Raw genomic sequence first — 72,089 nt, 5'->3', positions numbered from 1 at the left:
GGAGTGACAACAATTTGCTTGCCTTTCGTAGGGATGAACGAGGCAGCCTTCCGGCATACCTCAGCGGTATGACTGACAAGAGATTTATCAGTAGCAGGGCGTGTGGCAACGAGAGTGCTTCCCAGGCAAGGGGCCTTGGTGGTGAGTCCACCAGGGCGAGAAAGAAGTGAGGCAGGAACCTTTAAGTCCCCTCTCTCACCGATCCAGGAGAGAACCTAAGAGCCGGATCACAAGTCCTGACTCAGAAGGAGAGCAGGGAAGGAGGCTTGAGCGCCTTGTTTCCCTGGGACAGCCATGAGTGCAGGGATAAGGAAGTCCCCGACCCGGATGAACGGGTTGAGTAACCCAGGTGCCATAGAAATAAGTGCAGAAAGTAAAAAGGAAATTGGTCAAACAAGAGAGAATCGACTAAGGGGTAGTAAGTCCCCAGTGGTGTCGCCAGGCTGGTTAGGTGCCTCGATCTCGTCCTCCGAATCTAAGTGATCTGACGGCACATGTATCGGTTTTCTGGTGAACTTAGGATTTGAGATCACTCTCTCGAAACATTGCTAGAGGGCAAGGGCAGGTATACCAACCAATGAGAGAAGAATTTTAGGTGGGTTCTGGACTTACTAGGGCTGGCTCGTGTGGGCGCCCTCTTAGATCACGAAGAAAGCCCCTCAACTGCTTGAGCAGGTTCAGAATCACTTCTCTTGACATGTAATCCTCTTGTTTTTCTACACAACACTACTATGGTTAATTTGTAAGTCAAAGGAACCCACCCTTGTCTTAGGGCAATGCATGTTCCCATGAGAAGGTGATGAAGTGTAAGGCTCGGTGAAAGATAGAAACGAGAAGAGAGCTTGACATGGGGGTGAGACTAGCATGACAATCAGAAATTGCCGACTCAGAGTGGTAACAAGACAGGCATGGTTCTCAGGACCAGCACGGCGGCAATACTACTCGAAACAGAGGTCGGTGCGTCGGTGATAGGCTAGGTCTACCCTCAGTCAAGTGGGAGGAGAAAGAGGTGAAGAGGAAAGGACAAGACGACAAAGTGAAGGGGAAGTCTGGATATCAATAGGCATCACGGTGGACAATGCAAAGAGACGGCACATCCCTTGTGGACGACGTCAGCTCCTGACGAGGCACACGGTGATAGCATCTCCTAGGTCACACGATAATAGGCGCGAGACGTAGGGAGAATGGTGACGAGCGTTGGGCACTCGGAGGAGGCTCACGGACAGCGATAGGTGCTGCCGAAGCCTCTAAAGGGTGGCGATAGGTATCGCCATCTTCGCTAGACGCGCAGCAGAGGAAGACCCCTGCATGCTGCAACAAGCTTCGTCTCCTGGCTTCTTCACCGAGACGTCACAGTTACGTCTGTGGGTGGTGATATGCAATACCTACAGACTTTACTTGAAGAAAGAGACAGACGAATAGAAGGGGAGGGGTACTCGTGCATGGCGCAGCCATCACCATGCACAACCTGTGGAACCAAGGGAGAGGCATACACGATACTACGACTGTCGTGTACAACCTCTGCAAGGAACTCAGATGAAGAAGGGGGAGAAGAGAGGGGAGAAGAAAGAGATAAGAAGTAAAGAAAAAGAAGATAGAGAAGGTTTACTCAACCCTAGGGGAACTGGTCAAAAAGTGTCTCTCACCTCACTCTCCCTCAAACGTGACACCACAATGGTAAGAAAAAGAAACTTGTATTAAGTGCAAACTCTCTCTTATGTGTGTATGCCTTTGCCTCTTCCTTTTATGTGTACAATGATGGTACGTATATATAGAAGTATGCCCCAAACATGGGTGGATGATCAAAAGTAACTCTAATTACTAGAAATTAAGATTAAATTGAATTAAAATAAATTAGAAAATAGGGTGAAAAATGGCAATTTTTCCCCTTCTTAACAAGTCGTGGAATTCAAGAACAGTCCATGTGTTGCCCTAGGATTTGCGTGATCTTGCATGACTGACCCGGGGTCGTTCTGGTGCCTGGTGATCGTAAGATGATTTTTTTCTTGTAGGGCTCGGCATGGCGATCGATTTGATACCAACTTCGAGCCATGGATTGTGATTTTGGTACACAATCATGTGACTTGAAATTTGAGTAGATCTTGAAACTTTGGATCGATAGTGTGTTCATTCCTTGATTTTTTTTGTTATTTCTTCGCCGAATCACACTGAGTATGCCACTACGATCATAGAGCACAAAATGCAGCTCGATTATATGGCCGAACGAAGATTTTGTGAGTTTGGAATTTTGTCTAGAATCAAGGATTCCAATGACATAATTTACAATCTATTCGTCCGCTTCGTGTGCAGAATTCGACCGTTAATCATGTACGGGGTTCGGGTCATAGATGGCCCGAGACTTTACGCCCGTAATGGAATTGGTCTAGCGTCAATCGGGCTCGCGAGCGGCATGATTTGGCCACTCGAGCGAGGCACAATGCTGCTGAATTTTCTACACTTTTCTTCATGGATCAACAACTTCTCTCTAGCTTTTCTTCGTGCTCGAGTATCGTCACAGGGCGTGCCACATATCGAATTGCTCATCTTGACTAGACAAATATGCTCTCCAAATTTGAGGGTGATACAACTTAGGACAAGTGAGATATGAGCATTGAAAGTCGTTGGTCGTGACTGTCCTTTCAATGGTGTAGTGTTGCAGGGTGGCTGCACGGAATAACATGCGGCTTCTCTTGTTTCACTCTTTACCTATAACTTCTTCCTGGAATGTCCGTTTGAGTTGAAACTTCACCCTTGGGGGTTTTCAACTGTGTCGGATCCAATGGTGGTGATCCCATAGCAACTTGAGACATTGAAAATGTAAATCTAGTTATAGGGGTCAATTTCATGGTGCTAGAGGCTGATTCTATTGGAATTATTTCTCAGTCTGCATTGCCTTAGACATGTCGGAATGCGATGAAACTTGGCAGGAGATTCTTGAGAGACCTCATGAAGATCATAGCTAGTTCTGAGACTGTCCTAATTTCTACTACTTGCTAGGCCTTTATTGAGCAGGGCCCTTGATGAAAAATACCTTTCAACAATGAGCTCCCTGATAGTTGTGGAAGCACCGTCCAACTCCTTCCCTAGTTCATCAATAAAGGTACGGTCAGTAAAAGTCTCAACTGGAAATGAGACCCGTCACATACTTGAGGAGTCATTCCCAAACAAGTTTCGAGCCTCCCCTGGGCTATGAAAGATAGCCTTTTGACCAGCAATTCTCATTAAGAAGGGGCACATTTTTTCCCTTGAGCCCCGCCTCCTGCATAGGTGGTAGGGAAATAGGCCCCTAGCCACCCATACACATAATGGATGAGGAATGGTGTTCTTAAAGTCCCCAAGAAAGGCTTCGCCCCCGACAATGCCATTGCCCCCCTCTTTGCCTTTGTAGTCTTTTCCCCTCGAGATGGCTCCCAGTCCGTGGTAGATGTTGCATAAGACTGGCTGAGCAAGAGCCTACGAGTGCCCTCTTGCCATATCGTAAGCTACATAGAATGTGGCTGGACGGATGTCATCTGCCCCTCCAAGAATAGCAAATTTGCATAAGAATGAGGCCAAGTAAGCGGCCAAGAAGAAGGAGTCATCATTGGTCTCAGATTGATAGATGGGACGTGTCCCCTTTACAATTGCCTTCTCCTTCTTTCTTGAAACACCTCAACCATCCTCAGGGTAATCCTCAAAAAGGAATTTCATCCATTCGGTGAAGGTTACCTGCCCATTGCTAGACTTGGAATGAAGCAACTGGTATATCTCAAAAAATTTCGGAAGATTAGCAGGAAGTTCCTCTCCCTCTAGCCGAGCACTACCAAAGATGATCGAGTTCTAAGGCACGAACTCGTCATACATTGCCCCGATCAGCGGAAGACCGTCAATAAAATGAAGATCCAATAAGGAGATTCCTGCCTCCCCATGCCCAAGGAGCCATGTTTTGCTAACATGACTCCATGTCTCCAGCAGTGCCTTAACAGTATTGGAGCATCGATCATAATAGCCAGCTAAGCACAGAACCACTGCTAGTAGAGAAGCACGCTCAATGATGCTTCTATGTTACCCTAGCACCTTGATGGTCCAAGACGAGTACCCCTTGCACCGGCTGTGTTCTCAAAACCCCAGCGCCGACTGTGTTCTCGAAACCCCAGCACTGGCTGTGGTCTCAAAACCCAGGGTCACCATCTTCATCTAAGCCCTCTGCTTGTGTATGGCCTTAACCATTTTATCCCCTGGGAGTCAGATTGCTATCCACATACCTATCCCCCATGGAGCTTCACCTATATGGCGACCCACACAATGGTCTGTGCTGCATGACCCTAAATTGCACAGCCATGGTCCGTGCTGCATCACCCTAAATTGCACAACGATGGTCCATACTGCCCTAAACTGCACAGCCATAGTCCAAACTATACGACCTTAAATTGTAGTGGAGGTCTAGTTGCACGACCTTAAACTGCATGATCCTAGCTGCATGACTCTAAACTGCACAACCACAGTCCAAGCTATACGACCTTAAACCATAGTGCATGTTCTGATCGCATGACGTTAAAAGGCTTAGCACCATGGTCCAAATTGTATGACCTTAAACTGTAGCGGAGGTCTAGTTACACGACCTTAAACTGCGTGGTCTTAGTTGCATGACTCTAAACTGCATAACCATGGTCCAAGCTATATGACTTTGAACCATAGTGCACGCCTTGGCCGCATGACGTTAAACTTCTTTGCACAGGTCCAGGAGGCATGACCTTAAATACGCCCTCACACATGCACACACGCCTTTTATATGCGTCTTCACACATGTCTTCCCTAACAGACCCTTCCATGTGTGCGCACCACCTTCGTAAATCCATTTTCCTTCATTACCATTCATCATTCCCTGGTGAGTCTTACACGTGCTCACAAAACGACGAGTCATCCCACCATCCATACTCGCCGTCAGCCAGGGGCTCACCACTTTTCACTTACCATTCATACATCATCCATCGTCTATAGGTAGCCTCGTTTCATCACCCCAAAGTGAGTCAAAACCACCACCATACTCACTCCATGGCCTCCACAGACTGTCATCCATCTTCAGCACGGTCCAAGCTATATGACCTCCTGGCCGCATGACATTAAAAGGCTTCGCACAGGTCCCGAAGGCATGACCCTAAACATGCCTTCACAAATAATAATAATAATAATAATAATAATAACTGGCATAATGTATACTTGGACAAGGGAATGCCATGAGTAAAAATGACGAACGGGCATGGTCACGAAGCCATGAGTAAAAAGTGTTCCATGAAAATAAAAACCCGGGCACGATGAAAACCCCAAAAGGGCACCATGAGTAAAAATGAAACAATAAGGGTGGACATGACTGAAAGGTCATGGGTAAAAGAGCCCTAAATAAAAGGAAGTTGGTTAAAACCATCTCTACGGTGCCACTTTCCAAGTCCAAGTGAAAACCCACAATAGACACTTGGACCAATAAGCAGGTTGATATAGCGTTCACCTCTATAGGCACATTCAAAGAGAAAAATCCATGTTGTCACAATACTAGGACCCAAAAAATATGAGCTTCAAGGAAAGATTTCGACAGCCTGAGTCCATTCACAAAAAAGGGCTCAAAGGACAGAAGACTCGCTAAGAAGGCAAGACAAGTCTCATGAAGAAGAGCGCTACTCCCATAAGGTCGCTAACACACTTCAAGATGCTGAAGACGCCTCAAGAAAGCCAAGTCAGCCAGACTTTGGACCTGTTATGCAGCAATGGGATTGAGCCCTCAGGGGACGCCTTGGACAAAGAACAGAGGTATCCTGCTTGTTGAAACTACTAGCAGTAGGCAGGGGTTATACCCAAAGCTGGTCACCTCGATAAACTGAGGTACCCTACCCACCAAGGACATTTTGGTAGACAACGTAGACGGATGCTAACTAAAGGCCCTCCAGCAGACCATCCAGAACAAACAACAAAACAAACAAACCCAGACTAAATGGGAAAAATTCCCTTCAATATGGCACTTCACTACTAGACAGGCCTGTTTCTGGCCAATGAGGTCTGTACAATTCCTCAACTGTCAGAATCACAAACAGCCCACGTGAGGGTGAGAACTTCGATAGGATCCCTCAAAAGTCTCTTCTCCCCCCTAAGTCTCTACGAATGGACTTGTACATTGCATCCAAACATCTGAGCATCCTAGTTACATCATTGTGTGGATCTCCTTGGCGTTCACGTACTCCTGTGGCTAGGAAGAAAAAAAGTAATAAAGACAAAGGAATTTTTTTTAATGTTATCCTTCTCGCTTCTCTCGAAGCATAACATTCAACAGGGCAAGCTGTTTGAACACATTTTTCAGTACCTTGAGTCCTCGATGCGGAATAAATGAGAGGGCAGTCAATAAAGCCTTGACATACAGTGGAATTCTTGACAGTCTTAGAATTTCCCCAAAACGAGTCATAATCTTCCTAAGCACTCCAAAAGGCCACCTGCCCAGTTTCGTTGTAATCCGACATGTCTAAGGCAGCACATACAAAGAAACAATATCGGAAAAATCAGCCTCTCGCACCCTGAAACGGACCCTATAACTAGAACTCTATTTTTGATACGTCAAACATCTATGTGACTACCGCCATTGAATTCGGCAATGTTGAAAACCCTTATGGGTCAAGTTTCGGCTTAATCGGGAGCTCCAGGACAAAGTTATGGGCAAAAGACAAAAAAAGGGTAGACGATACACTATTCCCGTGTGCCCTCCCTACACCAAGTCACCATTAATGGTGACTATTTTTACAGTCACAAAAAACAACTTTGAAGACCCGTATCTCACTCATCTTGAGTCGGATCGTGCTCAAATTTGATGAGCGTGTTCGTCTTGTACAGACGAGCGTTTTGATATATGGCACGCCCATGTCGATACCCGAGCAGGGCGAAAAACTAGAGAGAAGTTGGCGATTTGTGAAGATAGTTGCAAAAAATTCAGCAGTGACATGCCTTGCTCGAGCGGCCATATCATGATACTCGTGTACCTGATCGACGCGAAACCAATTGCATTATGTACGTAATTTTTGAGGTAATATCTAGTCTGAATCATGGTCAGCGAAGAAACCAATGAAAAACATCAAGAAACAAGCACACTATCGATCAAAAGTTTTCAAGATCTATACAAATTTTGAGTCGTATGATAGTGGCCTAAAAATGCGATTCATGGCTCAAAGTTGGTATTAAATTGATCGTCATGCCGAGCCTGACAAGAAAGCAATCATCTTTCGACTCGGACAACCCCAAATCATCCATGGAAGATCACGTAAGTTCTAGAGTAGCAGCAGGGACTGTTTTGAAATTTCATGTATTATTGGGTAAGGGCAAAATAGTCCTTTTGTACCAATTTTTAGATTTTATTTTAATTCAATTAAATTGTAATTATCATCAATTAGGATAGTTTTTTGGCATACATCCAAATTTGGGACCAATTCTATAAGTACATGTTAAACCTAATTATCATGGAACCCTCATTTTTCAATCTCATGAATAAAATTTGGGAGTCTTCATGTTGAAATTGTGGGCACGTCTCGAAGAGATAGAGAGGACAGAAAAGAAAAAGTCTGATACCTTTTGGTGAAGGTAACTTTCTCTTTCCTCCTCTCATCATTCTCTTTATCTCTCATCTATCTCTCGTTCTCTCTCCTCTCATCTCTTTTTCTCTCTCGTTCTCTCATCTCTCTTTCTCTCTCCTCCTCTCATCTTTTTCTTTCTCTCTCCTTTCACTTATCTCTTTCTCTCCCCTTTCATTTATCTCTTTCTCTCTACTCACATCTATCTCTTTCTCTCTCCTCTTGTATATATCTCTCTTTTCTCATCTATCTCTTTCACTTTCCTTCCCTCTCTTCTATCTTTCTTTTCTTTTTCCTTTCTTTCCTTCTCTCTCCCTGTTCTCTTCTCTCTCTTCCCCATTTATGCATAGTGGAGCCTATCATCGGGCATGATGTTCCCCTCTCCCTAGAACATAAACAGTGAGCCCGACCTTAACTCCTTTGTCATGGATGGTCGAACCCCATCGTTTCCCTGTCTCTACTCCTTTGTCCAAGTTCCCTTGTCTCTACTCCTTTGTCATGGACGGTCGAACCCCATCGTCGTCCATGTTTTCTCTATTCTCCCTTTCTTATGTCATGGTCGGTGGAATTTCATTGCCGTCCATATTTTCTCTCTCGTCTCTCTCCTATGTCGTGGACGGTAGAAGCTCATCGCCTTCCATATTTTATCTCTCTTCTCCCTCCTCTGTCATGGATGGCAGAAGCTCATCGCCGTCGATATTTTCTCTCTCTTCTTACTCTTATGTCATGGACTGCAAAAGCTCATTGTTGTCCATGTTTTTTTTCTCTTCTTACTCCTATGTCAGGGACGGCGGAAGCTCATCGTCATCCATATTTTCTCTCTCTTCTTACTCTTTAGTCATGGACGGCGGAAGCTCTTCGCCGTCCATGTTTTCTCTCTCTTCTCACTCCTCTGTCATGGACAACAGAAGCTCATCACCGTCCATGTTTTCTTTCTCTTTTACTCATCTTTCATGGATGGCGGAAGCTCACCGCTGTCCATGTTTTCTCTCTCCTTTTGCTTCTATGTCATGGACGGCTGAAGCTTATCATCATCCATGTCCTCTTCTATTCTCTCTCTCTCTTCTATCATGGATGGCGGAAGCTCATCGTCGTCCATTGTCTTTTACTTTCTCTCTCCTCTATCATGGATAGTGGAAGCTCATCGTCGTCCATGTTTTCTTCTATCTTCTCTCTCTTCTGTCATGGACGGTGGAAGCTCATCACCGTCCATGTTTTTTTTATTCTCTCTCTTCTATCATGGGCAGTAGAAGCTCTTCGTCGTTTATGTTCTTTTGCCTTCTCTCTCCTCTGTCATGGACGGCGGAAGCTCATCACCGCTTATGTTCTTTTCCCTTTTCTCCCCCTTCTATCATGGATGGAGGAATTTCATCACCGTCCATGTTTCTCTTTAGTTTTCTCTCTTATTTCTCTCTCTTCTTACTTCTTTTTTCTTCCTTCTCTTTTTCTCCCTTCTTCTCTCATCTATTCCTTTCTGATTTTCTCTTCTCTCTCTCTCTCTCTTCTTTCTTCTTTCCTCTCGTTTGTCCAAGAGAGGCTAAGTCAAACACTATCATGGTAGTCTCGTCGTTTAGCAGTATTGTTGTTATGCCGGTCTTAGTTACCGTGCCCACCTTACTACCACGATAGGCACGATAGGCTAGCCATCGTGCTGGCTGGCCAGTGATCGTTCTGTCGTCTAGTAGTATTGCTGTTGTGCTGGTCTAATTACCGTGACCGTCTTGCTACCATGCCAGGTCAATCACTTGCTAGTCTAGCTATTGTGTTAGTCTGGTCACTTGGTCAAATTTCTATCTTCCCCATTCTTCTATTCTATCATCTTACTCTTTTTCTTTTGAATATGTTTGCCTATGTGCATTTGCCCAAATACAAGGTGGGGTCCCTTGGCCCACTTATCTTATAAATTAACCATGTGTGTATGACTGTAGAAACAAGAGAGTACATGCCAAGGGAGGCTATTCTGAATCAGTTGTAAGACTGAGGAGCTTTCCGTCGTGATCCACGAGGGCGCCCGCGCAAGTCAACCTGAGTGAGTCATGGACCCAGGTGAGGTGTGTCCCGCCTCACATTAAAATACCTCTCTCATCGGTTGGTATACCTACCCTTGTTTCTCAACAAGGATCCGAGAGAGCGATCTGAAGTCCCGGGTTCCCCTGAAACCCGAGACACGTGCCACCAGGTCATCCTAACCCAGTGGGCAAGATCGAAACACCTAACTATATACTTCCCAAAATAAGATACTAAGATGTAGGTATTAATAAATAAATTACAATTCGTATGTAAAAATTCGAATGTCATTCCTCTCAAAATGAGATATTTAGATGTTTTTGTGATCCAAAATCTTATACATTTGTAGAGAAATTGGAATTGAAATATTAAAATGAACAATTATTTTATTTTCTAAAATAATAACAATTATTTTTTGGAATTTCTTTTTTCTTAGTTTTAAAGTTTCATAATATTAGAAAATCTCAAATTTAGAGGGAAATCCATGAAACCTTTGGTTATGTATATAATCATCTTACTTTGGATGAGCAAATATGTTTAGACCCTAAAAGAATACCCATTGAATGAGTATATTTTTAAAAGCATGTGGATGAAATTTCCAAAATGAATTACTTAAATCAAGAAAGAAAATTGAAAAAATTCATTAAATAAAAACTGTTGAAATCTTATATAAGATTTACATTTAAAGAAAAGTTATTCTAACATATATGTTTAGTGACCATCTAGTGGTAAGTAATATATTGAAAAATAAATGATCAATATGCTAAAATGAGGTTTTCATACACGTGATGGAAGTACCAAAAATTCATTCTCATTACATATTTATCTCTAAATTATGCTTAGAAAAAAAGAAGAAGATGTTTTCTTATGTGTTATTGAGATTGTTTGGTATTGTGATTATATGATAATTGTCATGCATTTCTCCCTAATTTGTGAAGGTCAAAGCAAAGAGGTATACTCTTTGTAAGAGCGAGTACCGAAACTTAATCCCATTTATCAAAATACCAATATTAATCATTTTAATGACAACAGCGACTATCAAAAGTCAATCCCATTTGTCAATAAACAATATTAATTGTTTTAATAAGTAAAATGAAAATCTTGTCCAATAATTCTTAGCTAGACCCTCGACGAGGATGTTGGGAACTGTTGGTTGGGGAGGCTCGTTAGGACCCCTACTGTGCTGCATGTGTGTTTGTCAAGGACGAGGCTCACAAACCTCCCTTGATGCACCCCCAACCAGCCTGAGGCCTCACTTGACCCTCCTGCTAGCCTTAAGCATCGTCCAGCAAGCCTCACGCACCAGCCTTGTGCACAAGTGAGCCTCGCGCATGCATAGTGTACACATATGCAGCCTTATTCAAGGAGCGTATGCTCTTGGATTCAGAGTTCTCTAGGCACACATTCAAGGAGGGAATGGTGTTAGCCTTACTTCAACTGATGGATAGCAGTGGACAAGGCCTATGTGCAGCATGGTGCTTAGGTGCATCAACCTGTGCATCACAACTTGGCACAACTAGACTGTGGGATGACCGTCGGATTAAGGCCTCTGGGTTGGGCAGCCTCCATGATTGAAATTCAAATTCAAACAAGCCAAAAAATGGGTGATGAGGGCAAAACAGCTGGGATGTGGGTGTAATGGCCAGGATGTGGGCCACATGAATAAAGGTGATGGTTATAGTGCAGGGATTTGTTGGCCCATCAAAAGGCCTCACCTCAGGATGTGATATGAGGGTGGTAGCTTCATATGTAACCACTCAGGACGTGGGCAGCGTGGCTTCGTGCCAGATGCCAATGACCAAGCCTCAAGCTATATCTAGCCGCTATGTGTAGCAATTTTGAATTAAAAGATTGGTTAAAAGAGAGGAACCCATTTGCTCAAAAGGAGGTTATTGGTGCTTGTAGTTCCAGGTTGCCCCTCAAAAGGATTTTGGTATAATATGCACCATCTAATTATATGGACAACACATATTTTAGGGCCATACTGCATCCGAATTTTTGGGAAAAAATATAAAAATCAGTTAAATATTAGAAAAAATATCTTTATATCCCCTATTTTTAAGTTTTATATCTCAATAGACTCAAGGTTTCAAAGCATATCTTGGGTCATAAAAATTTTAAGTTTTATATCTTTTAACCCCCTAAGCTAACTTTATCTCCTTTAAACTTATTTTTTTGCCCCAAACAAATATAAGAAAGACATATACTTTCTAAATACCATCATTTCTTTCTCTTCATGTGTTTTTCCCCTAAATCTCTCTCTACCTATTTTCCCACTCTCTCTCCTCCCGTGTCTCTCACTCTCATTCTCCCATGTTAGAGAGACAAAGAGGGTGAATGTTATAGAGAGAGAAATTTGGGGGTAATATATCACGTAAAGAGATAAAAGGTTTAGAATGAGTATGTCTTTTTTTATATTTATTATGGCTAAAAAATAGTTAAAAGTGGGTAAAGTTAGTGAGGAGGGTAGGAGATATATTTTGAATCTTTGGGTCTATTGAGATATAAAAACAAAAAATAAGGGGTACGAGGATCACAAAAATGTATTTATAGAACTTTGAATTTGAAACGTACCATAAGTCACTCTAGGCGCATTTCTACTTCAGATCACAACTTTGCAACTCCAAAAGTAATGCAGATTGATAATATGTGAATATAAAATAAACAGTGGTGAGCAGTCCAAAAATAAAGTTGAAAATAATTTATTTTTAATAATCAAATCATTTTTCTTTCAAATTCATGATTATAATAGTCGAGAGTATTGACAAATAAATTGTGGGGAATTTATGCTAATGTCACTTTTATATTTCAGGATTAAAAGAATGATCCCCATTTAGATGTTTCATGTCCCATTTATAGGCAATTTTTTTTCCCCAAAATACCTCTACAAAACGGGTGTGTTTGTATTTTTTTTTTTTTTTGGAGTTGCCAATTCAGAACTTTAATATCCGAACTAGCTAATTTATAAAGTAGTTGGTTGGTGCTTGAAGTTCCAAGCCAATTACCTAATCATATAACTAGTTCAAAACTTCAATTTTCAAACTCATGACTTATGAGGTGCGATCAGAACTTCAAATTCTCAAAATTAATCCCTTTGAAACTTCAAGCAGCTCGTGGGTCCAGAACATAAAGTTTTGAACTGGTTTTTTGATTGATGCCGAAAACCGATTCAAAACTTTGAGTTCTAAATTGTGGGTATTTTGGAAAAAAGAAATCTAAAAAAATAAACATGAGTGTAAATCATGCAAAATGAAAGACATTTTTCTAATATTGCATATTGAAAAATATTAACATAAAGAGTGAATTATGTATGGACACACACAAAATATTAAAATACGAAATGAGTAAATTTTGGATTAAAATTACGTGAAAAGTCAGTCAATGTGAGGTTTTTATTTTTTTTCAAAATTTCATGTCAGTCCGATGATACCATCCTCGAACCACATTTTAATTTTTTTTCTTATTTAGTTTTTTCGATGGTAGGGTTGTACCTTAATGTTTGGGACAGTATCCAATCGGTCTGATGTTAGCATCATCGAACCACCTTCTATAGTGGCTCTTCAAAGTGGGCCGAGGTTGGCATCCTCGAACTGCAAAAACTAACTTTGTTAAGCATTTAAAAGTGTTCCGAGTTGTCCATTCTCGTTTTGCCTTCTCTAGTGCTCTTCAAGGCGGTTTGAGGTTGGCATCCTCGGACCGCATTAGCCCATTTGTTTGCTAAGAAATAAGGCGGACCAAATATGTCAACCTCGAACCGCTCTTTAGTTTTATTTATTTTTTAGTTTTTTCATTAGTACGGCAGTGCCCTAGTGTAGATCGAGAGGCAATTTTTGAAGAGAAAAAAAAAAGTATAGGTTGACCGACCTTTTATGTAATTTTCACTCGAAATTGACCTATTTCGTTTTTCCTTTTTCTTTTTTGTGTTCATGCATAGATAAATCTAACATTAAATATCCTAAAATTTTAGATGAATTACCAAATATTAAATATTTTATTGATATCCTCCTCTTTAATTTTTTAAGTTTTCCCGTAAAGCCCCCTACTTATGTGGTGACTTCGGATCTAGAAGTTTTGAAGTACTATTTTTCTTATTTATTTAGAGTTTCAAGATCCGCCGTCATTTCTTCATCTTGGAGGTCAAAGCCAATAGTTCAAAAAGTTTTCCAAACATCTTGACTTCATTGGAAGGCATGAATGACTCTGAATCTTGAACATTTGAAGTCATAATTTGAAAATAATTACTTCAGCTCTTCAACATTTGAAGCATTACATGAGTTATGAATTCAAGATCGAGAAAATGGACATTTTAGAAAAGATTTTTAAAAAAAATTCTCAAAAAGTAGGTAAGTCCGTAAAATACAAAATTTCAAGGGTGTTTCCCAAGTAACATAAAATTAGAGCATAACTTCTTTTTCAGGGAAATTTTATCAAAGTACCTATGAGAGAGCAACGGTTTAATATTCTACTCACATCTTTTGGTTTAATTTCAAAATATCCACCAAAAGACGATTATGACTTAGAATAGTTGCAAATAAATAAAATATTAAACATGGTATTTGGTAAAAGAAAAGTGTTATATGGGACACATTCCTACATCGCCCCCGAGGTATAAACCTTCAATCTCAATGTCCTCAAGATGGTTGTAAAAAATCAATGGCCTTAATATTTTCTTCCAAAAATTATTATTTTAGTTTTAAATTTTTTTTCATATTAATGATCTCAATATAAGGTAAATTAAGGCTACAACTATTTCAAGAATAGATTATTAGAAGGGAGCACATTTCTACATATGAGTCAGGGTACTCATAGAAACAGTACCCCTTTCATAAATTACCCATTTTCGCAAGGGCATGGGAAAATGTCTCGATAGGCGAAGGTGCACATAATGAATATGGGAAGGAGATGATAGTTACGTATTGGTCCAAATTTATGAAAAATTTATTTGGAGGTACATTAATCCCATATTTACAGCATCGGTCTCGTGCTTTAATTAAAAAAAAAACTTTTGACACACTTTTTTTTTTTAAACTATTTTGTCCCTGGTTCCATGTTGGAAACATAATACAGTTTTTATTTTTTTGAAGTGTAGGGATTGGTCTTAAGTTTGAATCCTTCAGCCACCCTATACTTGATACTTGTTAAAGTACACGATCCGATGTTGGACATTAGACCAACATTTTTAAAGAGCAAGCACAATGGGGTGGCCCGATATATTAAATATCACACCCACCCAAGTACCTAGTAATACCTCTACTTTATCCAAACCTATTTTATGTGGTTTGTTGGACCAAAACTTTTTTATAATTTTTTATAGTTTCCTTAAACCCATAAGCAATTTATTACTTTTCTAAAATGGCGAGTCTACCTTATCTCCCATACCTCCCAAAATTTTCCAAATTTTAAAGGTTTTTGAGCTAAACTGGAGCCTTTGTAATAGGGTCGACCACAAGGACATATACTTTTGTAGTCAGGTGGATCACATAGGACATAAATTGGGGCCTTTGTAGTCGGTTTTTTAGTCAAATTTCCGTCCGATGTCTCCAACAACATACTATATACTTTTTTAAAAAAAATACAAAAGTATATGGTGGCCAATGATTCATCCTTACATTTCCAAAAGTTTTAAAAATAAAATAAAAAGTGATCAGACGAAATTGAAAATAATAAATGTGGTTAGACAAAATTGCAAAGAAATAAATGAACCTCCGCATCAATTTCCAACAGAGAAATTACCATGTGGTCCATAAATTTGTACAAGTATGTAATTACCACATTTAAATATTGATAGGAATGCAATTTTTCCAAGTCGGAACTTAGATTTGGGGGAAGTCCCACGACATGTTCATTCTTAATAAGAGGCAGGGAGGTTTTACGGATCTCCAAATCACCAACCTCCTTAATTTCTAGGGAGCGAGTGAAATTCATTGAGTGAAATTCAGGAGCTTTCAATTCCATAGAGAGAAAGGGTTTCAGTTGAAATCCAGAGAGAGAGAGGGCTCCAGTTGACCTATCTCTTTGCAAATTTGATGACGGTGACCAAGTAATCCCGGTGTGTATCTACTGCACATTTCACTTTCTTTCCAATATATGCTGTTTTTCTTAATGCCAAATTCTTTAAAGCGGAAAACCAGGAGTTGCCATTCCTCTTCTCGCACCACATTCTCTGTGATTTCCAGTTTTGCTTGATTTTAGAGTTGAATTCCTATTCTGGATCTTCTCATAGTTGTTTGTTCTGATGGATCCATCCATTTGAGCAGTTTATAAAACCCATCTGATCTGCACATTTCTGATTTTCTGTTTCTCTTTTATTAAGGTATAACTGGTATGCTTGAAGATGCCAGTGAATAAAATGATTCCTTGCTGGTCAAAGTTGTTTCTTTTTCGTTAGAATTTTTTCATGACTTTCACATGCATATGTTAAGTGACGCTAAGGATGCACACTGGCAACTTACAGCTAGATGTTTGAGCTATTAAGACGTCATTGAGATAGAATCATTGCCTATCAGGCCTTGTATGCCAAATTCCGAGATCACTGTGTTTTTTTTTCTCTCTCTCTCAATATATATATATATATATATATATATATATATATATATCTGAGATCAATTTTAAAATTAGCCTTTCTATTCTTTATTTGCAATTAGATCAGAGGTTTCCAGGTGGAGAATTAAATCACACTACCACGGACACACCCGCCATCCCCCCAAAACACCCCCTCCCCCACCCACAAAAAAAAGAAAAAAAAAAGAAAGAAAGAAAGAAAAGCAATTCTCTAAGAAATGCTATTTATTCAAAGTTTCAACCATTGATACAAAAACATTTAATGCATATCTTTTATTTTGTTTCCTAGTGTTCTTTTTTTTTATATGCATTTCATGATTCATACAAGCCCCTCATAGGAGCCATCCTTATCAGTTGAGAACAGTGGTTTTTTTAAAGGAAAATATGGTTAAGATGGATTTTAACAAAGATTCAATCAGTGGAAGATCCTTATGAACGCAAGGCAATGGGCTGCTCTATATGTGGGATCCACCAACTGTGACTAATACTTTGTACTGAATACACACACACACACTCATGCATGAGTAAGATCGACTTGCTTCTCATGTCTCATTAAAATGTTATGGACAATGTGATATTGATAGAAATATTATGAGACAATAATATGGAAAATGAGAAAATATAATTATTCTCTATTTTTATGCAATGTGAATGAATAGTATATATTTATTTAGCAAAATGAAATTGAATAATCAACATTTCTTTAGTGAAATGAGTAAATTATTTGTGGGATGCTTTATTATAATGCATAAATTGTGATATAGCATATTAAGGTACAGAGGTGATCATTGTAGTTATAATGAACTGTTCTAATTATATTTAAAATTTATAAATAATCTAACTAATATTATATAGCTGTTGTTATTGTCACTGTGTATATAAGATGTTTACTTAAAATTATGTATTGAAATAATAATAACACATATATTTGTAGATGTGATGAAGCAAAATTGTACTGTAAATGATAGTATGATATGCGTGTTCCATCATACGATGCAAGACGTGAATTTAGAGCTAGACTTGTTGGCAAGCAAGGAGTTAGTAATGATTTTTCTTGCCATAGGAAGTCCTTCCCACTTATGCGACTACTCCTCTTTAGCTTTGTACTATCATTATTTCTTCGTGCCGCTTGTGTGATGATTGTTGGGCTCACCCGTTCGAGCCCTCTCGCAAAAAAATGTGGATGTGCGTAGAGGAACCCAGATTTTATGGGACATAAACACCAAATACTGTGCATGTGTATGAGTGGGAAAAATAAATAATTCAATGAGGTCGAGATTTATGTGGTTCACCTTTTTAGGCTACATTCGCTAGAGAAATAGATAAAAATCCACTAATAAAATAACGGAGTGCAATTTTCTTCTAAGAGGCAAGCTCTCTCATGGGTTACAAGTTTCCTTGACTTCTTCTAGATGCTTTTCTCTCTCTATGTTTTCCTTGGGTTCTTTCTTCTCCAAGAGGCTTCTTCTCAGTCTAGGGTTATCTCTCTCTCAGGGTCCTCTATCTAAGATGATCTGTATCTCCTTGCACAGAACTCTCATTCTTTCTTTCTTTCTCTTCCCTCTATATTTTCATACAAAAGAGGTTGACGAGGCACACGCCACTCACAAAACCTAGACACCCTAATATCTTTCACATTGGGGTTTTATACCACCCAATGACTTGCCCTCCAATTCATTCAGTTTTATACCATAAAGAGCCCCCATCAATTGGGGAATACCACAGAGGTCCCCTTCCACATGGGATGGGACTCTCCCTACAATCTCCCCCTCCTGTCCCATGAGGGAGGTTCTCCACAGATTAACCTAGTGCTCAGATGGCACCCATGCTAGCCATGCTTTTGCACAACTCGTCTTTGTGTCTGGCTAAGATCTTCGTCATTATATTCGATGTATTCCTGTTGGGATATATTTTCTCTAGCTGCAACAGTTTCTTCTCTAGGAGCTCCTGAAGCTAATGACAACGCACATCATTTTGCCCTTGAATGGAAGCTAGCATTTTTGCTCAAGTGAATATGCTTTAACTGTTACAATGGACAACATGCATGTCTTATTTCAAGCTAGCTCTTGGAGGAATCTCTTCGTCCTCTCCAATCTCTTCATCCACAACATCTCCTTACCGGCTTCTGTGACTGGGAGGTATTCACCTCTATCATCGACAGGGCCACACACTTCTGCTACTTAGACTGACATGAAACAGCTCCCCTGCAAAAGTCAACAAGTATCTAGAGATTGACTTCCTGGAGTATGTATCTTTAGCCATGTCTGCATCTGTGTACCCTTGTAACACAGTTTTACCTCTCCCAAAGCAGAAATACCCTTTGGATGTTCCTTTGAGATATCTGAAAATCCCCTTGATTGCTGCCTAGTGTTCCTTACTAGGATTAGCGATAAATTTGCTTACTATACGGACTGCGTATGCGATATATGGCTTCGTGCATACCATGGTGTACATCAAACTTCTTACGACCGACGTGTAGGGCACTTTTTGTATTTCTTGTTTCTCATTCTCATTTTAAGGGCTCTGCTTGGCACTTAACTTGAAATGGCTACCATGTCGCGAACCGACATATTTCGCGTTTCTCATATTGAACCTTTCGAGCACTTTTTCAATGTACCTGTTTTGTGACAGCCATAGCCTTCCGGCCTTCCTATCACGAGAGATCTTCATGCCCAAGATCAGTTGAGCAGGTCTTAAGTCCATGGCAAAGGCATTACCCAACTCTTCCTTTCACCTGTCAATCTTGCTAATGTCTTGACCGACAATTAGCATGTCATCAACATACAAGGATGATGATGTCACTGTCAGAGAACTTGACGAACACACAGTGGTCTGAGGTTGTCCTCTTGTACCCATGATTCCCATGAAGGAATCAAACTTCTTGTATCACTACCTTGGGGCTTGTTTCAACCCATATAGGCTCTTCGTTAGCTTATAAACCATGTGCTCCTTCCCTATGTCCTTGAATGTTTTGGCTGCTCCATATATATCTCTTCCTCCAAATCACCTTGGAAAAAGGCAGTCTTGATATCTAGCTGCTCAATCTCTAGATTCAAGCTTGTAGGCATGCCTAACACGACACGAATTGATGACATTCTCATCACGGGATAAAAAATTTCATCAAAGTCGATGCCCTTTCTCTGCTCAAAACCTTTCAAAACCAACATGGCCTTGTACCTTGGTTGTGAGCTCGTTTCTTCATTCTTTAGCTTGAATACCCCGCTTGTTCTTCAATGCCTCCTTGCCTTTAGGTAATTTTACCAAGTCATAGGTGTTGTTCTTATGCACGGATTCTATCTCCTCTAGCATAGCTTTAACCCGCTCCTCTTTGTGTTCATCGGCTTGAGCTTCTTGGTAGCTTCACCCCCTTTATTGTATAGGACATGCTCGGATGCGGGGTATCTAGTAGAGGGTTTATGTCCCCTAGAGAACCTTCTCAGTTCAATTGTAGGGGACACTTCTTGAATAGGCTGCTCCCGTTGTTCGACATCACTCGGAACTCGTATGTCATACTCTCGGGATCCATCTTCTTGTTGTATTTCTTCCCTGTTTTCATGTACCACGGTAGGAGGAACTATGACCGGTTTGAATCATTGAAGATTTGAGGCTTTTCTGACTTCTTCACATCTTCAATGGTAAGGTCTTCTTGAAAGACTGCATCCCTGCTCCTGATCACCTTCCCATTCTCAGGCTCCCATAACCTATAGCCAAACTCTTCTTTTGAGTCCCCTAAGAAGATGCATAGGAGTGCTTTCTCATCCAACTTGGATCTTTGTTCCTTGGGCACGTGCACCAACGCCTTACACCCAAACACCCTCAAGTGTGAATAAGAGATATCCTTTCCAATCCAAATTCTCTCTGGGATCTCACCATCTAGAGGAAATGATGGGGATCTATTTATTAGGTGGCATGGTGACTGCTTCACCCAAATACAACTTTAATAATTTGGCGGTGGATAACATGCTCTATACCAATATGCTAGGGGGTATATTACACTGTCTTTTCGTGCCTTATGCCATGCTTGGCACAATAGTTTTTAAAAGCATTCGACGTGTACCCTCCACTGTCCGATTTTAGACACTTCAACAACTTGCCTATCTCCCTTTCTACTTGAGCATGGAAATTTTGAAAGATATCAAACACTTGATCTTTTGATTTCATTAAGTACACCCACACTTTTCTTGAAGCATCATCAAGGACGGTGATGAAGTATGATGTGCCACCAAACGATTTCACATCCATGAGACCACACACATTTGAATACACCATATCCAGGATTTTCGTATCTTTAGAGCTCTTATTGGAGAATGAGACTCTATCTTGTTTGCCTAGCAAACAATAGTCACGTGGGGTCAAAGATGTATTCTTAACACTAGGAAGGATATGTTGTTTTGCTAAGACTTGCATTCCTTTTTTCACTCATATGCCTGAGATGCCTATGCTACAGGTCTAATGAGGGTTCTTCCATAGTGTCATTAACTTGCCATTGAAGACTTGCACCTATGTTCTGTAGAGTGACAATACTTCTTGCCCTTTGCCATGACAAGACATCCCTTCGTCAACTTCTAGTGTCCCTTACTGAATACTGAGTGGTACCCTTTGCCATTTAAACGCCCTCCTGAGATGAGGTTCAGACGGATATCTAGTACGTGTCTGACGTCCTTTAGCAACAGCTTCATCCCAATATCAGTTGATGTGTACATCCCCCTGGTCCACAATCTTTGAGGAGCCATTGTTCCCCATCTTTATAGAGCCAAAGTCTCTTGCTCTGTAAGTAGCAAAATACTGTTTATATAAGGTAACATGAAATGATGCTATGTTATTGACGACTTAGTTAGAGTTGCACGAACTTATGCAATACAGAGGTGCTCATCCCTACAGTTTTTGATCACGCCAACATTTATGGTCACCGCAGTGGATTGCCTGCCATCATTCCTAGCATTGCCCTCATTCTGCTCTTTCTTGAGCTTCCAGCACACTTCTTGATGTGCCCGTTCTTGTCACAGTTAAACCATGTGTCCCCCTTTCTAAACTTCCATCTAGCTTTCTCTTTAGATTGGTTAGATTGGTTTTGATCCTTATTATTGGACCTTCCTCGATTTGTGACAAGAGCTTGTGAGTTGGATGTTTTGAAGGGTTTTTCTTTGGTCTCCGCATTTAGCAGGCTGCTAATGACTTGACTCATGGTCACTATCCCGTCAAGTGCTGAATTGCTTACGAAGACTGCAAAGGTCTCTAGGTAGTGAATCGAGCAACAATAGAGCTTGTAGCTCATCTTCTAGGGACAACTTCGTCGTGGAGAGTTGGTTAATAATGCTTTACACCTCATTCAAGTGCTCCACAACGGAACCCCCATCCTTGAAATTCAAGTTCACCAACTTCCGTATCAAGAAAGCCTTATTCCTGTCGGTCTCTCTCATCAAGAAAGCCTTATTCCTTGGCCGGATGTCTCCGTCGACCCATGTTGGAACAGACTCTCGTCCAACCATTGTCAGATATTTCCAAGAGCCTTTCCATCTAGCTTCTTCCACTCATCATCAGTCATGCCCTCTAGCTTGTGTTCTACCCCTTCAATGGGCATATATAAGTCCTTGCAATATAGAGAAGATCTTCCAGAGGATCCAGTTATTCTTGTTTAGCGATATCATCCTACCCCTTGTATTGGAATCCATCTTAAATCTACACGCACAGTCTTCCACCCCCCCCCCCCCCCTCTCTTCTTTCTTTCTTCTTTTCACTGCCTGTTAAGTCTTCACTAGCCGTTAGGGAGGGTCACTGTCATTGTTTTCAAATGGGGGACTGCATCGCCGCACATGCAGCAGCATATGCGCCCCAGGGTGCTTCGCCTAAGGGCACATATGGGCTTTGATGGGACCAGTGTTTCAAAAAAAGCTAGGTGGCGCCTAGGTGGCCGGGGGGGGGGGGGGGGGGGGAGAGGGGGGTCCAGGCCGCCCAGTGCCCAGAACCTGGGGCCCAGTAGAAAGAAAAATGTCTCTATAGTCTAATAGTATAAGTACAACTGTACAACACATAAGAGTTAGGGATTTAGGGTACATCAAATGTGTAGCACACAAGTCCACATAACACACACTCCTCCATACTCCATAAGTCCATAGTTTGATAGTCCACTAAATCTAATATCAATAGGTGATGCTTAGATCAATTTCTCATAACTTTGAGAAACCCTTTGATCCTATTAAAATCATCAAAAACTAGTGTTTTGGGTTTTTTTTCTCTCTAAAATAGGCTCTAATGGGGTTTAAGTTTCAAATGAACCTAAAACCCATGATTTTTCCCTTTTAGGATTAAAAAAAAAGACCAAAAAATGCCCTCAACGAGGAATATTTCCGCCCCCTGGGCAGCTGCTTAGGGACAGCCCACCTAATTTGGCCGCCTAGTCCTGGGTGCATATTGCTTTCTTTGTTGGTCGGGTTGTCGATTGGGATTAGCTTGGGCGTTGTTTTGAAGAAGTTTGAGCATGGAGTCATCAACACATCAAGGGTTTCAAGGGCCGAGAAGATATCAAACTTTTTCCATCAATAATTTGATTATATGAACTTGATGGTGAGGGCACAAGTGGGTGGACTATGTATTCGCGAGCAGAGTTTGATGGTGAAGATCTCACTTGGTATGATGTCGAGCTAGCCGCAGGGGCTGAAGAAGAAGTACAACGGCTACAACCTAACACTAGAACACAAAAGAGAAAAGTTGGGTCCAGCCGCATATCGGTTCCAAAGGTCGAGGAAGAGCAAGCCGACTCAGAGGAGACCGAGGAAGACAAAGAACGCTGGGGATCATATTGATGATTATGATTTCTTGCACTCAGATGCTAGAGATGCACATGCACATGGAGACTTCCTAAATGACTGGTCTAATTGAGATTGAGACTTGAAACTTGAGAGCTAATTAGATTATCTTTTTGATTTCTATTTTCTTCTATGTTTTGTCTTGACTCTTGAACTCTTCAGAGACTTTTAGTGGTTGTATGTATCTTTGCTTTGGAGTTGTATTTCTTTGTTATAGGAATGGCAGATCTGCAACATTGATCACCGATTCATGGTGTGATGGTTGAAGGTTTAGTAAGGCACTTGTAAGAGTAATTGTGTTAATCTCTAACAAGGAGCACCACAACGTAAAATTTATGAATAAGTGGATAAAAGCTTTTCTGAGAGTTGGGTGCAGATGTAACTACTCTTCCTGAATGTTTCGATATTCCTGTATTTATGGTAGACTATAAGACTATAGCTCTTATTTTTTATTCATAGGGAATAATTATATTTCCACATGGACTGGGGAGCCTGCTAGCGGCTCCCTCTCTGAAATTGAAATTCACTGTGACATAAAAATCTGATCACCTCACCACACTTACCTTGTTGACTCTGTGCCATTTTTCAATACATTTTCATAGAAAATTAGTTAGATGGAGGAAATTGCTAGGGGGATGGAGGACAATAGAGTGAGGAAACTTACAGTACCATGAATTTGAGTACCCTCTTGAGCAACCGAAGATGATCTATTTCTTGCTATGTTCTTCTTTGTTTTCTTGATGACAAAGCTAAATTAATAATAGCTTCTTGGGCCCATGGATGCCACATGTTACAGCACTGTACTTATATTGGTCTTCGATTTTGGAGTCTTCACTATCAAGGCTTCTAAGGATGGGATATAATATATAATTTCATGGACTTTTTGTGGATTGTCACTTATTTTTTATACTTTATCACCTTTTACATTCTATGACAATTGTAACTTGTATTCTCTTCTTGGAATGTATAAATATTTGTTGTAAGATTCACTCTGCATCTTCCATAACATTATTTTTGTGGGATGTGTAGAAGTCTTTGGTGATTTATTTCTATTAATTGCAGCTTTAGAGGGGCATCAGAATTTTTGAACCTTGAAAGATTATCAAATCAGGAGACTATGAAGATCTGAAAGCTGATTAATCTCTTCTGCTGCTCATTTTCTTAACTACTCTGGCTGCTGGTATGATCTGCTGATATGTTCTCAATATTTTCTTATTTGTGGCTACCTCTCCATTTGTATTATTTACATAAACTCAAGGTCCATTAGGGAATATCAATTTCATGGCATTCTTCAGTTTTTGGAATTTATAACTGAAATCAGTTTCATGGCCTTCTTCAGTTTTTGGACTTTATAACTAAAAATCGTTATCATGGTTGATTTAAGGGTGGACATAATTAACAAAAACTTTTTCCCAAGGGTCAAACCAAGGTGAAAGGTCTCAGATTCCAGTTAAAAACTGTTTGTGTCCTCTGTAATGAGTTACTGTTTTACATACCTTATCCATTTTTCATGATTTTACTTTTGGAATGTTTGGATGTGGGTAGGAATGGATGCCTTATAAAATCATCTTTGCTGACATGCCCCATCAGAAATTTCCCTGATGTGTTCACATTTTCTGCTTTCCGTTCATCATTTTAACATTCTTGATTGATTCTGGGGCACTTTTTAGGTTCTGGTATGGGAGCTGAAGAATTACACAAAGTGGCTCCTGGTGGAGTTTGCATCTCAGAAGTTGTGTATGATAGTTGGTTTCGACTCCCTATAGCTGGTTTGCGCCCATCAGCTCGTTACAAGGTCATAATGTAGACTATAAAAATGCAAGTTGTGAAAGTTAACTACGAAAAGAAAATTGGAAATTGTTGAGTTTCTTGCTGTCAATGTGAGATAGCAGAACACCAAATAACTTATTTATCTTTTCCAGAATTTATTTTGTATTCTTACAAGTAGCAAATTCTTCTGGGATTTTACAGCAAGCTGCAGAAGTCACTCATGGTAAGCTCTATGTAATTGGAGGGAGTCGCAATGGTCGTTATCTGTCTGATATTCAGGTCAGAAGGGGGGATTGAGGTTTATATGTTCCATTGCTATGGTGGGATGCAAAATTTTGTAAGGCCTTGTATATTGGATGTTAAGTAGATAAGTTATGCCAGGTTTTCAATCTTGAAACTTTGACATGGTCGGTGGTGAAACCAGTCTTGGATCAAGATCCAGATAGCTCAAAGGATGATGTCACAAGTGAGTGTGTACTCGCTTCATCTGGGCATAGTATGGTTAGTAAAAATTTTTTTAGTGTCAGGCAATTTTACTTATACCCTAGTTCTAAAATTTTTGGTTCCTTCATTGCTCAAATGAGCCTTTGTCAACTCTGTGATGGAGGTAGCTTGACTCCGATCAAACTTTTGTCATATTCTTTCAGATTAGATGGGAAAACAAACTTCTAGTTGTTGCTGGACATACGAAGGACTTGGCTGATACTGTAACAGGTTGAATGCCTCTAATTCTTTTCTGTTTTTACCTTACCAAATCATCTGCTTGTGGTTTCTGCATATACTTTTTGAATTATAGTGAAAAATCTAGGAAAATGTTACTATTAATGAACCTTTTAAAAATTCCCTTCAATTTTGAAATCCTAACTACGTTAGTCTGTATTGTGTGAAAACATATGAAACTATCTTTCTAACATATGTGCATATGCAGCAGCAAGGGAAGCTCCAAACCTGAGTGGTTTGATGCATAGTTACCCAAATCTCTTTGCCGAGGTTGCGATTCCGGTTTGGAATCCCGATTTGGTGATTCCGACAAGGCATCTTCACAAAAACCGTTAGGAGTCTTAGATTCCATAAAATAGGAATCTCATTTAATACCTTTTTAGGAATCTTGATCCCATTATTTGTGGAATCTTGGTCCCAAAATTTTCGAATTTTGATTCCAACATTTATTGAATCTTGATTCCACGTCTGTTGATTCTTGATTCCACATGTGATGAATCTTGATTTGTTAGGGTTTTGAATCTAGAATCTATGACATAAAATACCTCACTTCGTAGGAATAGGGAACTGCAATTCAATCAACATGGAAGTTTTCTTTGACCTCCATAAGATACCTGTTTGATGTCAAAATCTCTCTCTACCCACGTGTTATTTTTTAATTCATGCAATAATGTATCCATATGTGTGCGTAGTGTTTAAATTGAATTTCTCCCCTTCCACAATGACATAACATGAATGCAAGTAAAAAAATAATAAAAAACTAAAAAAAATAAAGGATAAAGAAAACAATTCGAAGTACACATAATGTCCATTTTCCTGAATGGTTAATTCTTTTTAAAGGTAATTGGAGTAGAAATATTCATTCAATTCGAATGCTTGTAATTGTGCTAAGACTGGCTCGAATCACATTTCTAATAGTGCTAGGATGGACTGCTTTTTCTTTAAAGTATAATTAGTGACTACAACACATACAATAAATTCCATGGCATAGAGAAAATCCTACTTTGTCTCTATAATAATGAAGTCAAGATCACAATTTAGATATACATGGGATAACATTTGTATCTTTTGTAGATAATTTCCCTAGTGGACTACTTGACCCTAAGTTCAATAATCAATACATTGACTTCAAATCTGAGGAACCCTTCTACAAGTCTAATAAGAGACATTTGATATCAATTGCTTAAATACGATCTAAGTCGATAAAGCGAGAGATAATGTTGAAGGAAACTTGTTTCTATGGGGCTTCGTACTCGACTCCATAGAGTTACAAATCTCGATTCCCAGTTGGGATCAAGCTCGATTCTAAACTAATATGAATCCCAACTCTAAACTGGCATGAATCTCGGTTCTACATATGTCAGAAACTCGATTCCAAATATGTCGGAATCTCGATTCCAAACTGGTATGAATATAGACTCCACGTATGTTGGAAACTCGATTCTTAAGATTTCAAAATCTCAATTCCTTGGGGTTCAATTTCAAGGTGGTAGGAATCTCAATTCCAAGGCCGCTAGAATCTTGATTCCATGTGGCAAAATCTCGATTCCATTTTGATCAATTCTCGATTCCCAAAAAATAGGAATCTTGCTCCCCACGATTCCCATTGTCGATTCTGAAAACAGGAATCTTCTAGCCGACCGTGATTCTGATTCTTAAAACGATTGGGATTCCTAGGCATTTCCAACCACTATTGTTTGATGTATAAACAATGAGATGAACAATTTGAGGCATATCCTGATTTGCCATGTTGACTGAATGAGCTAAGTTTAAGGGATCACTTTTCAGGAATGGTAAAAGATGATGAGATATAATCGGGTGATAACCTGGTGTTACATGGAATACGATACACCAAATTACTGCTCTAATTGTTTAGACCCTACTGGACGGATGGAGGGAGGGAGGGAGTGGTGGGATGAATATTGTCTCCATATTGCAGCCTTTGCAGTCTCTCTAGAAATTGATGATATGTCACTCATGAAACTCTGGTATACTTTAATCGTTATCTCATAACTACTTGCAGTTATAATATTCTTAAAGCTCAGTAGTATTTTGATTGTTATTTGCAGACTGTGGGCATTTTTTTGCTTTCCCATTTACAATTTGCTGTGAATTCCTAGTTCTACTGTGTTATTGTGGACTATCGAGGTTCTTCTTTGGCATCAGAACACAAGAAGTTGTTGCTTTCTGTTAATCAACTTAATGATATACTCGAGCATTTCTGCATATGATGATTGTCTTATGCTACATGTTGAGTGTTGCAGTTCGATCACTCGACATGGAGACCAACTGCTGGACTGTTATAAAGACCCATGGAAAAGCTCCGGTAATTGCATGCCTCCTATTACTAGTTTTGTTTAGGAAGTGAGGATTGGGATGAGGTTTGAACCATAGCCTATTGTTTCAGAGTCTTGAAATGTGCTCTCCATGACAATAGATTAATGTAATGAAACTCTTTAAATGATACTTCACATAGGCATCAGACCATCTGCTCAGTTTTCTTCTTTGACGTGAACCAAGTCCATTTACTTCTAAATTTTTGACAAAACTTTGTCTATGACAACTGTTGCATATTGGCTTCTGTTGTGCACAAGTTGGGATTCAGTATCTCATTCTCCTGAATTAGTAAGATGCATCATACAATTGTTCATATCAGCATAAGTGTAGTTTGTTTCAGATAGCTCGCGGAGGCCAGTCTGTAACTCGTTTTGGCTCAAGCTTAATCATGTTTGGTGGGGAAGATCCTAGAAGGCGCCTCTTGAATGATATTCATGTTCTTGATGTGAACACAATGACATGGGAAGCTGTTAAAACCCTGTAAGAACTTCTCCTTAGTGGACAGCTCTTACAATGTTCATAATGATTTCTTTAAGTGCAGCATCTTTTTAATTGGAAAAATTATCTAATTGAGTATTTTCTTTTTATGTGATTTTCGTGTCAAGGGGAGCACCTCCAGCACCAAGATATGATCATGTAGCTGCACTGCATGCTCAACGATACCTTTTGATTTTTGGTGGTGGTTCACATTCAACGTGTTTCAATGACCTTCATGTGTTGGATCTGCAGACTGTAAGTTTCCAGTTTTCCTATTGTCCTTTACAAATTATTGGAATACATGGTTTCTGATATCCCATCATTGAACATTGATTTCACTGAAATAGGAGTAAATTTATTTCTTAAACTTCAATTGTATGATATATACTGGGCTTGGATGGTCTGGGACTTGAAGTTTGTGATCGAAGTGCTGTCACATTTTGTGTGGAGCACCTATTTGCTTGATATAGGTGCTGTAGATTCTCGATGGCAAAGGATTAATGAGAAATGGAGGAAATGATAAAGAGTGGATTTTTAGGCAGTTTCAAAGTTCGCTTATCATTGGACTCATGGCTTTTTTTTTTTTTTTTTGGGGGGGATGGGGTCCCCTCCACTGTGGTAGGAATGAAGCTCAAGACGTCATGTTGTGGTGGTCCGCCACCCTAGCCACCTAGCCTAGAGCCCATTTCTAATCTATGGCTTGTACCTGGAAAAGAAAGGGTAGGAGGCAGCAAGAAATCGAGACTGAAGAGGGATTTTAGGAGTCCCATGGCAGTTTTGACTTACTTGTTTGGAATGAAGGAAGAAATATAAAGAGCATAGTAATTAAGGGTTGTATATGAAATAAAAAATGGGAAAATTATGTGGAGGAATTGGCACATGATACTGCCGCTCATCTTTGAACATCTGTCCTTGTGGAGCTGAAGGTTTAATATTTGCTTAAGGCATCCACTGGTTTAACTGCTTTTTCCAAATGTGTTTCTTTTTCGTCTTTGATTGCACTAGTTGTAATTGATTATCGTGCGTAGCAGAAGGGAAGACATAGTGTTCTGAGATATCATCTGAGGTGGAATCAAGGAACAGATGATGTTGATTGCAGTACAAAATTTTTGAACCAAATAAGTGGTGCTTCAATGTTGAGGTTCTCAGGTTGTACTTTTCTTTGATTTTTCGTTTTGCTTTTCAGTTGATCCCCTATTATTATACCATTTATTTCCACCTTCTAGTTAATGCAATTTTATAGAACAGTATTTCTATAGAGGCGATGCTGCATTCTTTTATATGAAATTTATGTGAAGAGATAGAAAATTTTAGTTAGTCTCTAGTTGTTTTCCACTATGCCAAGTGAATTTGCCACAGACCAATAAGTGGTTGCTTTATTTTTTGCTGCATCATGGCAAACCGGGATTCGGGTAGCCCACTCCAAATAGTTAGGAAAGGGTTCTGAGGACGATGATGATCTCCTTAAGTTTAGTGAATCGGTTTGCTCTTTTCAATGACTTTAATTAAGTGGTTGTCTTGGGAATCCTTTGATCGTTGTAGCTAATTAGCGTTAGCATCTCTGTATGTTACAGATGGAGTGGTCTATACCTCAAACTCAAGGGGAAGTAGTCAGTGCTAGGGCAGGCCATGCTGGTGCTGTCATTGGAGAAAACTGGTATATTGCTGGTGGAGGGGATAATAACAAGGGTATGCTGTTAACTTGTGGATTGCTGCTTAAGAATTATATGATTCTGTAGATATTTTTATACATGATGATATCATTATGGGATTCTGAAGTCTTTGGGAGTTTTGGCTGAAACAAACTAAATTCAGTTGACTAACTGTGCAGTTGAACTTTTCAGGTGCATCTGAGACTCTTGTGTTAAATATGTCAAGACTTGTTTGGTCAGTGTTGGCAACTGTAAAGGAGCGTGATCCCATTGCCAGCGAGGTTGGTACTGCTCTATTCTCTACCCTCTATATTGGAGTTGTTGAAGTAGCTACTTATAATAAATTGAGAGATGGGCATCAATTGAGATGTCTGGTTATATTGCATGAAATTAAATAGTTATATATTTCAATTTCAAGCATGCATCCTGATGATACATTGGTAAATTTACACTAGTAACATCAACTTCTTTTTTTTTTGAGAAATGCCAACAAAAAAATTGGCTTTTCAGGCACAACATGTCCGATTTTAAGTCACATCAGATAATTCTTATCTTATTTTTTTTCTTTCTATACCTTAATTTTTTGGCCTATAATGAACATCTTGCTAATAATGATTATGTTATGGGGTAACATGTAACAGATTTTGCTGCATTTTGAAGGAACGGTGATTATCTTGCAATTAAAAATCAAAACATGCATACATTCAAATTTGAACTGAAATGTAGGAATTGAATTTTAATTGCAATGTCATACAGTTAGAATGATAATTGTGAACTAACTTGCTACAGTAAGATGAGTGTTTTGAAAATGAAACAGAAATATAGGGTGGAGATTATATTCCAATGGCATACGATAACAATAATCTGGTTTCTATATGTTATAAGATTTTTAAACTTAGTTTATAAGATTTTTAAACTAAGTTGTAAATTGTTTTGTCCTGCTTATCCTCTAGGTTTAAGGTAATAGTCTCTCGTCAAGATGGACACTAACCAATTGCCCACATTTCATTTATGTACTGTTTATTTGACATGGTATGGTGTCCTATTTTTGTATATCACTAATTTTTCATTTGGTTTTTGAAATAATGTTCATGCAATGTCATGATTTTGTTGCACCATATGAATTTCAGGGTCTCAGCCTTACCTCAGCCACCATACATGGTGAGAAACTCCTTGTTGCATTTGGGGGCTACAATGGAATGTATAACAATGAGGTACAAAGCAGAATGCACTTTATTCCGAACTTAAGCTCACTTATATATCTGTTCACTTTATTGTGGGCAGCTAAAGTTTTTCAAGTTTTCATCCTTGAAGTATTTATCTGATAAAAGCTTTTTATATATATATTTTTATTTAAAAGTTTTAAAATTAGCCGAACTAAAACAGAGTATATGGAATGCAAGTTTAGTAATAATAGGGTCGAGACGAGGAAGTAGTTAAGATTGACGGCCAGAAAATACAAAAAAGGAGCACACTTTCAATATCTTGGGTTGATAATCCAGGAAAATGGAGAGATTGGGGAAGATGTCACACGTAGAATTAGAGCTGGGTGGGCGAAGTGGAGATGTGCAACCAGAATTTTATGTGATCGCCGCATACCAATGAAGCTGAAGGGCAAGTTCTATAGGATAGATGTGAGACCAACTTTGCTCTACGGGCAGAATCTTGGGCGTCAAAAAACAATATACCCATAGAATGAATGTAGCGGAGATGAGGATGTTGAGATGGATGAGTGGCAAGACAAGAGGGGATAGAATTCAAAATTAATACATTCAAGAAAATTTAGGTGTGGCACCAATTGGTGATAAGATGAGAGAGAGTATAATTAGGTAGGCTGGCCGTGTGTGGTGCAGACTCAGTACAACACTTGTTAGGAGGTGCGAGTTAGTTCAAGTGGAAGGCTCAGAATGGGCAAGGGATAGGTCCAAAAGGACATGGTTGGAAGTAGTGAGAAAAGATATGGGGCCTTATGGCCTCACTGAGGGCCTGACCCTTAATAGAGCAGAATGGCAAACTAGGATAGTGTAGCCGACCTCAATTAGTTGGGAAAATGTTTTGATGACGATGATGATATATATGCTATGAGCTTCAAATTTAGGATATCATTTGTGTTATGTACACATTGATAAACGTACCATTTATATATTTTTGTACTGCATAATGCATATACATATCAGATTTGTGTTTGTATGCCTGCTAACTGGTTAATGGCTCGTGCATTTTATAAATATCCAATATATAGGAGAATGGTAAAAATGCCTTCAATAGTAAAAGCTCCCTCCAACATTATCTCTTTTAGCATGTCCAATGAAACTAGAGGTTTTTCTGTATATATGCCATGAATGTGTGTGTGCGTGCTCCTTCATAAATGGAAAGAGAAATAGATACAGTTAGATAACTGACCATTTTTAAACATTGATGTTGACCATCTAGGGTGCAGCACTGAGCTGTTTCTCCTAGCCGCACAATGCTTGCATTCTCTCCCACAATCCCATTTTGTCAATTTCGGCTGTTCTCGTTTCGTTTGCTGCTGCTACATTAATTGCTTTTTATTTCCCAATGAAAATTGAATATTTAGTCAAAAACATTAATTGCAAGTTCGATGGTGAAAACTTGGTAAAGCAGATGAAACATCACAGTAGCTAGAGGAAAAGAAAGCAAAAGTGATTAGCCATAGCAGCACCAAGTGAAATGAGAGTGGCCGAAACTGACAAAATGGTGTTATTGGAGAGAATGCAAGCGTTGTGCGGCTAGGGACACAGCTCAATGCTGCACCCTAGATGGTCAGTGTTGAAAAATGGTTTCCAGTTATCTAACTGTATCTATCTACTTCTCTTTCTATTTATGAAGGGGCATGTTTACATTCATGGCATACATACTGAAAAATAGTAGCATGTGTATTGATTAGAACAGAATAAATTACATTTCGAGTGGTAATATCTTTCGTTTATACAGAAAAATGGTTGAGTCCTCTTTACAAGGCAATGGAAATTCTTAGAAATAGCATGTGCAATAAACTGTAAGGCATACGACTCAACATCTCTTTGGCGCAACAAAATCATAGTTGTCCATTTCTTATGGAAGCGTTATCAGGAATTAGGGAGAGACCATCCTTATGAAGCTTCTTCCCAAGACACGGCCCCTGCTTTTTCAAGTCTTTAACATCCATGAAGCTTCTTCTACACTGCCCTGGTTTTCGAGTCTTTAACATCCATGGAGTCAAGCTAATCTATATCCTAGAGGTCTCTCCAGGGCATTCAGTTATGCAACTACATTATAAAGACGGAGGTCCTTGAGGTGTTTTAGGCCTTAAACACCCTCAGAACATCACCTCTAGCAAGTACTTGCAAAGTTCAGATATCCTTTCCTTGCAGAATAAGTAGATTAAGAAGCCACAAAGGTAATTGTAAAATTTCACATATTTATTTGGTGTCATTGCCTGAATGATTAATTGGCAGCCTCTTCCATCCTGAGATTGCTTCCTCATTCTGGTTTACTGTTGAAGGAAAACTCTTCAAACCTTAGGATTGATCTTCTTCGCACTCAAGACAATACACCGTCATGATCACTGGGGTAGGACTAGGTTGGGGTTCCATGCTCAGCAAGTATAGAGTTACAGAATCCTAAATGGCCGAGGTTCTTCTTAAGTAAATAAAAAAGTCTCCATCTGTCTCAATCTAAATCTACACAACAACATAGGAGCTAACTCGTCTTTCACCATGATGCATTCCATTGCGAGTTTTATTGTATAGGGTTCAGGTGCTGTTGGCATACTAGTGAACACACTCAGTGTTTTAAAATGCGGGATGTGGCCAAAAGCGGTGGGGGGGCCGATGTGGCGATGCGGCTTGGATGCAGGTGCATCGCGACAATGCAGTTAGTAAATGTAAAAAAACTTTTCAAAATCTAAAAACATAGGTTAATGCATAGAAAAAAATATGGAGGTAATATATGTGATAGTAGGTATTTTAGTTTAATGATTACCTTCAAAATTATTAGTTGTCGGAGATTATGTATCTAGTTATCCACTATCCCTCGATAAAAACTAGAAACTTGAAACTAGCTTCATGAAACAGTCAACAATCAACAACCATAAGCACAAATTTGCACCATAAGCGTAACGATCAACAACCATAAGCACAACCATAAACAACCATAAGCACAAAATAGTGATATGACAAACCAAAAGTCAAGCTCAAGAAGAGTTAATAGTTAATAACTTAAAACAATCATCCATTTTGAGAGTCAATTTTGAAATTTGAAGTCAATTTTTCAAATATCAATATCAGAAGTCATCTTGAGAGTCGTCATGTGCATCATCAATATCATCCTCGACGGCCTTCATGTATTCTTCTTCTTCGGTCTCCTCTGAGTCAGCTTCCTCTTCCTCGACCTCTGAAGCTAATATGCGAGTGCGACTAGACCCAGCAGCTCCTCTACTCCTTATGCTCTAGTGTTAGGTCGATCTTCTTCATTAGCCCCTGTTGCTAGCTCGACATCAAGCCATGTAAGATCCTCACCCTCAAACACACACTCTTATCTTGGATCCATGGTCCACTCACTTGTGGAATCACCATCAGCTTCATACAATTGAATAGGGTTGAGCTTCATGCGATTTTCATACCTCTCCTTAAGCCGTTCATTATGCGGCATATAAACTAAATCATTCAACTTTTTCTGCTCCAACCTATTTTTTTTTTTTTGTATGGAACTATGGAAGAAAATTGAAATAAATTAGATTTTAGATTAGAAAATTGAAATTCAAGAAATAAGGATTAAGGAATAAGGAGTAAAGGACTTACATGTTGAAATGCACTCCAATTGTGTTCACAACCAGATGAGCTACATATGAGATTCAATATTCGAATAGCGAGACGTTGTAGATTTGGTGTCTCACTTTCATATAATGCCCACCATGCAGCTGTATAATTATAGATAAAAATTAAGGGTAAACAAATAAACAATGGAACTATACATAAAGTCAGAGAAAGTAAGGTTACTTTTGGCCTTTACCTGGATTTGTAGTGTCCCTATTTCGAGTAGCAATTCTCTCTTCTTTGTAAAAGACTTCATCATGCTTAGGACTATGGTGTGATTGTAAATCCAACAACAAACATAGCTCTTGAAATCACCCCACTAAATAAAGATGTTGTACCCATTTCTTTAAGCATAAGATTAACACAGTGAGCTGCTCAAGGAGTCCAAAACATAGGCGTCCTTTTCAAAGTCAATAAATGCCTAGCTGCAGCGTAATTGGCTCCATTGTCAGTGACAATTTGTACCACATTTTGCTCTCCAACAAACTTGACAATCTCATCCATAAAGCCACATCAGTATGTAGCATTATGTGACTTGTCTGATGCATCAACAGACTTAACCAAAAAAGTACTCGTTGGTCAGTTAACCAAAACATTAATGAATGCCCTTGACTTCCCATCGGACCAACCATCAAACATAATAGTGGCCCCATATTTCTTCCAGCCTTCTCTTTGAGAAATCAAAATTTTATTCACATCAAATATAACATCCTTCAACAAGGGCTCCCTAACCTCATGTAGTGAAGGAGGAACAAGTCCTGGGCCATATTGCCCAATTGCCTGGACCATACATGCAAAACTATCCAGAGTTATAGTATTAAAAGGAATGCCGGCCATGTAAATCCACTTTGCAATCCACTTACATACCGACTTCCTCTGTTCTTTCTTTTATTTATTTTCAATTGTGATTTGTTTTGTTTTTTTCGTTCTCTCCTGAACCACAATTCGGGGCTAAGGGTGAAAAGGGCATCCATTGGCCCCTTAGTGAGAGGGGTTCTTCTTTCAACACTACCACCAATATTTTTAACCCTCTCTCTTGAGATTGGAGTACGAGCACCCCTTTGCCTCATAGCAACTTCAGACATATCATCATCATCATCATCATCAACATCATCATCAAATAATTACACATCATCAGTAATTCTTTTCTTTTCATTTTTTTTTTCTCTTTATTTTTTCTCAATCTATCCAAATGTTCTCTAATCTCCTTTTTTATATCATTTGTAACTTGTGGGCATGCTCTTACATTCTCAGAAATTCTAGCTAAGTGCTCTTTTTGTCAAAAAATACCCCATATAAGTATTTCCACAGAGTAAGCATATCACACAATTTCTATCTTTCTGATTTTTTAGTTTACAAGCCGGATTCTTATTACTAGAAGATTGGGAAAAAGACATTGCCCCAAAAACAAGTATTACAGTATTATTGTACAAGAAGGAATAAAAGTTACCGACTTTGTGAAGCAGTGCTCGATTTCTTTACGGCCTCTGAAACCCCCGATTTCTTATCACAAATTCACCGCAACATCCCCAAATTAACAATCAAAAGCATCAAATCAACATCCAAATATCAAACAACTGCCAAATCGAAGATTTGAATGAAAAATAAATTTCGCTTTTTCCCTCGATTTGATGCAAAAAAAGCCATAAAGTTGCTGGAAATCATCGTTTAGGGGGTTTAATACCCCCCCAAACAGTTTCCCCCATATTTGGATGGTTAAAAAGACCATTTTGCCCCTCCTTGAGGGGCAAAATAAAAAAAAAAATTGGCGGAAGGGGATGTGGTGTGTTGCGGGATGCGGCTACGATGCGGCCGCATAAGTCAAAAGCGCATATGCGGTCAGTTCTGATGCGGAGCCCATTGCATATCGCATGATGCGGCCGCATATGCGGCGATGCAACTCCATTTTAAACCCATGAACACGCCAGTTTTTTTTTTTTTTCTTCCTGTTGATATCGGCTTGTGCCACATTTGGTCAAGGATCTCCCTTGAGTTGAAAGTTAGCCAAAGTGTCAATTGAGGTACTGCTCCATTTATTCGCCATCACCTGACACCCAGCATCATGGCACCAAGTGATTGGCTCTATATTACTAAGTTAGGAGTCTAGTAGTATCTGTCCCTGCATGAGCTAGCAATTGACAGAATATGCCTTCTTGTGGGTTTAAGAGGACGCAACTCACTTGTGCATTTGGATTATGCCACTCTTATAAATAGCATTCCATGATGAATACCAGCTATTCTCTTCAAGATAATACATGATATGAATATCTCATCACCTCACTGGTCGAGAGAGGGAAAAAACGCTTCTAATCGTAGTCTAGGCATTTGCAGGTTGTGCGGCTTGGCACTGTGGAGGGAATTTGGTGATGAGTCCTCTACTTTTAAATCATACCTACCTTTATTTGCAACATTTGTCGGGCGGATTCTATAACTAGTGGCCCTAAATTTCGGTAACTTTGCCATGCTCACGTACCTAAGCTTTCCTGCTTCCCTGTCTTGTCTTTTTCATATACAAGAGACATTGGGATTACCCGCAATTTATATTCGAGGAATTACTTAGCATGCATGAAATCAGCCCTCTGGGAATAACTTCATTTTTTCTGGCGATGTTCACTCATGTGAACTTTCAAATTTTAAGGCATCCTTCCAAATGGTGCTTGCAAACCACTGTCCCAAGAGAGCCATTGGTCTATTGAGTTATCCCTATAGCATATTTCAACATCAATCAGTCAAATTGGGAGTGCTCATGGAAGAGGACTTTGTAGCGACGGATGCATCTATTGACATGATTCTTGGAACTACAGAGACTAGTTTGTTTTTGGTGCTGAATGCAAGTAGTTTTGCCTTTCAACTGGCTTGTGATCTTTAGGATTTTGAAGTAGATGATTGAGAAGACCTGATCTATGTCTATACTAGAATAATGAGATCCATCGCTGTGAATGGAAGGAACTTTTTCAAAATGTTTAGCACCTCGTTGATCCTGCACGTTCGATTCAATTGAGAATTTTTCTGGTGGAAAAATTGGGATTTTGAAATTTGATTTGGAGAAATGACGAAGGAGGGCAAAGCCCCCTTGACTTAATCGTGACACCCAAGTGACCAATGGGTGCCACGTATAGCTAACGTGGCTCGACTTCATACCCACGTCACCACTATGTGGGCATGATGTGGGTTGACATCAATCCCCTACGGGGGCATTTGTCATTTGTGAAATTGATTTAAAGTTGAATTTTGTTTGACGGTGTATTTTGAGAAAATTGGAAATAGCATTGGAGCACATGTTTCATGTGGGCATATGGTTGGTTGGGTGCACATGGGTGATCTTCTAGAAGGGGTATAGGGTTTGATTATCATTGAAACCCTAAGTCCTTTTGGAATTAAGCTCATAACCAACTATCTTATATAGCATCATGTAATTGCTTGCCCATGTACACCTTGATGAATTGGATTTGGCGGGAATTTTGAAATTTAAATTGTTTATGGAAGATTTGCTTAATTCCTTGAGGGGAACAACCCTACCTAGGCTTTCTCATATTATTTAATTGAGATAGCGTGGGTAATTATGGAAACAAGTTGAATTTCATGTGAATTTGTGTTTTAAGTTCAATGATGAAAATTTGGAGTAAATTTAGGGTTTATTAGGAGGATCATAGTATTAAATTTCATAAACTCATCAAGATGGCATGATGGATGATAAGTGGTTAGGATCAAATGCTCTCCCATGCTATAGATAACTTGTGTCAACAAGATTAACTCATCTAGAAGCATCTATTACACAAGCCTAAAAATAACTACCTTGATCACTCATTTTACCTATTCTCTAATACAGTGGAATGCCCCCCTTAGGCCTCTCTCTTCTCTATGTTAGTGAGTGTATTAGTGTGAGAAAGTAAGTTATAGAGTGTGAGATCTAAAGTGAGAGAAAATAAGATTCAAGCTCCATTAAAGCTTCATTTCAAGCTTGGAGGTGAAACTATAGCTCTATGGTGACTTAATTTTGGAGAATTTTTTTTCAAGCCATACATCTATAGAGCTTTTGGTGTCTGGAACTCTTTATTTACAGCAACATATCATAGCCTCCTACCTTCTTGTTCCATGAGAATTTTAGTTCAAATTGATCCTAGAATATGAGCTTGTCATTCTTGATTCATCGATCACATTTTGGAAAGAATTTAATTGAGTTTTATTGAGAATTTAATAACTGATTTCTTTACAAATTTTGGATCCAAATCAGTCAATTAATTCACATCCTTGTATTTTAATATGGTGAAATTTAAAAGGAAACTATACCAAACTTTCCCCACATCCACACTACATACTTCATCATCAAATTGTGAGTATTTGAAGCCCAAATTTGTGACATTTCTCCCACTAAACTCTTGAGTATTTTATTTGTTGAAAAGTGCCACAAACTATAGTTTCTGTGATGCTTAAATGCTTCCCATAAGATGATGTGGAGCAGGCCAAGATCTTAGTGCCATTTGAGTGGTTATTCCATGGTATACAACAAAGTCCTTGGCCGTAAACTGGGCACAAAGAGCTTGAACTTTGGCTTCTCGCAATCAAGATCTCTTAAGCATTTGAGTATCATTCTGTTTGTACGTGGAAATTAAGTTTTATAGAGTTTCTATAATTTCGAATTGATGTATAATTTGGCATTGTAGTTGTATAGTGCTGAATTTTATAGAACTTGAGTTTTATGTTGATTATGCTCAATCTCCTTATGTAGTTTTGGTTGGACTTTGTTATGGACCTATATGGAGTTGTGGTCCTTGGATTTTAAAGTGTATGGATATCCATAATGAAGCTGTAATTCATGCATGAGTGAATGTAATTGAGATTCATGTGGGTGTATGTTTTGTAATTGAGTTGTATTTTGACTGTGTCGTTGTGAAGTCCATTGTATGTGAATTTTTTAGGTCTTGTAACTTGGACTTGGTTCCATACATTATTAAGAATGTAGTAGAATTGGGTTCCAACTTCCAAGTACTCACAATTTAGTGATGAAATATGTTGTATAGATGTGGGAAAATTTTAGCATAGTTTCCCCTTAAAATTTTACTAGATTAAAACATCTAGGAGATGAATTAATTGACTCATTTGGATCCAAAAGTTACAGAGAAATGAGATAATAAATTCTCATTCAATCAAAATCTCTCCAAAATGTGATCAAGAATTAGGAATCAAAGGCTCATATTTTAGGATCAATGTGAATCTCATGAAATAGGAAGGTAAGGGGTTATGATATCTAACTGTAAATGAGGAGTTACAACCACCATAAACTCCATAGATCATGACTTGATGAAGAATTCTCCGAAATTGAGTCACCATGGAGATAGGGTTTCACCTCAAATGAGATTGAAGCTTCATTACCATGGAGATAGGGTTTCACCTCCAAGCTTGAATTGAAGCTTTAATGAAGTTTCAATCCCACTTTCTCTCACTTAGATCTGACACTACACTTTTATTTCTCACTCTAAAGAACATGCTCGAAACATGAGAGAGAGCTCTAAGGGGGCATGCCACTCTCTATTAGACTCTCTCAAATGGGTGAACAAGACCCCTATTTATATGCTTGTATAGTAGATGCTTTTGGATGAATCAATCTTGGTCATTAACACAAGTCATCCATGGCATGAGGTAGAGGGCTTGATCCTAGCCCTCATCATGCCATCTTGATGAGTGAATGAGATTCAACACTATTATCCTCCTAATAAACCCTAAATTCACTTCAAATTTCCCGTCATTAAACTTTAATGCAAATTCACACCAAATTCAACTTGTTTCCTCAATTACGTATGTTATACCAATTAAATAAAACGAGGAAGCCTAAGTAAACAATTTGAAATATCCAAATCTAAGTCATTAAGGTGTGCATGTGCCACAATCTCATGATGCCACATAGGATAGTTGGTTATGAGCTTAATTCCAAGAGGACTTAGACAATATTGAATCCTATATCCCTTCTATAAGATCACACCATTTGCACACAACCATAATTCAAAAAGTCAGCCCACCAACCACGGGGATGGGCCGCTCAGTTGGCGGGGAGGCATCAACGCTTCATGCTGTGCAGGGCTGTGACCCTGTGCCGACTAGTTGCCCAGGGCATTGCTTGGGCGCCCACCCAAAGCCTTTTTTGGTGAGGATGAAAATTGACCTTGCCAAAAGGGAATTCTCAGCCTTGAGAATGGGGAAATAGCATTTGGGGGGCATTTTGGCCCCCCCGAAACCTAAAAGAACTCAATTTGTTCAACAAAGTCTATTTTTTTAGGATTTGATATTTTTGTGAAGTTATTGTGTTGTGTTTTTATCATTTTCTTGTATTTATTTTTGAAGTTTGGCTTTACACTTATGATGAAACTTTGAGTGTTTTTTATAGGTTTGCTATTTTAGTGATTATAATTAGGCAACTCCAATTTATTGGGCAAAGGCTATGATGATGATGATGATATTTTAGTGATTATAATAATTTTTTGCTATGTTTTGCTTTATTTCTAATTTATATTGCAAATTTAAAAATTTGACTATTTGTTTGACTATAATAGAGTAGTATTCAAATTTATAGCCAAACATAATATAATATTTCAAAATTTACAGCCCAACATAAAGTAATATTTCAAAAAAATTCAAAATTTATAATATATCACCCTCCACCCCCATCTTCTTGAACATTGCACACATATGAAACTTGTGTTCAAATTCATTTTCTAATTTTCTCAAAATACTTCGTAAAACAAAACACCTTTTTAGAATAATTACACAATTGACAAGATGGCCTCCCCTATAGGTGGTTGATTTCACCCCACATTGACCATATGTGGCACCCATTGGCCACTTGGGTGACACGCGTGGGCTATAGGGGGATGTCCTCATCTGTCATTTCTAAAAAAACAATTTGTAAAATCTAAGTTTCCTCGGAGCACTCCACTTGGCTAGACCCAAAATCCAAAGTCACATTCTCAGAATGACCCAACAAACCCATGGCCCACCATATGTGGTAGGTGCCCATACCTGGCTTACCAAAGTCTATCTGATACATGGCTTTGGACCCTCAAGTTGTAGGGGATACAGGTGCACCCCCGAGGACATTCACTCTTGTGGATGTACGGGTCGTCTCTCGACATATGTGCATTTCTCTTTCAATTGGATCAACTATAAAAGAGCAGCTTTCTGTTTAAATGTGCATGCTTATGTCCTCTAAAAGCTTAATACTCTCATTCAGGACCATAGCTCTCAATTACTCGAGCTCTTATTAGAAAAGTTATAGTTTTTTTCTTCAACATCCCCATCACATCATCATGCGGCATAAAACAATCTGACCTTAACCAGAGGTAACCCTCAACCTTCTTGATATGGTGCCCTCTGATACTCAAGCTTCATGGACTTTTGGTCCTAGTTCACCAAGATCCTAGAGTCACATCACTCTCGGTCACTCCTTCTATAAACAAGAGCTACAAAATGCTGGTGTCAAGGCCTGGAAAGGCCATAACTCTAATATTTACGGCCTCTTGTTTTGGCTTTATTGGATCAATAATTGATTCCATTTCTATTTTATCCCTATTAGGATTGCTTTTAACACCAATCGATCTCCGTTAGCTCCATTTGATTTTTAAAAGCAGTTTTTACTTGATCAATTTTTGCTTTGGGCATTTGTTTCAACAAAATCTCATCATTTTTGGAGCCTAAAAACCTAATATATCATTCTCACATTTTCTCTCTCAATTCTCAATGAAATAATTTGAAATTGTTTCAATTGTTCTTCTTTGAGCCATGTAACAAACCCCTTTAACAATTTGTTGAATCGAAAAGCTAATAGAATAAATCCAGTATCCATGTTTCAGGAGTTTCTGAACCCAAAATCAAATATCTTTGATTTCTTTCTCATTGTTCACGAAATTCGTTTAATTTGCCCCAAAACGTTCCTATCATATTGATCTAGAAAATCCCCGGAAATTTTTTTAAATCAAAACCAAAAGTCTCTAAGATCATTTTTTGGTGCTTTTTTGCCATTTTCTTCTTGTAGTGTCTTTGGGCTATAATTTTCTGATTTTGATTTATATCTCCTATTATATGAAATCAAATATTTGATTTTATATATATTTTTTTTTTTTTTGCTATTTTTCTCTTTTTTGTTCTATTTTTTATTTTATTTTATTTTTTAAGATTGCCTCAGTCCCCGAGGTGACTTGATTTGGACCATTTGGTGGGACCAATGGTTCACCGGCGGAAACCGTTGATTGATTTTTTAAACTCCGATTATAAGAAGTTATTGAAACATTTGATTAAACTCTTGAAAAAGTTGTCAAGTTACCTCCACTTACCCACTCACCTTGTTTTATGAATGGAAAATTCAGATTTGCCCGATTTGACAATGTATGATTGTTTGGTTTTGTTTTGTTCACTTATTTGGAATTAGCAAAATGGCCAAAGCGTGGGTTTTTTCCGCCCTCACAAATGAATATCAAAACCATTTTTCTTCATTTTTCTTCTAGCTTTTTCAGAAACTGGAAAACTTGGAAGTATTTTCTGCATTTACTGTTAAACTCTGGTGAGTTGTCTCGCCTTTGGCAATATTCGAGTTGGTCACCGAGTTCTAGTTTTTGAACACTAAGTGTACCACTAGATATGATAGCCTGTTGTATCATTATTTATCTGGTTTTTGTATTGGTTTGGTAAGTGAACAGCCTATTTTTCTGTAACTGCCAAATTGACCTCACCTCCAGGTACTCATCTTGAAACCTAAGCTGAAAGAAGCCTCCCAGCCAAAGATTTTTCAGTCTCCTGCAGCAGCAGCCGCTGCAGCATCAGTAACTGCTGCTTATGCCTTGAATAGTGGAACAAGCAAAATATTGGAACCTGAAAGCATTGGGAATGAAGTTAATTTGGAAGCATTCTTGTCTGGCAGCTCTGAACGGCAGGTGGCTGTTGAAACTGATTCACTCTTAGAAAGAAAGCATACATTGGAATCAAACCTCACGGCCATAAAAGCTGAGAATGCCAGGCTTAAAGAAAACATTTCTGAAATGAACGAGATGCATGCCGAACTATATAAGGTATGGCTTTCTTCTTTTAAAACAGCAAAAAGTAATGGAGTATCTGGACTGCCTGCATAAATTGTGCAGGTTAACTTGTTATCTCCAAACAGTTTGTGGACTGGTCTTTACTTCCAAAATATCTATTTTATCACCATAAGGTAATAAGATAAAGTAATAACTAATGTGTCCCTGGTCTGGCATTTGAAACCAAACTTAGCAAGACTATTTTTAGTGAAATGAGTTGAATGGTACACATGTAGTAGTTGTTTGTAGAAGAAAATGAGAAAATGAGTCGAAGCTGGCTTTTGAAATCCTGATTTTTAGAGCAACTGTACAACCTAGATAGATGTTCCAGCAATTTCCACCTTTATGGATTTCCTTATTACGTATAGAACTGCTAAATTTTATTCTTCCCATTCTCTTTTTGTGAAGGAGCTGAGTTCTGTTCAAGAGCAACTAGAAACAGAGAGGTCAAGGTGTTTTGAACTCGAGGTACATTACATACAGCAGTTCAAAAGCTTCGGGTACGGTATCTACCCAATCCAAATGTATTGAATTAGCATAGCTAACAAAAGCTGCCGATGTATGTGTTAGGTTCACATTGCGGATTTGAGGAAAAGGATGGAGTCAATGGATTCTCTACATCATGAGTTCCAAATGCTTCAGCAACAGAAAGCTGGGCCCCAACAAGTTCTGAATGACAAGAGTTCAGAGCCTACACAGGGACAAAAATCAGGGCGTGGTGTTTGGCATTGGATTTCTGCGGCGCCTGCTACGCCAAATGATAATTTGAGACATTACATGGGATGACACTGGTTGCCAAACCCATGTCTTAACAAGCTATGCGAATATTGAACTTTGGTATCTTGTCTTAATTTAATTGGTCCTGGCATATGTGGAGAACGATTTTTGCCTTTCGAAATTGTGAGAACTCATTTGTTTTGGAGGAATGCAAACTCTCTAGTGGCGAACATGCGAACAGGTATCATTTGTGAACGGGCACATTTGTTTTGGAGTAATGCTAAGTCTCTTGGTGTCTAACATGCAAATACGTGTAATAAATGAAAGGTGGCAATGTAGTTCTAGTCAATTATATGCAGTTAAAATTTTTCTTACTTTATTTTATTTCCACGGCTAGACCACTTACAAGTGCTAATTTATAACTGAAAAATATAAAAAATAAAATCCTAATACAATCTAGGATCTTCACTTGTATGGCATAAACAAAATTCTTTTACAATGCATGAGCGAATCAAAAAATGGAAACAATTTTTATCGTAATACCTTGCTTCGGATCACCTCTAAAGCTCTAAGCACACCCCACTCTGAATTTCTAAGACTGATAGGGCACGTGATCTAGGTCCCTTTACAACCTCTGGGATGGGAAGATATGGCCAACCATAGTTGGGTTTCACGAGAGTACAACCCAATAACACCACATAAGCACAAGGGTCTTAGGCGTGCCACCCCCTTTTAGGGTCAAGGTGGGGCATGTCAACCGTTTAGGTTTGTGGGCTACAGAGTTAGGGTCTTAGGGAGAGAAGAGAGAAGAGGAGATAGAGAGGAGAGATGTGGAGGCAAGAGAGAGAGAGAGCAAAATTAGGATTAAGGTTGCCATTTTTTTTATATTTAATTTGGACTATTGATATAAGGAGATTTATGGATCAAAATTAACATTTAATTTCATCCCTTCATTCTTTGAATCAGCCATAATAATGAAATGAAGGTTCTAGAACCGTTATCCCTTAGTTTTTTTAACCAATTCTCTCTTACAATCTAATTTAGTTCTCCAAAATCTCAAATTATGATACCACTTTCCATGAAAGTACAAACTTTTCCCCCCTCTCTTTATAAATCTTCAATCAAATATTTTCTAAATATTCACCATCTTCTAAAAGACGTGGTGGATAAGAAAGAAGAGAGAGAGAGATGGAGAGGTCGGAAGTGGGCAGTACGAAGGGGCTTATGTGGGCTCCATGCCCTCCACACATGTGGGCCCATCACGTGTGGGGTGCATGACTATTGGGCCCCACATGATCCCACGAATTATAGTTTGAAAGTTTTAATTATCATTTAGTATTTTCAAAACTACTATGTTTTAAATACCTAGAAAACCATTTTTAAGCCTATAAAATTCCATTTTGAGATAAATAAAATATAAAAAGTACCTTATCAATTCATTTTATCACTCCATAATTCAAATAAAATACAATTACACGCAACTAAGTAGGAATTGGATCCATCGGGTCAAAAAACATGTGATAACTAAAGCACTCCACTTATGCTAGCAATAATTCTCAAACCAATCCAATAGAACTTATGACCCACAATCTATTATAGAGGCTCATAAATTGGTCTATCAAAGTTGGCTAATAAATAAAAATAACACAGACCTAATATGTTGATTCAAGTACTAAAAAGGACAATTCATGTCCTTCTTGACATGTGCACACTATCAAAATGGTACAAAGAGTCATCTCTGTATCACATGTACATGTCACACCCCAACGGCTCGCTCTCTAAACACAGGTACCATCAATTGTACACAAGAGACCCAACAGTCCTAGCTATCCACCCTAAGCATCTCTCCAACCTAACCAATGGATATATGCAAACCTTCCATGGTTATGTCTTATGCCCAGAGCTAAATGGTTTTAGACTTTATCTCGAGCCTAAACAATCAAACCTTGGTAAGTCACAAGCATTATAAAACATGCCACTCTAGTCCATATTGACCACACTCTCACTGGAGTATAATATCACCATACTCATAGTTTTACATGCTCTTGTAAGGGCCTTTAAATGGCTAAAAAATCCCCAATAACTAATCCTCTAGTATTTATCTTAACTGGTAATATTGACCCCTTTATATATAAAAGATCGTGCAAGGCCTGTGGAGAAATTTGGTCGTGTTACAGCCACTCAAATGACCTTAAAGAGCAACAATTTTGGCTCAAAAGAGTGGCGCTTAGGATTTAAGATTTTAAAACCATCATCTCCTAAAAACAAAAAAAACAGTAAATACTTTTCAACTCCAAATTTTGCAAACATGTAGGATATTTGGCAATGCAGTTTCTGGGTCCAAAACTAAAAAAAAATAAATTTGGTTCATTACAGAAGTTCCACATTTGGCAACACAGTCTTCTACAATGTTTTCGTTTTGTAGAAATTTTGACACCATAACTTCTAGAAAAAAGATAAAAGGAAGAAGGGTAAGGGGTGGGTTTGAGATGCCCACTTCCCTCTCTTCCCCCTCTCCAAATCCTAACACCCTCATTTTCTCTCGCCCTTCTCCTTTCCCTCTTTCACAGCTCTTCCCCTCTCCATGCAACTCACCCTCGTTTCAAACCTCCAAACTCTCCCTTTCTCTCTGCTCTCTTCCCCATATCCAAGATCTCACACTACAATCGTCCTTTGTGCTGTGATTTATGTGTATGGGTTTGTAACATGAGTAAATATGAATTCGGAGTTTTGTTCTATTTTTCGCTTTTGATTTACATGTATGGGTCTGTGACATGAGTAAATATGAAGTTGAGGACAAAGAGGCTAGCACTCGACTTTCTAGCAATTTGCAGTGTGGCTTTCCAGACCTAGTGGTACACGAGTTGACAGCCATGTCTGAGATCTTCATGAGCACCCATGTCGATGGGATCTATCCATGGTGAATCCCATCTTTTCTAAACTTCCTGACTTCTTTTCCTCAAGCCTTTCTTAGGTTTCCACATCTCTAGAGCATGACAGGTTGCAGCGTTCAACTCATCCCAAGGTGCATGTATATGATGGTCAACAAGCTAGATCCAAAGATGACGCAACATGCTCATTCTCTATTTCAAGGAACTCGTGCTGCAAGATGGGAGCATGTTTTATTGGAGTATTTTCTTGGAAGGCGATCAGAGTGGGCTTACATGACGACCATGCTTACGAAAATGTGGCACATTCAATGATCATCTCTCTTGGTAATGGTTTTATGCTTTTTCGAGTTAAAATAACTCAGGAAATAGAAATTGCAATGTCAGGAGAACCATAGTTCATTAACAAGAAGTGTCTTGTCCTTTAGAAATGAATCCTGAATCGAAGAAGGAGATTAATACCTTTTCGATTTTGATCAACTTCCCAGATTTTTCACTTATTTGTTGGGAATTGGTTGCGCTAAATGGGAAGCCAGTGTCTATGGACAAGTCAACCCATCTGAATTCTAGCTTGAGGCTAGAGTTTGTGTTGTATCGAATGCCGATGTTGATTACTGGAAGAGATTTTGTTGAATATGAACAATAGAATTCTTCTGCAAAGAATTATTTAAAAGAGTTCATTCTAGTTGTGTGCTCTATTGGGTCACAAAGACGAATTGTGCAGAAGGGCTACTGTTACTATCATAGGTAGCAAGCCATATATCAAGTCTCAAGAGAAATTATAGCCAATGCTACAAACAAAGAAGAACTTTATAGGGTGCAAACGGAGTACACGAATGATCAAGCTCAACGTGAAACCCCTCACCAAGAATCTGAGATGGCAAGACACTTTTACCTATGCCATTAGATGCAATCTTGATGAAAATGTGAAATTTGACAACTATGAAACCTCATCTTCACGTTTGAAGAGCTGCATGAAGGATGATAAGGCTCCCTTACTCTCTTCGATGGAAGAGAGTACGACAGTTGCACCTGTCTTTGAGAAAGACAAAGATATCGAAGATAATATGATGGCTACTAATCTATTTTATCATCTAATAAGTAAGTTCCTTCAAATTTGAAAACTCTTCATGATTATGGCGTCCTTAAATCTTCAAATGGATTTGTGGAAATTGAAAACTTGGTAATGGAAAGTGGAATAATCAGTTGTCATTGACGAAAGGTCAGGATGGTACCATTTGGGAGAGTGATTGTGCTAGAAAATTACAGCCATGCAATAATGAATGGTTGAAAGTTTCATCGACAAACGCAATCGATGAAAAAGCGTTGAAATACAAAATTTTGCAGTTTCTTGTAAGAAGGATAGTGTGGTGAGAGACAAATCTTTGGCTTCATCTAGTGCCTTCTTTGCTGATGTGGCCCCTCAGGAGTCTTGTAAGAAGGAGGTTACACCACAAGTTGGTGAGAGGAGATTGGAGGATTGTGTTGTTGATAATATCATATGAAAATAGCAATGCTTAAGGCCAAAGCAAACAATTCACAACAAAGGCAGGTTGCTTTTACTTGACTGTTTAAAAGGATCGGTTGGGCGAAGCGGATCGGTTATCGGTGACACCGTTTTGGATCTACTAATAAACCGTTTTGGATCTACTAATAAAATAAGATCTGGACGATTTGCTACAGGGAATTAGATTGATCATGACTCGAATTTATAACATCATGATTCAGACACATCACCAGTTCGTATCAAAAAAGATTGTTTATCAGACGTGAGCTTCTTAATATGTGCCGCACACTTACGCGCGGGAGCTCCTCCACGCGTCAAGCTCATGAATACTAATCTGGTAACCTTCATTTTATACTAACTTAACCTCCCCAATATTTTCAATGTAGGACTAATATTTGTCCCTTTCTTTGAGCGGGCCAGTCAACCGCCTTAGCATATTAAATAAGCATGCATCTTAAACGATAAACAACTTAGCATGCATCTTAAATGAGCGTAATAAGAGCATAGTGAAAATAGATGGCACAGATGAAATCAAATCCGAGATCAGAGAGAAGTTTCGTGAGGCTGGTGATCGCAGAGCCCGGATTTTTTATCCCTTCACTTTTTAGGGAGAGAGAAGAATTGTACGCATTTGTACGCCTTTTCCTTGCTATTCACATCCTCTCTCTGGCTTCCCATTTTATAGGGAGAAGAATAGGTAACCGTTTTATTTCTCCAATGGGGTCTCTGAGAAAAACAAAGGGTTCCCTGATCTCAGGGATATCCAACGTTCATATGGACGTTGGACCATATGACCGTTGAATATATTGGATTTCCACAAATGTAGGCTGAGACACGTAAGGCCTCATAGTCATATGTATCAACATCTCACACTTGGCTATGACGGCCGAGTATAATAAATCACATACATGTTCCCACTTTTGAATATGACCTTTAAGAAAATATCTTTTTATGAAGTTTTTCTCACGCTTTTACGGATACTCCTCTCATAACAAACGTCTATCATGAGGATTTTCACATTAATGCAGATTTGTCACTCATGAAAACTGACTGGCTTAAACATTTTTAAGTCTCATTAAGCTAGTGTGCTTAGACAGTAGTTCAACACTTAAACCATTTGTTAATAGATCAGCGATTATATATGATAAGGGCAAGTAACTAGTAACTAACAGTTACTTCACCTTTCTCAACTACATCCTGAATGTAGTAATATTGGACATGTAGATGTCTTCTTTTGGAGTTATTTGCTCCACTTTGAATTAATTTAATTGCGTCTTGATTATCATAAAATATTCGGATCGGTCCATCGATTATTTGTAGCTTCAAGTCATCTATGAAACGCTTTTTCCAGATGACAAAAATACACGTAGTGCTACATGCAATGTATTCATCTTCATGTGTGTACCTAGCTACACACCATTGTTTCTTGCTAGACCAAGAAACAGCTGCCCCTCCAAAGAGGAAAATATGTCCTGAGGTGGACTTACTATCATCCTTATTCCCAGCAAAATTTGCATCTGAATATCCTATAGCTTCAAGCTTATCTGCTTGAAAACACAATTTTAGATGCTTTATTCCCTTAATGTACATTATAATTATTTTTACTACTTTCCAATGAGATATGTCTGGATTATTTTGATATCTACTAACAAGTCCTACGGCATAACTCAAATCTAGTCTTGTACATCTTACTGCATATACCAAACTACCAATAGCTTGTGCATAGGGAACGTTAGGTTTTTCTTGTCCTTCTACTGGACAATCCTTTCTAGACAACTTTACTCCCTTTTCAACAAGAGTAGACAGTAGCTGACAATTTTCCATTTTAAATCTTTTGATAACATAGTCAATATATCTCTATTCGCTTAAGCACAACATTTTGTATTTTCAATTTCTAGTTATTTTTATGCCTAGGACATAAGATGCTTCTCCCATATCCTTCATCTCCAATCGAGAAGAAAGCCATGACTTAGTCTTATTAATCATTTCTAAGCCATTTCTAGCTACTAGAATATCATCTATATATAATGAGAGTATTGTGAGCTTACTCCTACTCTTCAAGACATGCACACAATGATCGAATCTATTTACTTCATATCCCATCTGTAGGATGGCATCATGAAATGTTAAGTACCATTGTCTTGAAGATTGTTTAAAACCATATAAAAACGTACTTAATTTGTATACTTTGTTTTTTTGGCCTTTAATTATGAAGCCCTCAGGTTGCTTCATGTAAATGGTCCTCCGTCAAGGAAAGGTTGGACCGTCAGGGGCAGGGTCATGACATTTTATTTCTTTAAAGTTTTCGAAGAGGGCTTTTGAGCTTGTGATATGCCGATTAGCACCTAAGTCTACCCACCATCTTTTGATGTCGTGGTTTGCCATCAGGCACTCAAAAACCACACAAAAAACTTCACGCCTCTTGCTTCAATTTTCGTTATTCTTTGGATTTTGCAAGTTTCTATTCTATGGGTAGCAATACTTGAAGTGACTTAGCTGACTACATAAAAAGCATTTTGGTGGTCCTAGTTTAGATTCTTGATTGTAGGGCTTTAGTTTCTCTGTTTTTTGAACATATTGTTCCTTTTATTAAACTTCCCTTAAAAATTTTTGTTATTAGGCTTGGATTGGTTGGATTTGGGAGGTCCTTGAGCAAGCTTGAGCTTACTCCTTTATCTTTGTTCACGTGCTCTTGCTCTAAGGCTAATAGCATAGGCAGGCCTCCTAAAGTAAGAGATTTTTGCATTCAACCTAAGTACAATTGTTACCATCCTTCATGAAGGTGGAAGGCTATTTAAGATTGTGGAAACTTGCATGCGCTCAGGGACGTCATTCCTAGCAATAGCTAAGTCCTTAGCCATAACAAGCATTTTGTTTACATGTTTCACTATATTATTACCCTCTTTCATCTTAAATGAGTTATATTATTCTAATAGCAATTGGAGGTGTGTTCCAGAGGTTGAGTCATATTTAGTTTTTATTGCCTCTAGAATGCTCTTTGATGTTTCATGATGCTCGAAAACCTTAATAAGGTCATCTTGCATAAAAGTTTTTACTATGAGATCAACTTCTAAAATTTTTTCTAACTTTTTATTTTCTTCTTCAGTTGGTTTATCATCAACTACTGGTGGATCTTCTCGTAGTACATATATTATTCTATATTGGATGAGGAAATATTTCATCTTTCTCTTCCACATACCAAAATTGTTTCCTTTCAAATTTTCAACTCTAGAAAGTTTAGCCATTATAATTTTACTGGCCATTTGCTAAGTTATGTGTGAACAACATAATACTTTCTAAGTTCTAAAGAAGCTAAATAAGGCATCAAAATATTTGTTATGTGGTCAATGCATGTACAGAGAGAGTTGCAAATATTTCATAGATAATATCAGTTATTAAGTGATGCCTTAAAAACAAATAGATAAAATAGGTAAGCTTCCAAACACTACAATTATCAAAAATAATATAAATTCCCCTTTTATTTTATTTATTTGGGGTGCATGAGCAATATCATGGGCGTGTGAGCCCTTAAAATAAAAGAGCAAATATCAAGTATGTGATTAGACAAATCAATTTCTATATCACACCAAGGCAGTAAGTGCATTTAAATATCAACAATACTAAAATGAGCAAAATAAATATTTTATTTTTTTTATTTTTTTAATAGAGATATCAGCAATATATAAGACAACAAAATATATATTTAGAGATGTGATATATGTTCAGAGTGACTGTATCTCTGTAACAAATAATCCACCAAAAGTAAACTACTTTCGTAGATTAAAAGATATGGCTGCTGCCCATCGTTTTATATCTTTTTGTAATTATAAGCAATCTCTTAAATATATATATATATATATATATATATATCCAATATTTTGTTAGCAACTAGGCTATTAGAAACAGAAAAAATATTAATAGAGGAAACCAAAATAGCTTTTAAAAAAAAATGATGGAAACAAGAGCCTAAGTGTTTTTCTAGTGCATGAATTATAGACACAGTGCAAAGGTTGGACGAATATAAGTAGTTGTCAATTTTCAAATTGCAACTCTCAAGCGAAGGGGCACACCCAAGTATACTCTCGCTCAAACTAAGGGTCACGTCCAAGTAAACTCTCTCTCAAACCAAAGGACACGTCCAAGTGATCTCCCTCAAGCCAAGTAAGACAACAGGTATGTGATAGGGACGCAATAGACCACTTAGGGTAGCCACGAGGCTAGCGTACGGATGATGTAATATGGTGGACCCACATTTAGATAAGCACGCATCAAGGTTAAAAAAAAATTTATATAACAGTTTTATTAGAGACTTGCTTTGTGACCTTGATAGGATGAGCTTTAGCAACAAGCAAAGAAAACGAACTATAAAAACAAAACAAAGATATTATCAATCAAGAAAGAAACTTTATGGTGAGCAAGGATGGTCATGAATTTTAGATTGATCTCTTCCTATTTAATTTTGCATTTATTAACTAGAAAATAAAATTAAATATCAAATGTCAAATAAGGAACCTGAACGCTCTGATACTAGTGATAGTGAAAATAGATGGTGCAGATAAAATCAAATCCGAGATTAGAGAGGAGTGCCATGAGGCTAGTGATCGCAGAGCCTGAATTTTTTATCCCTTCACTTTTTAGAGAGAGAAGAACTGTACTCAATTGTATGTCTTTTCCTTTTTATTCACATCCTCTCTCTGGCATCCTATTTTATAAGAAGAAAAAGGGGTACCTGTTGTATTTCTCCAACGGTCTCTGAGAAAAACGAGGGGATCTCGGATCTCAAGGATATCCAATATTCATATGGACGTTGGACCATATGACCGTTTGATATATTGGATTTCCACAAATATAGGCTTAGACATATAAGGCCTCATAGCCATATGTGTCAACAAAAATTGCATACTCAATGAGTGTCATTTGAGCGTGCCAATTGAATGAGCATGCCTTTGAAGCATGCCATATTAAATGAGCATATCATTTAATTTATGAATCTTAGTGTGTTATATTAATGAGTGTGTCAATTAATCTATAAATCTTAGTGTGTCATATTTTAAAATTAACATGTCATATTAAATGAGCCTCATCGACATATTTTTTTTTAATTAAATGAATCACTTAGAGTGACAAATTAAAAAACTACCATATAAAAGTTTTTGCTCTTTAATAGTAAACTGGTCTTTTCAATAGATTTTATTACCATATTTATTTTTATTTTTATTTATTTGTAGCTATTGTGCATGCTTATTTTCCCCTATTTTTTATGTAATTTTTTTTCTTGGATATCCTAAATGAGATGAACACTATACAAAATTTAGTTCCAACCAGCCCTTATAGCTGCAACAAGCTTATGCCATAGTATAATCATGTCGGCTTATAATATCTTTTTTCACATACACTCACAAAGTTATACATAATTGTCTATAATATTAACAAAATGCAAAGGTTAAGATTATAATGAGCTGTGAGGGGTGTATTAACTAAATAAGCATTGTTTTCTGAGGAAATTTATTTTTTTTACAGGGAGCTTAATAGTTAAGAGTACATTAGAAATTTTTACAAATGTACGATGATATTTTGAGAGTACCATTATTTATGTGCAAAAATTTTAGCATAGAAAATGTAACCTCCCCTTTGTCTTCCCACTTAAATTCATCGATCAATGGTAGATATGAAAGTTGGACTATGTGATCAAGCATGGTATATACAAATTAATATTTTTCTTATTTTTCCTTATTCTTACACCGGCAAGACCACTCACATTGTGTAATTACAAATAATAACTCTTGAAACAAATAAGGAAAAGAAGAGAAACATGGTTCTCACTTGCTACTACTATTTAATATAATTCTCTAAATCAAAATCTTTACTCATTGCTTTATGGGAATTGAATAGCTTAACACAAAAATAAAATTTTAAAAAGTAAAATTGCCGAAGATTACTTCAATCGGGCTTAGTTCACTCCATGCCGAGTCTCATCATTCTAATGGTGTTCGGGATCAATGATTGATCTCTTGCTTTTCCTATTTATGGTAAAACCCTCTCAATAACATATGAATATCGATCAAGAACCAATTGCCTAATGCCTCAATTCCTTAGTTTTGCTCAAGCTCCTTTGTTTGATCTTTGGAGAGATGAAAGATAGAAATCTAAGAGAGAGAAAAAGATCTACTAGTTAGGAGATGCTCTTCTTTGCTACCCAAAAATCAAGACAAAATCTTAGCTTAGACGCACCCCTTTAGAAACTTGAAAGAGAGATAGATACTAGGTAGTGTGCACCTTTGCTTTGCTTGAGAGCGAGAGATATTGTTAAGCTGGGGCGTGCCCACTTTTACATAGATCTTTTGAGAGAGATAAAATTCTTAGAGAGAGAAGAGAGAAATGTGTAGAAATTTGGTAATTTGGTAAGGGGGAGAATCTTTTTTATAAATTTTTTATACCTTAGGGTTTGCTTCAATTTGTATGGTCAAGTCTTGAACGTCAATCTAAGACGACTTATAGGGTGAGAGATTTGAGTAATCTATTCCTTAGATCCACCATCAAGATTTGAGAAAGGTGTTAGAACCTTATCCTCCATTTTAAACCTATTCATTCCATATACTTTCTCTTTTATGAATATTCACTCCTTATTCATATAATCTTGTAAAACAATTTCTTATACTTTCCATCTTGAATATTCAATCAATTCGAAATACTCCAAAAGATAACCTCAATTTGGATGCTTTGAACTTCAAGGTAATTAATAAAAAGCAACACCCCTTAGAATGGGGCCTCCTCCCATGGTGACCATGGAAGGTCTCCATGCAAATTCCCATGTATTTAATTTTAGGTGGGCCCCTCTCCTCATGGTAGGTCCCCCATATGTTCATCAAATATTAATTTCATTTTTTGAATATTCAGAAATAGAACTTTATTTCTCTTGTTTATTTAAAACATTGATAATTGATTTCTTTTAAGGGAAAATATCTTTGTAGACTCAATTTTTAAATTTCATTTCTTCATAAACCAAAACTTTTCAAACCTATCTTACAACATAGAGATTTCATCTTTTATATCTTCCAACCCTCTAAACTAAGTTTACCCATTTTTACCTTAACTTTTTAACCTAAACAAACTGGAAAAAGACCTCTCTAAAAAAACTTAGCTTTCTCTCTGTTCTTTCTCTATCTTCAAGTGCTTCTCTCATGGGGAGAGAGAGAGAGAGAGAGAGACAGAGAGAGAGTTGGTGGAATAGAGAGAGAGACAGAGAGAGAGTTGGTGGAATAGAGAGAGAGACACAAGGGAGGGAGAGAGAGCTGGGAGAATAGAGACATAGAGAGGGGGTTTTGGAGATTGGAGAGAAAAACATATGGAGGGAAGGATTTAAAAAAGATGTTTTTGTAAAATTTGTTTGGGCTAAAAAATAGGACAAAGTTAGTCTAGGGGGTTTGAAGATATAATAAATAGAATATTTATGCAGCTAGATAGGTTTTGCAACCTTGGGTTTACGAAGAAATGAAATTTAAAAATAGGGTATATGGAAATATTTTTCATTCTTTAATTTATAAATTCAAATGTCAAAAATAAAATATTAAAAGATTAATAAAAAATTCAAATAAACATTCTAAAAATTATATAACATAAAATTAATCAAAATTAGTTAATTTTCATGGGAATTGGATCTGTCTAGATCTAGGAATTTATCAATGCACTAGAGCACTCTACCTGCAACTGCGAACCACGATCCACACTAGCTTTCTCAAATTGATCCAGTAGTTTCCATGACCCACAGTCCACTACATGGGCTCATGATTGGACCAGCAAAGTCAGCCAATAAGTTAGGGGACGCGATCCCAGTGTGTGGATTTCAGGTTCTCCCATAGAGACAAAAACTATGGTCACCCATCCTATAAGGAAACCACGAATCAATAGTGCATAGGGATAATTTCTCACACATGTACATGCTTCATCCCTTAATGATAGATCACTATCTCAATGTGGCTATCTATCCACATGTCGTGTGATGATACAACAATGAGATATTAGCCATGTCTCTAAAGGCTATTCATCATACATAAAAGTCACACAGTCTCTCGGTTCCCATTCGAGCATACTTCGACCTCATCAAGGGCTAACTCACTAAAACCTACTCTATTTTATCTCTATGCCTAGGTATCTTAGGTTTTTCAACCTCGGCTACCCTAGCATGTTGAGTCCAGTCCGAGTATTAACAAATCACATTTGCCTAATATGGTCTACAAGATGGCCATACTCCCACTGAGTTTATGTTTCATTATATAAAATGCTCATACAACTCTCATAAGACCTTTAAAGGCCACATAAACCCAACAAGATAAATGGGTCCCATCGAATTGTAACCTAGGCAAGAAACTAGCCACAAGACCGCACTCATACGAATTACGGATGGTTTTGGCTCGTGAAACGGTAGAATTGAGAAAGGATTTTAAAAATAAAGACAAAAAAAATGAAAAGGAAAGAAAGGGGGGGAACTTCAAGCTGGGTCCTGAGGCCCGACACCTAGAGTCAGTGGCAGTTCAAGGTCAAATTTGATGTGCCAACATTTCTGGCTCTTCAGGTCCATCTAGCAAAGTGATCAGTATCGAATGAGCTCTAAGGATGGGATCAAGGTTTGGATGTAAGGGGATTAAGGTCTCATAGTTATTTCTATCCGTATTTAATTTATATGTCATTTTCTGTTTGAAAATGTCAACCTCACGTACTCTCCATTAATTTAGCATGATTTTTTCTTGAGTTTGATCATTTTCTTATTGAAAATATCTGCCTCTTTATTGTTATTATTATTATGAATGATAACTTATTATGCGACTACTTTTTCTTTAATATACTTGGGAATGTTGCATATGAAAAAATAATATTTTGCTAACATATAAGAACGTAAATTAAATAAAAAAGAATTAGTTACTAAAAAAAGAGAGGGAAAAGAAAGACATATAGAGAGAGAGATAGAGAGAGTATTTTAAATCATGTCCTGAGAGATTAATCCATCTTTTGCCACCCATTCCACACCCTAAGCCCATTAATTTGACCCCAAGGTTATGACCAAATTACCCTTAAAAGTCTTTGGCCTCTAAGCACTTTTGTCAAAATCCAAAATTTTAAAATACATCAAGCAGCATCATTAAAACTAGGAAAACGAAATGCAATAATTTATAAATAATTCTACCATTTCTTTTTATTTAATTTTTAAAAGCTACCATATTTCTTAATAAAAGTTGTGAATTCAACAATCAAAATTATATAATTCTACTAAGATAAGTTGACATTTGTTGGAAAGCTGCATTTAATTTTAACCTAATCTAATGTTTCTCACATGTAATAAGAAAAAACAAAGTTCTTATTAAAAGTGAAAATATTTGATCATTTAAATGGTTTTGGGTCCTTGAAACAAAAAAAGATGATTTCAATTTTAAAAAAAGACAAAAACCCAAAACCCAGTATTTCTCACCTCTAAGAAAGAAAAACAAAATTCTTATTAAAAGTAAGAGGTATTGGGTCATTTAATCCCACATCAGTATTATCATATTGAAAAATTTACCTCCAAAAAAATATAAACCGAACTTACCCCCTTAGAAGGAGAGGTGAGAAGGCTCAATCCTACGTTGAGGATCTAGCTAAGAACGAGGACGTGAAACATTTGTTAAAGTAAGTGGTGAGCTTGCGTGACCAAAGGAACTCTATGCACTAGCATGGTGGGGCCAAATAATCTTTTTGTTTTTTAAAACGAGGCCTAGTTCATTTTAGAATGGGCCGGTCCTCTTCTAATAGAACCGAACTGGCCGGTTCCTATAGGGAAGTAGTGGTGAGCTTGCATGACCAAAGGAACCTTGCGCACTAGCATGGTGGGGCCCAGTAATTGATTTATTTATTTTGAAACCAAAACATGGGCTTGTTCACTTTAGAATGGGTTGGTCCTCTTCTGACATAACCAAAATGACTGGTTTGGAGAGGGAACTAGTAGGTTCAAATGGCTGGTTTGAAGAGGGAACTAATAGGCTCCTGATATATTAGGAGAATTGGAGCGATTCTCTCGATTTTTTATCTCAATTGGGTGATTCCGATTCGGATTGATGATTTTTAATAATTTGCTCTAAGCAATTGAAAAACATAATATCTCAAAATTGAATAGAAGTCGTTCAATTTTTAGAGAGTAAGATCTAAGTATTAGAAAATTCAAATTTTACATTTATTTATTAGAAATAATCATCTAATTTTTAAAAATAACCACCAAAATTTAAAATAGAAAATCCTCCCAAATAAGTCATGTGACTGAGGGAGTAGAAATAAACTATGCTTTGAAAGTATTTAGATGAGTAGGGTTCCATCTTGAAAACCTTGTATAAAACCCTCCCTCCTTACTCTTCAAACTCATAACGTGTTTGATCAAAGAGTGAAGGTAAAGTGGCTTACTTTCACCCCCAAACTATGAATTTCATCCGTTTGATAACGCACAAATTAAGAAATATCGAAAAATACCCTCTTCCCATTTTCACTCTCGCTCATAGCTAAGAAAGACATGTGACTATCGCAAGAACTAGTGGAATCCTTTTCTGAAGCGCATTTCAAAAGACTACTTCGAGAGAAGAAAAAAAACTCACCCTCACAGCTGCTGCATTATGCACACCTTAGGTTTAGATTGAGGAAGAGTAGGGACTCGCTCACATGCTCCATAGCCATCATCACAGAGCAGAACCCCAAATCATACAAGGTTTTTAAGACAGAACCCTACTCATTTCAATACTTTCAAAGCATAGTCCTCTTCATCTTCACCTAAAATAGGAACACCCAGTTACTAGCTTATCTAAAAACTCTTTTAAGGATACTTCTAAGACTCTCTAGGCCAAGAATCCTATCATGGCTGCTCTGGGCCAGAATCCATAAATTGCATAATCTTTCTCTAGGCCAAGAATCCATAAGTTGCATAAGTTGCAACTTGTGGATTTTGGATGTTTAAGTGACATGCAAAACACCGAGGCCCTTGGGGAATTCCTCAAGACTTTGGGGACAATGACTTAGATGATAAAGACCATATGCCGACCCCAACATATGGTCTTTCATTTTGTATGTTTTGCATTACTCGGACATTATCATATACCTAAAGACCATTTGTACTATGATATAGAATTACCTAAAGACCTCAAGACTTTGGGGCTATCCCTCAATCGATCATGCCAATTTGAGGGATTGCGTTGTTTAGGGGGACCACTTTACTTTAGGTATATGGAACTTCTATCATAGAGAAGTTCCATATACTTTGATCTGTGTCTCTTTGAGACTCTTCACAGTCCCTCTCAATTTGGGAACTCTTCACAGTCCCTCCCAATTTAAGTAGACAAATGTCACATTGTAAAACAATGTCTATTATAATGTGTTACAAATTGTGTATTACAATGAATTGTATTACGTTGTAATACATTGTTTTACAATATGACATTTGTTATACATTGTAGTACATATTTGTAATACAATTTGTAATATACTGTATTACACATTATATTACAATGTAATACACATTGTATTACACATTTGTAATTTATTGTATTACACATTGTATTACACAATGTAATATTTACACATTGTATTACATTTCCAATATACATTTGAAATAAATTGTAATACAATGTATCACATAGTATTACAATATAATACATTGCATTACAAATGTAATATGAATGCATTATATTTGCATTGCAAATATAATGCATCTGTAATATATTTGTAATACATTTTTTTTACATTAATACATTGTGTATTACAATGTATAATACAAATTGTAATACAAATGTAATATATAATGTATTACATTTTGTACTACACATTATATTACATTTCCAATACATATTTGTAATACATTGTAGTACAATGTATCACATTGTAATATAATGTATTACAGTGTGATTATATTTTGTATTACAAATGTAATACATTGTATTATTGTATTACACTATAATACATTGCATTATAAATGTAATACAAATTAATATATTTGTAAGACTTGTAAGACAAATGTAATACATTTGTATTGCAATTGTAATACAAATGTAATGCATTTGTATTATATTTGTAATACATTTGTATTACATTTGTATAATACATTTGTATTATAAATGTAATACAATTTGTTACACAATTGTAATACAATTGTTTTACAAATGTGTAATACAATGTGTTTATACATTTGTAATACATTGTAATATATTTTTATTACAAATTACATTTGTAATACAATGTGTAACATACATTGTAAAACAATGTGTTTACAAATGTATTATATATGTATTACAAATGTAGTACATTTGTAATACAAATTTGTATTACAAATGTATTACAAATTTGTAATACAAACGTAAGGAGTAGAAATAAACTATGCTTTGAAAGTATTTAGATGAGTAGGGTTCCGTATTGAAAACCTTGTATAAAACCCTCCCTCTTTACTCTTCAAACCCATAACGTGTTTGATCAAAAAGTGAAGGTAAAGTGGCTTACTTTCACCCCCCAAACTATGGATTTCACCCGTTTAATAACGCACAAATTAGGAAATATCAAAAAATACCCTGTTCTCATTTTTACTCTCGCTCACAGCTATGAAAGACATGAGACTTTTGCAAGAACCCATGGAATCCTTTGCTGAAGCACTTTCCAAAAGACTACTCCCAGAGAAGAAAGAAAACTCACGCTCACAGCTGCTACACTATGCAAACCCTAGGTTTAGATTGAGGCAGAGAAAGTGACTCGCTCACACGCTCCATAGCTATCATCACAGAGCGGAACCCCAAATTTTTTTATTTTTTCTGTTTAGTAATAATTTTTTTTTGCTAATAAATCCTAAATTAGTAAGTTAACTCACCGATAAGCCCAAATCAGTAAGTTAATATTTTGTTTTGCTGCTATTTTGGCTCATAAACCCCAAATCTTTTTTCTTTTTTTTTTTGCTATTTTTTTTATTAATCCCGAAATAGAGAAGTTAACTCACTGATAAACCCCAAATCACGAGTTATTTGTTTTTTTGCTGCTATTAAACCCCAAATCAATGAGTTAATTTAGTTTTTGAGTTAATATAGTTTTTTTGCTTGTACTTTGATTATTCATAAATGTGCTTTGATTTTGCTCTATTTCTAATTTTCTACTAGTTATTTGGATCATATTGTCACTATCATATTACCACTATGTTTGGGTTATGTTTGTGCATTTCAGCACCTCAAATGTTTTTTTTGTCCATGGATTGTTCGTATATAAACCTGTTGTTTACTTCTGAACTACAGTAAGTTGAAACACTTCTTTTTTTGATGGGAAGCACACTATGCTTTGTGTTCTATGATTAATTTGTTGAGTTCTCAAGCCTCTATTGATGCTTAATGTTGTTACTAATACATTTTTGGGTTCAAAGTCTTGCCCAAATGATACTTTAGTCATTTTGAGCCTGAATTTGTTTTGGATTTGAGCTTTGAATGAAGCATATATGATTTTATGAAGATACTGCATGCAAGCTGCTGTCTTTTGTTAATTGGAGTAATGGGGGGCAGTGTATTGGTTTCTCGTTACATGTCTTGTGTTGAATTGATGAGGGGCAACCATTAGTCTTGCTATAAATATCTGTTTGGGACAAGGAACTTTCTCAGAGTCATCACTCAATACAAGAGCATCAAGAGAAGAAGATGAGATATATAATATATTTTAATGCGGGTTTTCACAATTTTGATGTGGGTTTTTACATATATTTTGTTCTCTAATACTATAGGCATTTGGGGTTTAACATTGTTGTTGAAATGGAAATATCTTAATGGGTAATAGAAAACCATGAAATCGAAATCTTAGCTGTGTTTAATTTACTTCATTTTGTGTTTGATTACATGATGCTAGTTTTGAACTAGAGTCTTTGTTAGCTTCTAATTGACAAGTTTCACAGTAAATTTAGTGGTAATTTAATTATTGAATTGATAACCACTCGTGAATGCCAAGTGTTTGAAAATTGGTTCCGTCAATATAAGATATTGCTTTATCAATAGGTGATCTTGTTGTTGTAGACTATGAACTATATCTATTAAATTATTGAGTTCCCTAAAGATGTTATAATGGTTGATACCAGTACCTAGTTTCACATGGTTCTATAACCCTTGGACATGGATTTAATTTTTTCCTTTGTTGTTTTAGTTGCTGTACATAATGCTTGAAATTCAAGTTGGTTATTTGCAATTTATAATTTAGTAGGATAGACAACATTTGCAGCATAAGTTTGCTTTTTTGGAATTATTAGGTGATAAATATGCGATAATCATTCATTGGGAGATTGCTTATTTGGTCCACATAAATAATAATCTCTCAAGATTGATGAGAGAATCTAATTTTTGGAAGGCGATATTTAAATGTTGAAAAACTCAAGCATAATTTTCCTTTTCAAAATAATAATAGGCTTTCCACATCTTAATTCTAACATTTAAGATTAAAAAAAATTCTCCCCAAGCAACTCTTTTGCCTAAGGGAATAGGTGTGAAGCATAATATACACGAAAAAAAGTGTAAGAAAGATAGAGAGAGCAATCTAGCTCTCTATTCATATTTTCATCTTATATATTAAAAACCCTTATAACGTTAAATCTATTATTAAAAAATCGAGAAATTTATGCTCACGTGCTCCTGAAATAAGTTGTTGTAAAAATCCTCCCAAATTTTTGTTTTTATATTTATACCCTTTTTTTAATCCATTCGGGAGAATTTAGGTGTGGCACCAATAGACGATAGGATGCGAAAGCGCAGACTTAGGTGGCCTGACCATGTGTGGTACCGACTAAATACAACACTTGTTAGGAGGTGCAATTTAGTTCAAGTAGAAAGACTGAAAAGGGCAAGGGGTAGGCCCAAAAGGATGTGTTTGGAAGTAGTCCGAAAAGATATAGGAACTTATGACCTCACTAAGGGTATGGCCTTTAAAAGAGCAGAATGGTGGACTAGGATTCATGTAGCCATCCCAATTTAATTGGTGAAAGGCTATGATGATGATGATGATGATGATGTTTATACTCTTTTTTATATTCTTTTGTTTAAATTTTTCTCGAAGTGCCTCGATTTTTTACCTGTGGTGTTTAAAGTGGGAAGACAATTTTTAGCTTTGGATTTTAAAAACCTGAAGTTAATACTTGAAGTGATGATTTTGAATCTTCAAGATCCAAAGCCACTTGATTTAAATAAACCTGATATAGTGTTGACTTTAGACTTTCAATATTCAAAGTTTAGACCTCTCGAATTGATTTTGAAGATCCAAAGTCATCTTGACTTTCCACAAAACTTCACTGTGGATCATGAAAGTCCAAAATCACTATAAATCTTCATGGAGCTCCAAAGTCCTGCTAGATAAGCTCATCTCCAGAACATGAAATCTTAAGTCACAATAAAAAAAATCGTAGGTAAATTCTATTAGAAGAAGTTGTCACATGTCTAAGGTTAGGGCATTTTAGAAAAAAGATAAAAAGATAGAAAAAAGAATCAAAACATAAACAACAAAATCATGAGACATTTTTTTAGGAACATTACTTCATGAGACAGAGCCTTAAAGACCAAGAACATAAACAAAAAATTTCTAATGGCATTTAGAAGATTTTGGAGGAAATTCTTTCTCAAGATCCCTCCCCACTCCCTCTCTCTTTCCACCTGTCAAGCAACATGCTACCTTCTTATCAAATTCTCTCTCTCTTTCTCTTCACGAAGCTACCATGGCTCTGTCTATTTAACTTATTGTAAACTGTGGCTTCTTTCTCTATCTCTTTAGAAGGAATCAATATTCTTGTTAATCTAAATGGGTTAATTGGTGTTTTTAAGGGGGCCATCTTTCAAGATCTTTATGGGTTTTAGGCCAAGCTCCATTTATGGTTGGCGATTTTATAGATCGGGGAAGAAAATCTTAAATATGGGATTGAGTTTTTGTTATTTATTTTGGATTATTAGTTCCTATCCGAATTCGTGGTTTTGATCTTACTTTTGTTGGTTTTTCAATGATGATTTTGGCAGATGGGCTTTTCTCATAGAAAGTTTGTAGCTTTGAGGTTTTACTGAGTCTACGCTACTGTGATATAGGAACAACGAATTACAAAATCCAGCATTAAAACAACTCCTTTTCCTCAAAAACATAAAATACTTCTCTTTTATTTTTGTTTTCTGTTGCCTCGACTCCCTGTAGTCATATTATTTTTACTTAATAGGTCTGATGCTAATAAGTTTTTATTAGATAAATTTGAATTACTAGTATGCACAATTCTAAAACTTATTTTTGAGGAACTCTATGTACTTTCCTGCAGCAACTGCTCCATATTTGGTTGTTTATTTTATATATCATTTTTTGTGTGTGATTTATCATGTGAGTTACTATTGAAATGTTTTGTTGTTATCCTCTGTACTCATCAGATCTGCTCTATATGACCTAGTTTCTTTCGTTTTATTTTTTATTTTTTTCCTTGGATAAGTTACTTTATGTATTTTCAAATTCTTCTTTTAGATCTTCGACCCGCTAATGCTCAAGGCGCAAAGTATTTGGTTGTCATTTATTTGTGTAGCTTTACATAGGTTTGTAAGCGGGGCCAGCTTAGGGTAAGGAGCTTTATCATATAATTAAAATAGAGCATTGATGATTAATACAATGTACTTTTCTAATGAATAATGCAAAATGCAAAGCACAATTATCTACGCACTCCTTACAAGGTATAGAGTTGGCCTAATCTTAAAATGCATAGAGACATCACTATGAGTGTTTCTTAGTGATTGTTGGAATAATTCTAAGTCAGTGTATGTAGAAAGTAATGGTTGATGGTAATAGAGGTCGTCTCAGTTAATAAAGGGCCATCAGTTCCAAACTTGTTGCAAGCTAGCCACTACCCTGGTTTTACTCCTAATGCCATCTACCTAATGTACATAAGGTTGCAAGAATTATTCATCGTTATGACTGCTAAGATGCATGCCTGACAGAAGAGCTCTAAATGCTTCTTGTAAAAACTCCCAAAGTTTTATTATATTTGTATATTTTATTAATTGCTTATCATGTGAGAAACAAAAGAATCTCAATAGCCTTGGTCCCTTTATTCAAGAAAATATTGTGGTCCCTTTGGGAGAGATAGAGAGATGATTTTTCATTGAATTGAAGGTTTGCTTGTTGTCATGGCAGTTTGTTTAGTCCTGTTTTGGTAGCTTGATTGGTCATTGGGATGGCTATACAGTTTGCGTAGCTTCAAAAGGTATAAAAGGTCTAGAATGGGACTCATCTTCCATAGATTGTTACCAGCACTTTTTGTCACCAAGAAAAATTTGTAGATGCGCATGAATGTACATTTGCTGGGGCCTTAAAAAACCCATGCTAAAGTAGCCCAAACAAAGGCAACAAGATTTGATTGGTTATGTTGCAATTTACTAGGCAATACTGTTAACCCAAGGCTGATATGCTTGTAATGGGGTTCCTACAGGATTCCATGCCCAACCTCATTGGGGGATGTTTGCGTTGTACCAAGTCCTCATCTTATTGGTTCATCTGTTTGCATCGATTTTTCATTTTTTGAAAATTTTTTAATCTCATTGCAGCTTACACGATGTCCTCAAAGAATACAATGGATGTACCGGTCTTATGGCTAGGTTAGACATTTTGCAGTTTGAAGATAAGCTTTTGTAGTTTGAATAATCAGTGTCGTACTCATGACCCATTCTTTCTGAAGGTTACATATCAATTTTCTTATTCTTCTCAAAATGATTTCCAATATTTGTGAACTGCTCATTGTCTAAATTTGGAACTGTTAGTAAATTTGTCATATTTTTCTGCACTTAATGTTACTTTGCGACATTACTTATAATTGTATTTGTGTAGTCATCGCTTGTGTTTGTATGGTCTTGCTGCTTGCCGTTTGATATGGATGCTAGAATATTTTGATGATAGGAAGTCTCTTTCTCTCTCTCTCTCTATCTCTCTCTTTTAGATTCTTATGCTTTCTACCATTTGTATTATTGTTTCTTTCCTATAAAAAATGATAATGAGTATTGAGGTGTGTTATTAAGGTGTGTAAGCACATTTGTCATGGCAGATGTTTGTTGATTACGTGCAGTCTTTGAAGTTTAAGGGATGCATCATTTTTCTATGTGATTTTCGAGTAAGCAATCCTTGGACTTCCTTTATTTGATCTAACATTATGGAGAACCTGAATGGCCTAATGATTTTTTACATATCTTTCCAGTAGTAATTTCAGGTACTGTTGCATGTAAAGTGTGACTAGCTGTTCTAAAACCTTCAATGATTGGTGAACTAGGAGATCCATTTGCAACTCCTTTGGCAATATTACCCAAATGGTGAATGAGAGAAGAAGTGAGGAATGCTCTTTTCGACTCTTGACTCTTCCACCCCAGTCGTTCTTTCTGTTACTACCAATGGTTTAAAAAACGGATCGGTGACCTGGATCGGGCTTCCAAAAAACCGATCCGGATCGGCGAATCGACGATCCGGATCGGGAATCGGGTGAATCGGTCAGAATAAAGCTTAAAAAAAATTCGAAAAAATTATTAAAATTCATTATAAATATTTTTTTTTAGGAATTCAATAAAAAATGAGGGTACTCCATTAAGAATTTTCATGTTTTTGAATGAATATGCGAATATTGATATGTTCTTTCCCTGCATGAACCGCCATTCAGCATTTAATTTACAGTATTTCGTGCTCATCCCTACACTGTTGCTGTTGGGACTCGATATGTGAATAATATGGCTGGGATAGGGTAGCCTCAGAATCATCATCTCTCTCGTTTTCTCTTTGAATAATATGGATTAAAAAAAAAAAAAAACAAATTTTCAAAAAAATCGATCATGGATTAAAAAAAAAATCACAAATTTTCAAAAAATTCTATCATGGATTACAAAAAAAAAATTCGATCATGGATTAAACAAAAAAAATCACAAATTTTCAAAAAATTCAATCATGGATTACATAAAATTCGATCATGGATTACATAAAATTTGATCATGGATTACAAAAAAAAACAAACAAAAAAAACAAATAAAAAAAAACAAAAAATTCAATCGTGGATTACAAAAAAAGAAAAAAATAGTTCGATCATGGATTACAAAAAATTCAATCATGAATTACAAAAAACTCTATCATGGGTTACAAAAAAAGCAAAAAACAAAAAATTCAATCATGGATTACAAAAAAAAAAACAAACATTTCGATCATGGATTACAAAAAAAAAACAAACATTTCGATCATGTATTACAAAACATTCGATCATGGATTACAAAAAATTCTATCATGGGTTACAAAAAAAAAAAAAAAACAAAAAAATCGATCATGGATTACAAGAAAAGAAAACAAACATTTCGATCATGGATGACAAAAAATTCTATTATGGGTTACAAAAAACCAAAAAATTCGATCATGGATTACAAAAAAACAAAAACAATTCGATCATGGATTACAAAAAAATCGATCAAGTATTACAAAAAAATCTTTCATGGATTACAAAAAAAAAAAAAAAAAAAAAAAAAAAAAAAAAATCCGTACGGAATCGCCAATTCACTGTTCGGACTTCGCCGATTCCGTACAGTGAATCGGCGATTCACTGTACAGAATCTTCCGGTTCTCTCTAGAACCGGACGATTTCCGATTTTTTGGGCGATCCGATCCCTTTTCACGATTTCCGAGTCGAACCGGGCGAGTCCGGTTCGACTCGGCGTTTTTTAAAACCCTGGTTGCTACGAAACTAGCTTGCCTTAGTATTATGCACTTTTTCTTCCCTTCTCTCTACAACGCATGACAAGCAATAAGGAGTGGAATATATCCTTTCTTGGCTTAGTATACCTCCTTACATTTTGCAAGTTCTTGGGCTTGTATAGAAACGACCACCCATGCCCAAGAGATGGTCCATCACTCTTGATACTAGTGTCTTTAGCAATTCTCACTTTAAAGCTTGAGTTTGATACCCTCAAGCAAAATTAATCCACAAAATTAAGCTACATAGTAGCATAAAATTTAATTTTTGAGTTATATAATATATTACATTTGTTTTCTTTGAAAATCAAGACTCTTGTATCATCTTTAAATATTTGTTGGTTAATTTCTTTAAGGGCACATTTGATAATAGGAAGTTAGTTCCCAGAAGATAGAACCTACCTGTTATTATCCTTATATTGTGTTTGATTAAAAAAGGTAAGATTAAAAAAGGAAGTTCTCTTTACTGCTCATCTTCCCACTTAAGTGATAAAAAAAGTTTCGTAGAAAACCATGGAACTTGGAATACCATGGAACTTGAAAAAAGGAAGTTTTAACTTCCTCCACCGATAACTCTTCGCACCTTTTACCCTAACTCCATACCCCTCTTGTGGGTGTTCGCATATTTTACCCAAACTCCTCACCTCTCTCGCATGCAACAGTTGCTCGCCTTCATCCCTCTTGCCTGCAACAACTACTTGCCTGCAACAGCACCCGCAGCAGATCGCGTGCTTCTCATTTTCACAGGTAACTCTCTCTTCTCTGTCACTTTCCCCAAAAATCTCTGATTTCCCTCTCTTCTCTCCTTTAACCCTATTTCTATTAACTCATCTCTTCTTCTTTAATCTTAATCTCTCTAAGTTATGCAATACCATTTGCTTCCCTCAACTACCCATTAACTTAGGTAAGCTCTAGCATCTCTGTCTCTCTCTCTCTCTCAAATATGCAATACATATTTCCTATTGTTTATTTCCTTAAAGTAATCGCTCAAATATTTTACTTATACTCTGTCTATGATTTGTTTGTTGTGTTTTTTTTCTTGGATTTTTTTATGAATGTGATTGTATTATGCCATATTTTTGGTACTACAGAACATCAATTTCGAGTAGGTAGTAAATTGAATGTGATTGTAACAGTTTTAAAATCACATTAAAACTGAGTTAATGGGTCATTGAGAGAGAGAGAGAGATAGAGAGAGACTAGAGCTTACCTGAGTTAATTGGTTGTTGAGGGAAACAAATGGTATTACATAACTTAGAGAGATTAAGATTAAAGAAGAGAGAGAGGAGTTAATAGGAATAAGGTTAAAGGAGATAAGAGAGGGAAAATGGAGATTTTTGAGGAGAGAGAGAGGAGAGAGGGGAGAGTTACCTGTGAAAATAAGAAGCACGCGATCTGTTGCTGTTGTCGTTACTATTGCAGGCAAGGGTGAAGGCGAGTGGTTGTTGCAGGCGAGAGGGATGAAGGCCAGAGGTGTGAGGAGTTAGGGTAAAAAGTGCGAACAATCACGAGAGGGGTGAGGAGTTTGGGCAAAAGGTGCGAAGAGTTATCGGGGGAGGAAGTTAAAAGAAAAGTTCCTTTTTTCAAGTTATGTGGTTTTCCACGGAACCTTTTTTATCACTAAAGTGGGAAGTGAACAGTAAAGGGAACTTCTTCTTTTAATCTTACCTTTTTTTATCAAACACAATATATGAATAATAATAGGTAAGTTCCATCTTCTGGGAACCAACTTCCTGTTATCGAACGCGTCTTTAGGAAAGTTAGCCATTTCTCAAAGCATTCATTTAGATAAAGACTCTGTTTTTTCCTCTTTTCGGATGGTAATATTTCTCAAAAAATTGAGTGTGAATCATTTACATGTTTAAATTGAAATTGAGATACTGATGCAAGTTCTTCCCTTTTGAATCAAATAGATTCAGATCTGAAAGAGGCTTGTTCAACTAATTCAATAGCTTTTTTCATTGTTTCTCCAAATAAACCTCTATTTTTTAATTGCAGAGCAATATATTATGCAAGAATATTAGGTTGTTCATAGGGTCTTGTAATTCTTGTGATAGTAATGTTGAAGAGTAAATCTTTTTAAGAAGAGTAATAGTGTTTAGATGGATAAAATGAGTTGAGGTTATCTTTTCTATGAGAAAGAGTAGTTATCTTTTAGAGGAGTTTGTTTCCCTCTCTTTAGGGATGTGAGATGGCAAGTCCATTAGGAAAAAAGATTTATCTTTTAATTGGGACTAATGTGCAAGATAATAGGAAACTTATCATTTAAAGATTTGGCAAGGCGTATTGATAAAAGTAGTAAGATGCCTCATATTGTAAGGTAGTTAATTTTTATAGAATGAAAAAAGTGATCTTCGAGGTCGTTTAGAGAGAGAGAGAGAGAGAGACCCTTTGTAGGTATTTTCCTCTCTCTTGTATTTCTGAGCATGTGCTGGAATACTCGGATCTGCATGTTTGTTTTTTCCGCTTGCGATTTCTTTCTATGTTTTTATTTCTCTCTAAAATGAGGTTGTTTTGCCGTGTGCTATTCGTAAGTAATTTTATATTGTGTCATGTGGTATTAGAGCATAATCGATTCTTGTGGATTATTGTGTTTGTCGATAAGCATCATAGCTTGTGGACAAGGCCTATGGTTGAGTATCGGGACTTAACCCATCTGATGAGAACGAAACCTCTGAGTTCTCCGAGAGATATAGAACAAAATTTTGAGAAAGTAAGTAGAGGAGCTGACCCTGCGCTTGGCGCAAAATCTAGCCCCAACACACTGTGATGCGGTAGTGAGTCAGACGCTATTTTCTAGAACTTATTCCATGCCAATCCTCTGTGTCAGGAGCCTCATGGTTGGGAGAGTGATATTGTTCCTTATGGTCGGAAGTGTGATTTAGTTAGCTTTGATGAAGAATCAAGGTTTGGATATTCAATTGGAATTAGCATTCCAAAGTGATCTCATCTTTGATGAAAGTCCTATATTTGATAAAGAGCAAGATTAAAGTGATCTCATATTTGAAGAAGATCTTGCTTTTTATGAAGAACACGATGAAAGGAAATAAGTTGGCATTAAGGCAGCAAAGATATCTAAATTTCTCATCAATAGAGAGATGGAGAATCAAGACGGTGACTTGAAACTAGAGGAGATCAAGCCTTTGGAGATGCATAACAAAGAAACAAATACATACGTGTTGTGCCCTAAGGTTTAGTTTTAGTAATTTCAACACGTTTGTGGCTGAAAAATCGACATACAACGACCCTTTCCTCAAGGGCTTATTAGTTTCAGTGCACAATTGTATTTTGATTAGTGCAATAACCTACTGGTAACAGGATCGTAGTTACAATGTTCGAGATCTGTTTACAATGTTCAAGTTGTAAAAGGATGCGAGGAAAATTTCATCTTAGCGCATTTTAAAACTCGAGACTGAGTTTTCTCCAACCATGGGAGAATGATGCA

At 37.3% G+C, this 72,089-nt stretch overlaps 1 protein-coding gene across 10 annotated transcripts; it reads left to right on the top strand.

The window, feature by feature from the left end:
• The first annotated feature begins 15,471 nt into the window (after window positions 1-15,471).
• On the top strand, window positions 15,472-44,817 carry LOC18441126 (acyl-CoA-binding domain-containing protein 6). 10 transcript variants are annotated; one of them, XR_016059827.1, is made up of 16 exons: window positions 15,472-15,639; window positions 24,020-24,137; window positions 24,628-24,752; window positions 24,929-25,006; window positions 25,109-25,228; window positions 25,375-25,441; window positions 27,712-27,773; window positions 28,125-28,264; window positions 28,390-28,516; window positions 29,293-29,410; window positions 29,836-29,950; window positions 30,106-30,198; window positions 31,044-31,127; window positions 43,457-43,786; window positions 44,201-44,260; window positions 44,363-44,817. XR_016059827.1 is itself a non-coding variant. In XM_088872742.1 (16 exons), exons 11-16 carry the CDS (start codon window positions 29,836-29,838, stop codon window positions 44,576-44,578), a joined length of 894 nt encoding a protein of 297 aa, XP_088728868.1. In that variant the 5' UTR covers window positions 15,472-15,639; window positions 24,020-24,137; window positions 24,628-24,752; window positions 24,929-25,006; window positions 25,109-25,228; window positions 25,375-25,441; window positions 27,712-27,773; window positions 28,125-28,264; window positions 28,390-28,516; window positions 29,293-29,410; the 3' UTR covers window positions 44,579-44,817. The 10 variants fall into 10 exon arrangements, 6 of the variants coding, with proteins under 6 accessions (XP_088728868.1, XP_020527213.1, XP_006851311.1 ...); XM_088872742.1 differs by having other exon boundaries at window positions 30,106-30,194; XR_016059825.1 differs by lacking the exon at window positions 29,293-29,410.
• The last annotated feature ends 27,272 nt before the right edge of the window (window positions 44,818-72,089 follow it).

This window comes from Amborella trichopoda, chromosome 7, assembly GCF_054954075.1.
Source record: "Amborella trichopoda isolate Santa Cruz 75 chromosome 7, AtrichopodaSantaCruz75HAP2 v2.0, whole genome shotgun sequence".
NCBI lineage: Eukaryota > Viridiplantae > Streptophyta > Magnoliopsida > Amborellales > Amborellaceae > Amborella > Amborella trichopoda.
The sequence above is the reverse complement of the archived record's forward strand: the minus strand, read 5'-3'. Positions and strand labels throughout refer to the sequence as shown.

Bases quoted from the DNA above. Each gene is read 5' to 3' on its own strand.
- LOC18441126 (XM_006851248.4), top strand. From the start codon at position 24,636: ATGGGAGCTGAAGAATTACACAAAGTGGCTCCTGGTGGAGTTTGCATC. The intron at 28,517-29,835 runs GTAAGTTTCCAG...TGTATGTTACAG, and splicing joins ATGTGTTGGATCTGCAGACT to ATGGAGTGGTCTATACCTCA. The intron at 44,261-44,362 runs GTACATTACATA...TGTATGTGTTAG, and splicing joins CAAGGTGTTTTGAACTCGAG to GTTCACATTGCGGATTTGAG.